A 72,089-nucleotide genomic window follows, 5' to 3' on the forward strand; every position below is an offset into this window, starting at 1 on the left:
CGGTTGCGCTGTGCCCATGACGAGACCATCTCGTCATGAACCCCGCCCGCTAATAGAAAGCCCGGCACAGGGCGGGGAAAGGGCGGGGCACGCAAGAGGTTAATATCATGGAAATAAACAGTGAAACCGACCCAGTAAATCATGAAACAGGCCCACAAACAGCCAAATAACGGCCCACACATTGACCTCATGGATCTGTCAGACCAGCCCATCGGGCATTGCGTAATTGCCCGATAGGCCAGACCGACTCTGCTTGTGTACATAGAATAAGCAGAGTATTTATTTGGAGGCAACATGCTATACCCATTTGCTCTAAACTGTTCAGAAGCAAAGGTTGCATATGATTGCATTTGTGAACTCTTTATTTTTACCATTCAAGGCAGCAAATTTAATAAGGTGTATATCCTTAGAAATGTGATCTCACTATCAGGACCCTGTTTGGTATTTGTAAAGAAAAAACTATTTTCCAGAAGTAACTCAACCATTATTCAGGAATATGGATCGACCTCTAGCCATACATGGACTCGGTATTACCTAGAGGGGAGAGAATAGTTTCTTCATCTTGAGAGTCGCAGATGAGGAAAGTTTCCGGATGCAATAATTGTGCCCTGTGGGATAATGAAACATCCTGATTTTTATTTTAAGGATAATCCACACTTATGGTGGAGACTCCGCACAATAAACAATAGGACTGTCCTATCTTTTTATGCGCGTAATCTCTGCAACATGTGCGGAGGCTTTGCAGTTGTAAAGATACTACTCATAAAATACCTTTGTGAATAGGAAAAGATTTTCAGCTTACAAAAAATTGTGAGTTTACATTTGTAAATCAGGCCTGATGTGTGCAACTAGACAGGGATAGGGTGTCCTATCGCTGAAAAGATCAGGAGAGGAGAATTCTGCACTGCTAATTCGAAAGCTTATTTGAATGCAGTGTTTTTGGTTTCTTACAAAATGTAGTGAGGCACGAGTTTGTGCAAAGAGCCTTGGGAGATTATTCCAGAAGCCAGAGTCAGAAACCTCATGCAACCTATTCTGGCTCTTTTGTAGCTCTACAGAATGCTTTGAAGATATGTCTTTTGTCATTGGGTAGCCAAGGTAGAGAGACATCACTTTTATGATCTCGTTACCTGAGCAGGGCCGGAAAGGAAACCGACATCAGCCCTTACAATTATTTTTAAATAAACCCCACACTGTGGCAAGAATCTGACAATAGTCAGAAAGCTCAGCTAAAAGCCATGCAATAATCATAAAAACATCAATACAAATAATTTGAATAACAAAACATTTGAAAAGTTGATTAAAACATGAATGATTGAAAGTCAAGCCATTAGTATCTTAATTTCCATAGAATCGTGCCCTTCTAAGTTGCCAAGCGGTATAAATGTATTCTGCAACGGAGAGGTGGATGTGCACAGGCGTTTTTTGTCTCAAAATGTTTGACCAGCCAGATTAATATTCTTATTCTTGGAGAACCTTGGTAGCATATAAAAAGTATATAGTGAATAATTGTTGCACTCCTCTCCCAGGTACATGCACCAGAGATTGCCTCCTCTTTCGGCCATCTTGAAACAACCGCCCCAAAGTGGGCTGAGTTGCAGATATAGTGATTGGGGTATTTCAGCTGTAATCGTGTTGAGATCGCTCTCTCTAAGTAAGGGTGCGTTTCTACTTTTGAGTAGTTCTGCAGAAGTGTTCCTATCATGTCACTGTTAACTAAGTCCTAAACTTCTTTGGGTCCCAGTACTTGAATGAATGATTGAATGCATGAAATATCATTTAAATAGCGTGCAGTTGATTCTTCAGAAGCGTCTCGGCTTGGTGTTGTTAATTACTTGTTGGCAAGTTGAGGTACATTCAACTGGGTTTACCACAGCCTCATCTCTTCAAAGTTCTCTCCAGACATCTCGTCAAAGAATTATTCGCAAACCCAGTTGTCCTCAAGACCTCAAGGTACGATTTTAAGTAGGGGTGCACCTCTGAGTAGTGTAAAGGTTTGTCTACAGACAGTGTGGCATGTGTAGTACTTTCACTGTCTGTGCAGGGAGCCCTGTGCATCAGGCGTTGTTGGGAGCCCTAAAGGTGTATGTGTGGATTCAGCCTCCAGCTGGACACACCATCATGGGTCTTCAGGCATCCCTTATGGTTGGTATATGCACCTGCACATAAACATGGAGGGGCTTATTTATGAGCCCTTAGGTCACTTTTGCGCCACCGGTGCGTCACTATTTGTGACGCACCAGCAGCATAGAAAATGTGGCATGTTGCGTCATATTTACAAAGTGACGCATATAGTTAGATGCGTCACTTTGTAAACCCATGCGCGATATTATACCTGCGCCAAGTATAATGTATGCAGGGTGGGCGTTCTGATGCAAGTAAGCCTCGTAGAAATGACGCAGTGAAATCTATGAGATTTCATTGCGTCACTTCTAGGACGCAAATGGGTCAATACCTTACGCCTGCCTCACAGCAGGCGTAAGACTGACGTAGGCACATTTAAAATCGGACTTGCCCATGTGAAATGACCCATTGATGGAGTTTCGTCACTTTTGTGACACACTCCAGCAATGCGTCATTTTTGGGCCTACAGATACGTCAAAAATACTGACGTATCTGTAACTCCTTCGACATGATGCGTCATACTGTAAATATGACGCATCCAGCATGTCGCAAGGAGGGCGCAATGAAAAGTGACGCATCGCTGTTTTCACGCAGCGATGCGTCACTTGTCATAAATGAGGCCTGGAGTGTCATCAGAACCACTGCTTTGTGTCTGAATCTTCTACAGTCTTTCTGCACGTGCTGACGCAGTCAGTCAGTTAGCGCGTGAGCAGAAGACTGCTCTTTTTTTGTGATGGATCACACAAACTTGGTCTGCGGTAGACGTGCACTCATGCGCAAAACGTGTGTCAAGTACCACTATCACTGGATATTCTAAGCAAACATATTATTCAAGAGGTAACCACTTTTTCAAAGCTAGGACATCTAAGCGAATGGCATGCAGAATACCCCGATGCCATTCAGTAGTTTTTATCAGTTTTCTTTGATCTTAGAAGAATTGTGCTTTCATTTGTCCGGGAGGACATTTTTTTTTAAATCTTGCATGTGAAGAGAGTAATCGGCTTTGTGATCCGAACTCCGTCTGTTGGCTAAACATGCCTGCCTTCCTCCATAATTGAAGATAATGGATAAAAGATTACGTTCCTGATGCTTTACCAAGCAGAATGATGTCTCTCTCTCTCCTGCCGTCACTCATCTCTTCAATGCCTTTAGGGAGGACATGGGCTTCACTGAAGGAGTGAGAGCCTCGTGTTAATCTGCCAAGGTCCATTACTCCAGCATAGAGTGGTTTATTTCGCCTGCACTCCAGTGACCCGGACAAACGCTTGCACCTTTGCTTCAATCCTCCAGGATTTGAGCTATCCTGTACGTAAGTGCTTCAAGAGGTTGAATGTCATGTTAGGCTCGTACCAGCCATATGAATCTGGAAAGTATTTATGCTTCTCATCGCTTCCGGTCTTTGGACAGCTTCCTTTGCAAGTCATAGACAAAGAGTTCTGGAACCCTTTGTTAAAAATGTGAGTGCAGTTTCTCTCAATAGCTGTCAAATGCTGATGATACAGTTTGACAAGTGTGGGTAGTCTTGAGTCCACCTCATGCCTCGTTCTTTCACCCCCTACACTTCCTTCTGTATCTCAGTTTTGCAGGTTCTTTTTCAATCTGAGTCACTGTTTCCTATCTTTCTCTTTGCTTTCTCCCTCTGCGTCAAAGTCTCATGAGGCAACTTAGATTATCGTCCCCAAAAAACAATTGCCAAGCTCACCACCACTGCCACAAATAAAGCACAGGCTAATACTGCATTCTAGGCCACGTTCAATGCATGCACTTAGGGCCTGATTACGATGCCGGTCGGACTCTCTTCCGACCGGCACTGTAGCAGAAGCAGGACCGCCCGACAAGAAGTCGGCAGTCCCGCTGCCCTGATTAAATGCAACCGCCTTCACGGTGGTCGCAGTGTGTATATTTTCTATTGCAGCGTGAGCTGCAGGTTGCAGGACACTCTCCAAAAGAAAATGACCACTTTAAAAACATCCCTGTACCGTGTGGCAGGCAGCTTGCGGTGCCTGAACCATGGTGCAGGGATGGTTGGGGGACACCAGAGGTGACCCTTTGGCCCCACAGTGGAGGGCCGGGTTGAAAGGGGCCCTGCTCTGGCCCCCAAAGTCACTTTCCGCCTGCCTTTTCATGCTGAGTGAACCGCCATGAAAGAACAGGCAGAAAGGGATATTGTAATCCCTACAGTGGTGCTTGATCAGGCACCCCACTTATTGTAGGGATTATGACCCTCTGACAGGCTCCTTGAGGCCGTCAGAAGCGTCGCAGACAGTCCCTCCACTCGATGTCTCCGCCTGCTGCATCGTAATTAGGCCTGGGCCAAAATTCCGTTCCGTTCGCGGAAATTGCGATATTTTGGCATTTTCGCGTTCCACGGAAAGCGCGAAAATGTCAAAATTTCCGCATTCCGCAGCTTAGCGATAATTTTTTTCTTGCTCGCGCTGTAAAACAATACATTCTCGCGCGCGCGCGATCGCCTTACCTGAATCCCTGCGTTCTCCGACAAGTTTTCTTGACCCGGTCGCGTTCTCCACGAGATGTTGGATTTTGGTAGCCATTTTGCGCTGTCTCGCGAGAGTTCGCGGCCGCATTAAAGTCATTTTTCACGCGATCACGTCATTTGTCGCGCGATCACGTCTTTCTTCTCGCGATCATGCACCGCGCGAGTATGAGAAGATTGAGATCTCGAACATGTCATTCTACATCGCGAGCCAGAGGATGAGGACGCGGGCACGTGAAATCGAACGCGAACAGGAGAAAGAGACCGCGAACACGTCATATCCAACGCGACAGGGACAATGAAGAGAACGCGATCATATCGTTTTCGACACGCCGGCGGAAGTAATGTGAAGCTCGAGAACTCAACAACGTAAAATTTACAATTTGGAGAGGAATATCGGCTCTAGCAGCATGAAACCATCTGCAAATACTGATTTTGGATGAAAAGAACTCCTTACATTCACATTTGGCTTTCCTTTTTTGTGCAAGGAGTCATTTTTTTACAAGGTGGAGAGAGGGAGGAAGTGACACAGAATCTCCAACTTCCTGTTCCTGTCCAGCAGGCTCCTCCCAGTGCTTTGTCCATCTCCTGCTCATTCTGCCTTTGGATTTGGAGCTGGAAAGATCACTCTTTTTGTCTGCTGCATCATTGCAATTGGATTTCAGGATTTTTGGAATAGGATATTTTACAAGTAAGTGGTTGTTGTGTTTGATTGTGGGCATTGCAGTTGTTGTGTAACTACAATTTATTTTTGATAATTAATTAATTATCATCATTCCTTTTTTTAAATTTTTTTTTAAATTTTGTGGGTTGTAGTAGTAGGCCCGAGCTAGCCATGGGCATGGCCTCATGGGTGTGTGTGTGCATGATGAAGCAACTGTTCCTTTTGTTTTTTGAATATATTTCATTTTCAAGCACATTTAGGGCATGGATGGCATTGGATTCAGTTGGGGAAGTGTGTTTTTTGGGGTGGCCTTGCTGATGTTGTTGGGCCTGGCCATGTGGCTGGTGGCCATTTTGAGGCCTAGGCCTGCAAGCTTGCCTGACCTTGTCTGCCAACAGGCCTGCTTTCATCCACTGCTACCAGAGCAGGTAGCCACAGCTTTAGTAATCTACTGTTTTCTGTGTGCTCTGGTGAATTTAGACATCATTTAGGGCATGGATGGCATTGGATTGAGTTGGGGAAGTGTGTTTTTTGGGGTGGCCTTGCTGATGTTGTTGGGCCTGGCCATGTGGCTGGTGGCCATTTTGAGGCCTAGGCCTGCAAGCTTGCCTGGCCTTGTCTGCCAACAGGCCTGCTTTCATCCACTGCTACCAGAGCAGGTAGCCACAGCTTTAGTAATCTACTGTTTTCTGTGTGCTCTGTTGAATTTAGACATCATTTAGGGCATGGATGGCATTGGATTGAGTTGGGGAAGTGTGTTTTTTGGGGTGGCCTTGCTGATGTTGTTGGGCCTGGCCATGTGGCTGGTGGCCATTTTGAGGCCTAGGCCTGCAAGCTTGCCTGGCCTTGTCTGCCAACAGGCCTGCTTTCATCCACTGCTACCAGAGCAGGTAGCCACAGCTTTAGTAATCGACTGTTTTCTGTTTGCTCTGTTGAATTTAGACATCATTTAGGGCATGGATGGCATTGGATTGAGTTGGGGAAGTGTGTTTTTTGAGTTGGCCTTGCTGATGTTGTTGGGCCTGGCCATGTGGCTGGTAGCCATTTTGAGGCCTAGGCCTGCAAGCTTGCCTGGCCTTGTCTGCCAACAGGCCTGCTTTCATCCACTGCTACCAGAGCTGGTAGCCACAGCTTTAGTAATCTACTGTTTTCTGTGTGCTCTGTTGAATTTAGACATCATTTAGGGCATGGATGGCATTGGATTGAGTTGGGGAAGTGTGTTTTTTGGGGTGGCCTTGCTGATGTTGTTGGGCCTGGCCATGTGGCTGGTGGCCATTTTGAGGCCTAGGCCTGCAAGCTTGCCTGGCCTTGTCTGCCAACAGGCCTGCTTTCATCCACTGCTACCAGAGCAGGTAGCCACAGCTTTAGTAATCTACTGTTTTCTGTTTGCTCTGTTGAATTTAGACATCATTTAGGGCATGGATGGCATTGGATTGAGTTGGGGAAGTGTGTTTTTTGGGGTGGCCTTGCTGATGTTGTTGGGCCTGTCCATGTGGCTGGCGGCCATTTTGAGGCCTAGGCCTGCAAGCTTGCCTGGCCTTGTCTGCCAACAGGCCTGCTTTCATCCACTGCTACCAGAGCAGGTAGCCACAGCTTTAGTAATCTACTGTTTTCTGTGTGCTCTGTTGAATTTAGACATCATTTAGGGCATGGATGGCATTGGATTGAGTTGGGGAAGTGTGTTTTTTGGGGTGGCCTTGCTGATGTTGTTGGGCCTGGCCATGTGGCTGGTGGCCATTTTGAGGCCTAGGCCTGCAAGCTTGCCTGGCCTTGTCTGCCAACAGGCCTGCTTTCATCCACTGCTACCAGAGCAGGTAGCCACAGCTTTAGTAATCTACTGTTTTCTGTTTGCTCTGTTGAATTTAGACATCATTTAGGGCATGGATGGCATTGGATTGAGTTGGGGAAGTGTGTTTTTTGGGGTGGCCTTGCTGATGTTGTTGGGCCTGGCAATGTGGCTGGTGGCCATTTTGAGGCCTAGGCCTGCAAGCTTGCCTGGCCTTGTCTGCCAACAGGCCTGCTTTCATCCACTGTTACCAGAGCAGGTAGCCACAGCTTTAGCAATCTACTGTTTTCTGTGTGCTCTGTTGAATTTAGACATCAATTAGGGCATGGATGGCATTGGATTGAGTTGGGGACGTGTGTTTTTTTGGGGTGGGCTTTCTGATGTTGGTTGTCTTAAAGACATGCTTTTGTTGTGTGTGTCTGGTGAGTGTTGGTGTGCGATGCATGCTCCCTGCAGACCTTTTTGGGGCCTGTGAATGTTCATATTTGCATTTTGTTGCATTAAAAAGGCAGAGCAGTGTGCTTCAGCATGCATCCTTTACCTGACTTTTATAGGCCTTTTGTCAGCTCCTGGTGTTTCCCAGGCCCCCTGCTTGTTTGTGATTTGTGAGTGTCCATGTGGCTGGTGGCCTTTTTTGTGTTGGGAGTTATTAGTGTCCTGCTTTTGCCATATAGGCCTGCATGGTTTTCCTATTGGCTTACTGCTTCCATCCATCCACCCCCTTTGCCAGCAGCAGCTCCATGGATGCTGAGATGCTCAAATAATGCAATGGTCCACCACACTTCCATTAGTTTTTTATTTTGTTGTTTATTATTAACTTTCCTATCCTTCCTGAGAGTGTAGTGTGTGGCTGTACACAGTACTAGTAGTATAACATAGCTCTAGTTAAAAAAATAGTCATAAATGGCTAGACTATCTTTTGTTTGCACTAGGACAGTACTAAGTAACAACCACAAAAACAAATGCAACATTTCACTGATGCTCTTCTCCTGTCTTCTTTGCTTTTAGGTGCACAAAAGACATAGTAGGAGGTGTCATCGGCATCACCTGGCTACCCGTTGTACTGCCAGCCAGACAGAAGTCCTGCTGCGCATCACGCCCACGTGTGACCAGAACTTGTTGTGCATCTGCCTCCTGCCTGACATCTGAAGAAGATGGCCCCAAAGAAAGGTACCAGGTCCAGTACCAAGAAAGTTGCCGGTGAGAAGAAGGAACAGAAAAAGGAAGTGCCATTAACCACGACTGGTGGTGTGCCGGCCAATGTTTTTTTTGGCACCAAAGCGTTGTCCGGGAACCAAGCTGGGAGCAGCACAGCGGTCAAACCCCACCAACCTAGGCCCAAGGGCTTTAGTGTCGCAGAGGTAGCCAGTCTACTAACGAGCAGCGATGTTGAAGAAATGTCATTACCGCAAAGTAGTACACAATCAAGTTCAACGCAGGCGCAAACTCAGCAGATCAGTGTCAAGCCGCCGCAACCAGAACAGCAGCAGCCGCCGCAACCAGAACAGCAACCGCCGCAACCAGAACAGCAGCCGCCGCAACCAGAACAGCAGCCGCCGCAACCAGAACAGCAGCCGCCGCAACCAGAACAGCAGCCGCCGCAACCAGAACAGCAGCCGCCGCAACCAGAACAGCAGCCGCCGCAACCAGAACAGCAGCAGCAGCCGCCGCAACCAGAACAGCAGCAGCAGCCGCCGCAACCAGAACAGCAGCAGCAGCCGCCGCAACCAGAACAACAACAGCAGCAGCCGCCGCAACCAGAACAGCAGCAGCAGCCGCCGCAACCAGAACAGCAGCAGCAGCCGCCGCAACCAGAACAGCAGCAGCAGCCGCCGCAACCAGAACAGCAGCAGCAGCCGCCGCAACCAGAACAGCAGCAGCCGCCGCAACAGCCCACCATAGTAGTTGTTGCTCCTGACGTAGGGGCATTTCAGGAAATCGAGCTTCCTGCAGACAAAGTGGAGCGAAGTCAAACCACTGTTTCAGAAGATCAATTGTCTTCCAGACCACCAGCAAGGAAAAGGAGGCTTAGTCCATCATCTTCTTCTTCAAGCCCCGCTTCTGATGATCGTGATGACACTTGGGTCCCACCAGCTCGGTCTGAGAGTGAAGTACGCCACAAGACATTGCTTCTGAAAAGGAAGGTCCCAGAAAAACTTAGAGTTATGGAGGTAGATGTGGAAGAGGGGGGTGATGATGTTGATGAAGACGAGCCAGTCATCACGCACATTACTCCCGCCCCAAAGGGATTGGAGACCGACATTCTCACCCTATCCAGAAAGGCTGCTACTGAGCGGGATGTAGCACGGATCTCACCAACACAGGTTACACCACCACTACCTCCAGCTGCCATATTTTCCAAGGCCCGGCAGGGACCTACATCCAGCTCAACCATCTCAGTAGGAAGTGGTAGTAAAAGTCACAGTGTAGGTGGACAGGGTCACATATTTTCAAGCACCCCCTCAAGTTCATCTGGTGTTGAAAGTGGCACATCCAGCAGTGCCAGAAAGTTCTCCTCCCCAGTTTGGGACTTCTTTTCTGTTAGCGCCAAGGAGGAGAACGTTGCTATATGCTCAATTTGTCGGCAAGGTGTTCGGCGTGGTAAGCTTGGTACAAACTATGGTACCGGAGGACAAGCAAGTCATCTAAAAATACACCACAATATTGTGTGGGAGGATCACCTACGTAAGTTAAAAGAAAGTAGAAAAACTAAACCCTTTGAAGTTGGTCAGGAATCAGGGAGCGATAATATAGTGGTGGCAGGTGAAGAACAGGGAGGCATTTCTAGCCCTCTCTCCAGTAGTGCAGTCACTGCAGTGGTAACGCCCACATCCTCCTCAGTAACATCAGAGTGGCACCGCAGTAAGAGCCATACTCAGAGTGTGGGTGAGACACCAAGGCGACCAGCGAGTACCTCAATGAGACAATCTATGTCGTTGAGCTTTAGTGGGTTAATGAAAACAGCACCACTAAGGAAAGTAAGCCAGCCTACCATTGACAGCATGTTTAGGTTGGAGGGGCAGTTCCAACGCAACCACCCAACGGCACGATTGTACAATGCGAAGCTGGCTAAAATGTTAGCGCTGGACCTTCTTCCTTTTTCATTTGTGGAAGGGGTGGGTTTCCTTGAATTTGTGTCTGCCATCTGCCCGAAATGGAAAGTTCCCAGCCGGTCCTATTTCACAAGAATTGCTGTTCCGGCACTACATCATGATGTGCTGGAATTGGTTGGTCGAGGTTTGCAGCAGAGTGCTGTGCACAATATCCACCTGACAACAGACATGTGGAGCAGTTGCCAAGCCACAGATTACATGTGCATCACTGCACACTGGATCTCTTTTGTGGGGGTTAGAGATCAACTATCTGCACGAGGTGTTGTTGACACAGCTGCGATTTTTGAAGGTACTCGGAAACATGCAACTGTAGCCATGTTCGCAATGGAGAAATCTCATACGGCTGAAAACATTTTAGAAGAGTTTCGCACCAAGGTTTTGGAATGGCTGCGGCCCAGAGGGCTTGGTATTGGCTTTGTTGCCACAGACAATGGCAGTAATGTACTGAAGGCCATGGAACTTGGTTCCTATTTCAGGGTTCCGTGTTTGGCACACTGCATAAACATTATAGTGCAAGACTTTCTGAAAAAAGAACCCATAGTAAGCAATTTACTGGCCATCTGCCGAAGAATATGCACTCATTTCAGCCATTCTTTTAAAGCTCGGAAGCAGCTGAGGATCATCCAATGTGACCTTAGGATGCCAGTCAAGGCACTCATCCAGGAGGTGGCAACACGTTGGAACTCAACGTATTACATGCTTGATCGTCTGTATGAACAGCACAGGTCACTCAATGAATATGTCTGGTACAGAAGCAGTGATGCTAGTGTTAAAGGCATGACCCTTCAGAGGGAGCAATGGACCCTAATTCAATGCCTGACTGAGATGCTGTCTCCTTTTGAGGTCTTCACACGTGAAGTCAGCAAGGAGGACTGTACAATGGGCCAAACTATCCCATTGTTGCAAATGCTAGAGCATGAGCTGAATAATGTGTCTGAATCCTACAAAGGTGTAGAGGACAGAAGGCAAGCCCATGACTTGGTGGAGAGCTTATCCAGGCGCTTATCAGAAAATGTAAGGATACAAAATAAAATTTTGTCACAAGAACATTACATTTGTGCCACAATTCTGGATCCACGTGCAAAATTAGGACTATTCCTTTCTTTTTCCGACAATGATGTTGCCCGCTACAAAAGTTGTATAGCTGAAGCAGCCATCAAGTTTGAAAATGAAGGGCTGCTAATTAAAAGCCCGCCAAATCAACCCACAACAAGTACTGATACTGAAGCAGGCCATGCAGAATCAAGTGCAACTTCGTCGGCTGAGGGCAGTGCGGTTGGCTCACAATCGCAACACTCACCATCACCATCGACTACAAAAATAACTGGATCATTCGGCCGAGTACAATCATTATCAGATTGGTACGTAAAGATGGGCCTTAAGCACAGTGCTGATGCACAGAAAAAACAGCACAAAAGCTTACCAGCAGCAACCCTGAACATTGAGCGGATGGTCCAGGCCTATCTGGACGACCCAACAGAGGTGTACGTTGATCAAAACCCAGTGCAGTATTGGTATAGGAAAAGGTCTGATTGGCCACAGCTCAGCAAGCTGGCGCTAAGCTATCTGGCTTGCCCTGTCGCAAGTGTCTCTTCTGAACGAGTTTTCAGTGCTGCTGGTTCCATTGTAACCTTGAGAAGGACCATTCTATCTCCCAAAAACGTGGAGAGGTTAACAATGATCAAAATGAATCAGCACTTCATACCACCGAATTACACAATGCAGGAATCAACAGAGGAAGATGAGGACAGCGGTTCAGGTGACGGAAGTATTGTTTCAGATGATTACCTACTACTGGAAGATCCCCCAGAGTTTGAGGACGAGCTATACTTCCCTGACAATTAGGCTCACACTTACTGTCTTCCTCCCTTTTTTCCCCCTTTGTTTGTGTCTGTCGTTCCGGTTATAAACTTGTGAATCGCAACAAATGCATTATCACCGTCTTCTACTCTTCTAATTTAAGATACAAGTTTCAGGTGTCTGCCATTTGACACTACAGTCCTCAGAATCCAGCTCCTCCGCTCGATCATACTGCATCTCCTGGTCAATTCCATTTCCCTCATGAATGATGATTGGATGATGGTAACAACAAATTCAAACTTTCCTCGTCCTTCCAAAACAAGTGGACCATAAATCTGATGACTTCTATAGCTATCCTCCTTCAGAGCCGAGAGAGACTGGCCATTAACTGAAAATAAGATGCAACAGGTAATGATTGATGCCATGCATTGGCCGCAGAATGGCAGACTGAATGATGTAGATTTTGTGGTGTGTGTTGCTCATGAATTGATGTAATTGTGCACTGCCACTAATCAACTTTCTACAGAACACACTAGTAATTACTAATTTTCCCCTTCTTGCAAACAAGAAATGTGTACTTCTCCTGCATCTTGGTGATACATTGCTTTTAATTCAATACAGGAAGGGGACTCACTCAATCTGCGCAATGCAAATGACTGTGACTTAACAGCACCGTCCATCATGATGATGGCGAAAGAGACGGCCCGTTAACTTAAGATGAGAAGGAACAGGTAATGAATGATGACAATTAATGGCATGCATTGGACACCTGACTCTGAGCTATTGGTCTTTGTGTTTGCGTTGTTTGTTGTGCACAAAGTGATGTCAAAGTGTACTAGTGGTAATCTATCTTTCTGTACACAATAAAGAATGACTCAAGTCAGTAATATTTATATTTATACTCTTGTTGTGTCATAAAAATTACACTTGTACTGCAGGCCGATCTCCAGTCAGTCAGTAGAAGTATCAGAGCTGATGATGAAGTCAGGAGGATGTTTCATGAGTGGCATAAAACGGAAAAGCCTAAAGGTAAACACGTCAACAACAACCACAGCACACCCAAATGTCTGTGTAGAAGTTGAATAGAGTGTAGCGGTGGGATGACTGCAGTGCATTGATTTTACTAACTTTAACTGTAAAATGCTATGTTTGGAATGGATAATGTGCTTTGTGTTTGTCCAACTCTTTGAGAGAAAAAAAAAGGACTCTAAAGTGTTAACGTAGGATGTGCTAATGGTAAGCACTGTGGGCCTGATCTCTCCTGTTACTGTTGAAGGTCTATGCTGGAAACAGACTACAGTAGAGATGATGCATATGCATACATGCCACCTCGGAAAGTGTTCTTGTTGCACTACACCATCACTTGTGCATTTGTTTTCACTTTCTTTCTGAATATCCCCTTTGGTTTTCAATCTAAAATTACAGGCCGGGCCTTGTCCAAAACTTTGTAAAACATTACAATGCATATTAATTACCTTACCAATCAATCACCTTTTTATTCCAGCCGGGCAGTGGCGAGTGGCGAGGCGACACACCCAAGATTGATGGACGAGAGGAGCAAGAGGAATGCCGAGATGCAAAAAACCAGTCCACATTTTTGACCAGGATAAGACAGTAACAGTATCCACTTTTCACTTCTTTTAAATAATTTGATTAATATCTTGTATACATTCTTTACAACAGTGTGTTCTTGGAGTTGTTATTATCAATCATCATTACGTTTGCTCTGTGTTTACAATTCTTCACTACCAATATTTAAAATTTCTATTTGCTATCTGTTAAAGTATTAAGGCCGGAACAGACCAAGAAATAGAAGTGTATGTAATCCGGGTCTCATCATGCATGCATTGCCTTTTTCTCCCTTAACATATGGAATGGATATGGTATGGTAGTCTTCAATGGTTGTCGTTTGTTTGTCTATTTATGCATACTGTTTTTCTATGTCAAACCTTTCCCAAAATCCCCCTTCCCATCCAATCAACGGACCCTAACCCTCTTCCCCCGGGCTGTGTGACTTATTGTCGAGGTGTAACTAAATTAAATGTACACCAATACTTAATCACACACTTGCTGGGGCGGATGTGGTGAAAGCAACACTACTTCAATTTCAATGCAGAGCGATGATCTTCTTCTGCTTGCCCACCCATGAGTAGGATATTTCAGAGGTTATTTTATTTAACAAAGGAACATATACCTCAGCATGAATTGCCGGCATTGATTGGATTTGTTTGTTGTCATTCCTCATATACAGCACTAACTGTTAGACTGTAGGCATAGTCAAGTGACTCGAGTCGACAAAACTATAGTTTGTAACTCTGTCTAGTAGGCTATCCTCATAATAACCAGCATTCAGTTTTTTTGTCAAATATTTGAGCATATAATTGTTGCTCGGTATATTCTGTGATGTACTTCATTCAACTACTCCTCTAACAGTCTCTCAAAGGCGATTGACTATTTCCTTTTCTTTTTTTGGAAATGCTGCCACCCTGCCAGTGTATACTACTACTACTATACTACCACCACCCCAATCATGGCATGTATGAAAAAGGAAACCATCTTCACCATGCAGCCAGTGCTGTGCCACAGTTGGACATAAACATCAAGAGAGAAGTTTGGGGGAGGCAGAATTAATAATGGACATTTTGTCAATGATTTCAGTTTCAAACACCACTCCAAAGAATGCATAGTAGGACCAGTCAATGAGTGAGGTGTGTCGCATCTATCTGTTTGTGTCTTATACAGTCAGCAAATTATTGAAATCAAACACACGCTATGGGCGGCCATGCACCAGCAAGGAAACAGTGTGATGTAAAACAGTTACCCCACCTACAAAACATTAACAACATTGCATGTAACATAGAAAAATATATTTAATTGACCCTAACAAATAAACTAAACCCACAAAAGCTGACCCACCCACCTCCCTAACCCCAACGACTGTCCATAGAAGTAGAGAACGCCCAAACGAGTGAAGAACGAACAGGAATTAAAAAAGGGGCAGTGACAGGGACTAACTGGTGGGGCGGGACTGGAGGAGGACACGCATCTGGTCCTCTAAATGGGCGACGCGGCGTCTAAGGCCTCGGCAGTTGCAGCCACAGTGGGGGGGGGCACCGGAGATGACACGGTGGCGGCGGGCAGCCACCAGGCGGTGGTGCCGTACCGCTGGAGGGCGGTGGCTGGGGCCCGGGGCACTGGAGGAGGCTTCAATAGCTGCAGCAGTCTCCTCCTCCTCCTCGGCTAGGACCACCAGCCGCCGGTATTCCTGCTGGATTGCCTCCAGCTTCCGGCGCCGTGCCTTGGCGGCCAACTCCTTACGGTTGAGTTTCGGAGTTGCTGTGTATCAAAAAGAAAAAAACAAGACAATTGTAAAATATAGTCTTAATAAAAAAGTAGGACAAGGTAATTATTTAAACACATAGTGGCATGGTAGAGTAGCACTATAAAATAAAGCACAGTAGTACATAACATTTTAAATGTCGCCCGTCCTTCTTCCTTCCACCTGTCTTACACTTTTTAGTTGAACAGTGCACTAGGTGCTCTTCTCCATAAAACTTTCAAAGCGGAGTTGAAATCAGATAGATGAGGACATTGGTTACTCAATACTCCGGCTCCTAGTCCTATACCAATTAAAGGGAATTCTAGTCTTCTAGTTCACTCTTCAAACGTCCCCAAGAACTCATACTTACTTACGACATCGGATAGCGGGCGGAATTTGTCCGCCCGCCATCCGACTGCTAAAAAGGGTGGGGGTCCCGTGGGGACAATTAATTAGGATGATGCGCCCGGCACAGTGGCGGGCGCACCCTGTTTTTTTAAATTTAAATTCTGGTTGGCTTTGCTGAAAGCAATGCTAAAATGTTGTGCTGCTTTTCCAAGCACAACATGACGGGCCTCGCACGGAGCCTGTCACGTTTTGCTTTGAAAGTCGGGGGGGTACCATAGCATCGGTAGGTACCCTCCATGGGGGCCCCCAAGCATACTCTGCAATGTGTGCATGCCTTTCCGTGGCGGACGGCAATGCCGCCACGCAAAGGCATTCCAAAATGCAGATTATATGGCTGCCGGTGTGGTGAGAGAGACACCACCGCCATATTGAACCCTTTTCCGCCTGGACATGTCTGAATATTTTCTATAGGGATGGCGGGAGGTTTGCCCCTGCGGTGACGGCAGTGAATTCCAGCCGGCCCGGCGGGGGCAATACGCCCACCATCCTAATGGGGCCCTAATTCAGAACTGTACAGTATACATATACATACAGTACACCTTTGCAGTGAGTGTGCTGTCAAGTTCAACAATAGTTAAAGATTATGAATCTAACTTACCACCGCCTGCCACTGGTGCTGCCACTCCCCCTCCGTTGCTATCTGCAACTGCCGCATCCTCGGCGTCGCCTTCGCTGGCCCCAGCAATGGTGGTCGGTAGTGCGCCTAGAAAACATTACACATTTATTAGGCGACATATACACCTCCCCCCTATTGATCCGTAGCAAGGTTGAAAAATGAGTTAATACTAACATACATCACTAGTACAAATCAGGTAGTAGTAGAGTAGACACCAAGTTATATGATCATTGTAGCATTTGCTTGATTAGCTCTAGCCATGCACATGTGACGTTACCTTTACCTTGCAGCTTCTTAAGACACCTTTGAGCCCACATGACCTGCCTCACACTGCTACTGTCTAGTCTACGCGCTGCGTACAAGCGGTCAACAAACATTAACAAGCCACTTTTTTAGGAAGAACTGGTGTACTACTGTTACTGTTAGTCCATATTGCTTATCCATAGATGCTACACTTTTTGGCACGGCTGAGAAATGCTTGCAAGTTGCAATATACTAACGCACACCATTTCTTTTTTCGCATTACAGACGCAAGATTCCCTTCTACGAACCAGAGCTTCTGAACGATGCACCAACTACCAGTACTAGGTTCTTCTGAGGTGAGGGGTCCCTTCACTCACATCTTCATTTATAAATGTATATAAACTAAATTGCTATGGGATGGTGGTGCTGCCTTCCACCACTGTTCAGTTATCATGATTTAATTCCCAACTGTATAAGTGTAACAATGTATATTGTTTTAATGTTATTGATTTGCCGGTTGGTGCTGCTAAGAAAACAGTGTACAGACCTTCTCAAATTGAAATAAACATTTTAAACTTACATAGACTTCGTGGTATTTGGTGTGGAGTGGACTAACTTAAACGAGTGAGCAAATTAAAGTAAGGGTGTGCATGTGAATTGCTTCCACGACAGAGGTTGGGTGTGTTATGTTCTGGGTTGTCTACTTGTTGGTTATCTTGGGGGGAGGGTTCCGAGACCTAATAGGTATGACAAGACAGTACTATAGTCAAGCAGTGGAATTGTGGTGGGTGCGGAATTTCTGATTGAGGTGTGCAAGGAAGGTCCAACCTACCATCACCAACATCCTATTTTCTGGTGCAAATGTATGTGCAAGATCCCTACAACAGTGGTATGTCCTATAGGGTATCATATCAAAATATTAAGAAATCTGGTAGGGCTGTTGTTGCTGTGAATTTTCAAAGCCTCAACATCAATAAGAGTAAAAGTAGTACAAGACAACGACCCAACGGATTGTACGAGCTACTGGTGAATATGAGTTTTATATTACAACCTTTCACAAAGAGTGGCACTGGCCAACTGGGCAAGACTAGCTACTACAGTACAGACAGACAGACTGATAGTATGTAGTAGTACTCAGTCATCATAGCGGAGGCAGGGATAAGCTTTTTGAAACCGTACAGATCGAAGGATAATTGGTGGTAAAAAAATAGCATTTGGAAACACACTATAGTTCGGGAGAAATGGGGCAGTAAAAGTTATGGAATAAGAAATATTATTAAAAACAAGAAGACTTACTGGGGCCAGCAGAGGAGCCCTCAGTGGTGTCCTCCTGGTGGTGTTCCTGTCCCGCCGACTGTCCAGTCCCTGTCGGTCTGCCCCTGGGTGCTGATGGACAGGAGAGATATAAGAATTAAGAAAGAGACAAACATTGATGGATGGTGTCAAACAAATACAATATTTTTCAACAACGGTCAAAAAACACTTATGTAAACAACAATTGCAATAACTACATTGACCGATCTCATCTGGTCAACATGTAATATCGTGGGATTCACAGTTCGACTACTTAAGTTACTATTTATCAACAGTAATCCATTCTTCCATTCTGATTCCAGAAAACTAAGTTACAAGTAAGCCTAAGTATTAGTACAACGTACCACCCAACCTAGCCCACCTATTCCAGGCATGCCAATTGTACATTAAGTATGCATTTCCACTGTATTCCTCAACAATGTGTATGATCCAATCATGGAGGACACATGAACATGACTACATTTTTTGTATACACCAAATTTTGGTTTGATTGATGCTGATCTGCTACTGCTAAGTAACTGCAAAGCCTACCTCCACTCATTGAACAAACTAGAAAAGGTTCTAAAGACTGCCGTACTAGCAGCACGTCACGTAACTGAGTGAGGGGGGGCATCACGCATACCACTAACCAATTAGAAGCTCATACAAAGTACCTAAACCTAAGTATCAATCCGCCCCTATCTATTAGTGACAGGACAAAGTAAGGAGTGGACGTGAGTCACTGTAGCATTACGTAACTTAATTTCTCTAAAATAAACTCGTAAAGAATCACGCTAAGCAAGCGCAAACGCAAAGCTGCAAACAAGTAAGATTAGTAGTAGCGCAGAAGAGCACCTGTGTCATAATCACAGAAGACTTTTAAACGTTATTAACCTGGAATGTATTGTAAGCAACAACATTCTAGCTGGTTGGAAGGAAAAAAAGATATTCGCAATATATAACATAGAGCAGAAGAACAGACACAAAGTTGTAATAATTAAATAGGTACTCACCAAGCCCCGGGACCTCCACTCCTAGCAGGTCCAGCAGGTCCTGCTCACGGTCCAGGATGTCAGACCACCGGTGCGTCAGCTGTGCCTGGGTGCGCCGGACCCCAGAGATGCGCGACACTGCCCGGCGCACCTTCCCCCACCGCTGCCGACGCTCCCGGAGGCCGTACCCGGACCCAGGCCTGCCACCTGCTGCCAGGGTTGAGGGGAGGTGGCGCTGCACAAAGAAAATGAGTGCAGCCAACTCCGCCTCCCCAAATAAGGCCCGTGCCTGCACCCCTTGTGGGCGCCGCCTTCCGCAAGGAAGGCGGTCGCGGCTCTGGCTGCGCCGGCGAACAGCCCTGCCCTTGGGCATGGTTCTGGGGACGGGGCGGGAAAGAAAAGGTAAAATAAATAAAGGAGTAAAGGAAATAAATAGCGGGCAATACAAAGAGAAAAAGTAGCTAAAAAACAAAAAAAAAGTAGACAAAAAACAAAAATATAGAAGCAGGAAAATAGTTAGAGAAATAATAAGTAATAAAGATCCAAAAAAGTGGCTATAAACAAAGGATTGAAAAGATTTAGGGAGGATTGAAAATCAGGCCCCAGAACCATGCAATGGAGTGGAAAACAAGATGGCCGCGCCCATTGCGACCACGTGCGCAAGTTTGCGCGATATTTTCTCCCCGAGCAAGCAAAAAGCAACGCGATCAAGTAAAAGCGGTCGCGAACAGGAAATATCGACCGCGAACATGCATTGCGCGACCCGGAACAGGAAGTAAACATCGCGAGAGGGCGGGACAAGTGAAAACAAGATGGCCGCACCCGTGAGCAACCGCATGCGTAAGTTGGCGACCCGCGATCACGCAAAAAATACCACGAACAGGCGGCAAAAAAACGTCCGCGTCTTCGCGATATTTCCGGCGTGTTTGCGGAGATTTTCTGCATTTTCGCGATAATTTGCGGAAGTTAATTCCGCAAATTCCGCCCACCCCTAATCGTAATGCAGTGGGCGGACTGCAGGGGTAGATGTCGGTGTATTAGACACCGATGGGCCATCGATGTCAGACCCACCAACATCGTAATGAGCCCCATAGTGTTGTAAGTACTTTTTTTGTGCAAATTTGGAGCCCACAAAGAGCTATCTGATTATTCAAAATCCAAGACTGAAGTTAGTCATCAGTTTAATGTATTTAAATAACCTTAGGCGTATTAGAATTCCAAAAGAAGAAAGAGAGGAGTTAACGTTTTTAAACCATAAATGTTTATTGAAAGTTAAAAGGTTCACCAATTTAAAATATCAACTTAATGTCACTGAATAATCAATACATGAATGCATCAGTAAATAGGAAGTTCAAAGAAATCAAAGTATATAAGTAAGAGGTTGAATTATTATTAAGTTGTCTCAAAAGGAACAGTTAAGTAATATCAATTCCCCTATGACCGGAGCAACCTACTTTGCTGTAAGCTATCTTAAAAGTGGACAGGCTTGTCTCTGTGTTCTGGAAATTTCTGAACTATAGCCTACTCTGCACTACTTAAATCGCACAAATCTAGCATTCGCTACACGTAGCACGAGCATGGTTCTCACAAAATGCTCCAATCATGTTAAGGCGCATAGATACAATATTTTCTCAGGATCCTACACACTACAATTTCCATAAGTTTCCTTCATACTTACAGTTCTCTGCAAAAAACGAGATACGTTAAATCAGTTTTTTAAATCTTCAGGGGGGTGAGTTCAAGTCGAGTGAATGTGTTAGGAATCGGGCACAGCGGCGCCTACCTCGCAGATTCCCGAGGTGAAACTACATTTCCCATGAGGCAAATGCGGAAGTGTGGATAAAGGCGCTCGGATGACGGGAGCCGGCGCGCGTAATTCTTCTGTTACTTCCGCCTTGGACTGTGAGGACGCAAGTGCTGTCTCCGTAGGACTTCTGTTCGGGCCGCTAGGAGAACCGGCGAGGACTTCAAGGGGCCGGATTCGTGGCGCGGTGGAATCGTGAGTACCGCTGACAAGAGCATTTTCGCTCTCGCGGTTTCTGGACTTGGTTGCTTTTAAACCCCTCATAGCGGACTCCGAAGGGCGGCTGCCGGCTATGAGCAGGTGATACTAGGAGGCTCAGAGACTTTTCACTCCTATTTGTTTCCTTTGGTTATGAAGCACAGCGGAGCGGCGCGGTGATTCGAACTGCTCGCTACCGTGTGTGCATTTGGCGTGACATTTAGAAACCCCCTCAGGGTTTGGGTAATAAACATTGAAAGCGGTACAAACCAACCGCAAGCATCCCGTGTGGCTCAATGAGCTCTGGACGAACCCCTCAGGGACCCCTTTAAAGAGTACAGCGGTGACAAAACCGTTTTCTGCTAGTAGGACCCCAAGAGGGGGAAGAACAGATACGGTTCAATGGATAGGCATTGTGACTGCTAAACAATTCTTCTTGATTTCCGGAGTTTGTACTATGAATACGCACTTCCCCCGTTTGAGGCAGAGGAGATATTGTCTGGGGTACGTGTGGTGAAATAATTGCTGGTGCAGAGTGTATGAGAGAAGGGGAAAAAACAAAGCCATTAATTTTTGTGGTATTGTGTTGCAGAACCGTATATCCTTAAAGGCTATCGAAGACTTTCTGTGGGGAGGTTTACAACATTCCTCATTCCCAGGTATAGCGAATAAACTCTTAGCGAGAATTTATGAGAGTAGAGTTGTATGCATATGTCTGATGCACTTGTTCCTTTTCATTACAGGTTCTAACTCCCCTGCTGTTCCTTTCTCTACCCTTTCCCTCGCCTGATCCCTTGAACACCCTGTTTATTTCACCAGGGTGTTGGTGATATCAGGAGGTGGAGCCTTTTTCTACCGCCGCTGGATTCCGTGGAGCGTACTCTGACAGAATTACGTGCCCACAAAATTAGCTCTGCCCGATCCAGGGGTGGTGGAAAATGGCGTCCATGGACGATGTCCTTCAGGCGTTGTTTGGAGAAATAGGACCATTCGGTTTCAGTCAGAGGAATGTATAAGTCATCTGGTGCCTTTCGATCTCTCCGCAGCTACGGAGTTGACACATCCTCATGTAGTAGCCACAGTGGCGGAGAAAGAAACGCAGTTGCCTCCGGAATATGCCCAGTTTAGTGATGTGTTCAGCGAGAGTAAAGCAGAACAACTGCCTCCACACAGAGAATACGACTGCCGCATTGATCTAGTGGAGGGAGCCAAAATTCCAGCATGCAGGGTGTACGCGGTGTCTGTGCCAGAAACCAAGTATCTGAGGGAATATCTGGATCACTACGTAAAGATAGGCTTTATTCGACCTTCTAGATCCACAGCGGCTTCTCCGCTATTTATATAGCCAAGGTCAATGGCGATCTCAGGGCATGTTTGGACTATAGACAACTAAACAAAAACACAGTGAGGAATAGGTACCCGTTGCCCCTAATCCCAGATTTACTTGATCAGGTAAGGGAGGCGTCTATTTATATGCGGTTAGACCTAAGAGGAGCGTACCATTTGGTACGCGTCAGGGAGGGGGACGAATGGAAGACCGCGTTTAAGACCAGATTCGGGTTGTTTGAGTATACTGTTATGCCGTTCGGCCTCTGCAAAGCCCCGGCGGCATTCCAGTATTTCCTAAACGACGTGTTAAAGGACTATGTGGACCTGTTTGTTGTCGTATATATAGATGACATCCTCATCTATTCAAAAAAGGTAGAGGATCATGTTAGACATGTATGTCAGGTGTTGTCGCGATTGCGGGTGCATGGGCTTTTCTGTAAGTTGAGCAAATGCGAGTTTGGGGTGGAAAGTGTGGAATTCCTGGGGGTGATGCTATGGCCAGAAGGTCAGGATCCTACACACTACAATTTCCATAAGTTTCCTTCATACTTACAGTTCTCTGCAAAAAACGAGATACGTTAAATCAGTTTTTTAAATCTTCAGGGGGGTGAGTTCAAGTCGAGTGAATGTGTTAGGAATCGGGCACAGCGGCGCCTACCTCGCAGATTCCCGAGGTGAAACTACATTTCCCATGAGGCAAATGCGGAAGTGTGGATAAAGGCGCTCGGATGACGGGAGCCGGCGCGCGTAATTCTTCTGTTACTTCCGCCTTGGACTGTGAGGACGCAAGTGCTGTCTCCGTAGGACTTCTGTTCGGGCCGCTAGGAGAACCGGCGAGGACTTCAAGGGGCCGGATTCGTGGCGCGGTGGAATCGTGAGTACCGCTGACAAGAGCATTTTCGCTCTCGCGGTTTCTGGACTTGGTTGCTTTTAAACCCCTCATAGCGGACTCCGAAGGGCGGCTGCCGGCTATGAGCAGGTGATACTAGGAGGCTCAGAGACTTTTCACTCCTATTTGTTTCCTTTGGTTATGAAGCACAGCGGAGCGGCGCGGTGATTCGAACTGCTCGCTACCGTGTGTGCATTTGGCGTGACATTTAGAAACCCCCTCAGGGTTTGGGTAATAAACATTGAAAGCGGTACAAACCAACCGCAAGCATCCCGTGTGGCTCAATGAGCTCTGGACGAACCCCTAAGGGACCCCTTTAAAGAGTACAGCGGTGACGAAACCGTTTTCTGCTAGTAGGACCCCAAGAGGGGGAAGAACAGATACGGTTCAATGGATAGGCATTGTGACTGCTAAACAATTCTTCTTGATTTCCGGAGTTTGTACTATGAATACGCACTTCCCCCGTTTGAGGCAGAGGAGATATTGTCTGGGGTACGTGTGGTGAAATAATTGCTGGAGCAGAGTGTATGAGAGAAGGGGAAAAAACAAAGCCATTAATTTTTGTGGTATTGTGTTGCAGAACCGTATATCCTTAAAGGCTATCGAAGACTTTCTGTGGGGAGGTTTACAACATTCCTCATTCCCAGGTATAGCGAATAAACTCTTAGCGAGAATTTATGAGAGTAGAGTTGTATGCATATGTCTGATGCACTTGTTCCTTTTCATTACAGGTTCTAACTCCCCTGCTGTTCCTTTCTCTACCCTTTCCCTCGCCTGATCCCTTGAACACCCTGTTTATTTCACCAGGGTGTTGGTGATATCAGGAGGTGGAGCCTTTTTCTACCGCCGCTGGATTCCGTGGAGCGTACTCTGACAGAATTACGTGCCCACAAAATTAGCTCTGCCCGATCCAGGGGTGGTGGAAAATGGCGTCCATGGACGATGTCCTTCAGGCGTTGTTGGCTGTACAACAGGAATTGGCAGCCTCCAAGGCAGAGACAGCGGCATTAAGGGATAAAGTAGAGAGGTTGTCTCGGAACCCGTTTGACGCCTCTACGGCAGCGTCACAGATACAGGTCACGGTACCTCCGCCTATCCCTTTGGCTAGTCCGGAGAGATACGCAGGAGACCCGTTGAAGGTACAGGTCTTTCTGACACAGATACTGCTGCACTTCTCTTGTAAGCCGGCCTCGTTCCCTACACACCACTCACGAGTTACTTTTGCTATATCCTATCTCGTAGGGGATGCGGCCAACTGGGCCGTCCCACTGGTTCGGAACAACGACGCGGTCCTTTCCGATTGGGCGGCCTTTAGAGTAAAATTCGAAAAGGTTTTCGACCGAAGGGCCACCACTTTTAGTGCTGATAAGGAGCTCCTAGAACTTAAACAAGGGAAGAATGAGTTGGTCTCGTATCTCACTACCTTTAACAGGCTCGTAGCTGAGACGGCGTGGCCAGAGGAGAAAAGGATGTCCTTGTTCTATCAGGGTTTAAGGGACGAACTAAAGGATGTGTTGGCCCAGATAGATCCCCAGCCTACTACCTGCACGGAAATGATCAATCTAACATTACGGTTAGATGGCCGCATGGCCGAGAGAGGGGGTGACAGAAGGCGGTGGGACAAAGGGCCCGGCCGCTCGGAGAGAACCCCTTGACGACTGGTTGACACTCAGGTGCTGGTGTCGGAACCTATGGAGATAGGGGCTGTTAGAACACCTTTGACAAGGGAAGAAAGAGAAAATTGACAAGTGCATGGGTTATGCATGTATTGCGGTAAAGGGGGCCATTACGTGAGGGAATGCCCTTCCAAACCAAAAAATGCAGGGGCCTGGCCCCGGAACAAGAGTGCGGCTGTGTCCACGACGCTTCCCACCGGACCGGCGGAGGAACCGCAGGGAGGATGGGTGGCAGGAATAGGTTGGAAGATTCCTTCTTTGGCCACCACTAGTCTCAGGGAGATTGAGTCTCACATAGTGCTCCACATGAACTTAGAAAGCCGGCAACAGAGCCACCCTGTGAAGGTGATGATAGACTCCGGGGCCACCGGAAACTTTATCCATGATGGTCTGGTAAAGACCCTTAATCTCCAAAGAGTAACGAAGGAAACGCCCGAGGAAGTCCTGGCGGTGGATGGTAAACCGTTAAATTCGGGTTTAATCATAGAGCAAACCGAACCGGTCTGTTTGGCACTCCGAGTCCAACAGGAGAAACACCTAGATGAGTTGTCTTTGAATATTATTGAGGCGCCTCAATTCGAAATCATTTTGGGTAAGCCATGGTTGCGATACCACAATCCCACCATTGATTGGAGAAATAGGACCATTCGGTTTCAGTCAGAGGAATGTATAAGTCATCTGGTGCCTTTCGATCTCTCCGCAGCTACGGAGTTGACACATCCTCATGTAGTAGCCACAGTGGCGGAGAAAGAAACGCAGTTGCCTCCGGAATATGCCCAGTTTAGTGATGTGTTCAGCGAGAGTAAAGCAGAATAACTGCCTCCACACAGAGAATACGACTGCCGCATTGATCTAGTGGAGGGAGCCAAAATTCCAGCATGCAGGGTGTACGCGGTGTCTGTGCCAGAAACCAAGTATCTGAGGGAATATCTGGATCACTACGTAAAGATAGGCTTTATTCGACCTTCTAGATCCACAGCGGCTTCTCCGCTATTTATATAGCCAAGGTCAATGGCGATCTCAGGGCATGTTTGGACTATAGACAACTAAACAAAAACACAGTGAGGAATAGGTACCCGTTGCCCCTAATCCCAGATTTACTTGATCAGGTAAGGGAGGCGTCTATTTATATGCGGTTAGACCTAAGAGGAGCGTACCATTTGGTACGCGTCAGGGAGGGGGACGAATGGAAGACCGCGTTTAAGACCAGATTCGGGTTGTTTGAGTATACTGTTATGCCGTTCGGCCTCTGCAAAGCCCCGGCGGCATTCCAGTATTTCCTAAACGACGTGTTAAAGGACTATGTGGACCTGTTTGTTGTCGTATATATAGATGACATCCTCATCTATTCAAAAAAGGTAGAGGATCATGTTAGACATGTATGTCAGGTGTTGTCGCGATTGCGGGTGCATGGGCTTTTCTGTAAGTTGAGCAAATGCGAGTTTGGGGTGGAAAGTGTGGAATTCCTGGGGGTGATGCTATGGCCAGAAGGTCTACACATGGCGGAGAGGAAGGTCCAGGCAGTACAAGAATGGCCAGCTCCGAAGAACATCAGGGAGGTGCAATGCTTCCTGGGCTTTGCTAATTACTATAGGAGATTCATCCTCCAATTCTCCAAGCTCGCTGCCCCCATCACTCGTCTCCTACGAAAGGACGCTTCTTTCCACTGGTCCCATGAAGCTGAAGAGGCTTTCAGCTCTCTGAAACAAGCATTTACATCGGCCCCTGTGCTAGCGCATCCCCGACCAGAACATCCGTTTATTGTGGAAGCAGATGCTTCGGAGGAAGCCATAGGTGCAGTCCTGTCACAAAGGAATCAACACACCGGACAACTGCACCCTGTGGCCTATCTGTCAAAGAAACTGAACCCGGCAGAAAAGAATTATACTATAGCCGAGAAGGAGCTACTAGCTATCAAAAAGGCCTTTCAGGAGTGGAGACACTATCTGTGGGGGGCCAGTCACCCCACCACGGCTTACTCGGACCACAGGAACCTCCAATATATGAAAACAGCTCGACATCTCTCCCAGCGCCAAATGAGATGGATGTTGTTTTTCGCAGGCTATGATTTTACTATCACGTTCCGTCCCGGTGTGGAGAACCGCAAGGCAGATTCCTTGTCTCGGCAGGACTCGGCGGGTAACCCTGCACAACGCAAGACTCCGGACTCCATCATAGATCCATCCAAGGTGTTATGTGCTGTTACTATAAACAACTTCCTGGAATGCGTGAGAAAACATGCCACCAAGGAGGCTTGGCAGGATTGGGCCCAGGAGGAGGAAGGGCGTACAGTGCGTGATGGGTTGCCTTTTCGGGGAAACAAGCTCTATCTTCCCACAAAGGAACTCCGTCAGAAGGTTTTTACATGGTGCCATGAATCTCTGTTGGCAGGACATCCCAGAATCCAGAAAACCTTACAGTTGATCCAACGCCGTTTCTGGTGGAAGTTCTGGAACAGAGACGTGACCTCCTGGGTGACCAAGTGCGAGGACTGTGCCAGAGCCAAGACGGAAAACACCAGGAGGAGGGGGAAGCTTATGCCTTTGCCAACCCCCAGGCTACCGTGGCGAAACATCAGTCTTGACTTCATCACAGGACTGCCTCCCAAGAAGGGGTATTCCGCCATTATGGTAGTAGTGGACAGGCTCACAAAGATGGGGCATTTCGTTCCGTGTGGAAATCTACCCACAGCTGGTCAGACCGCACAGTTGCTACTTAGCAACATCATCAGAGCACACGGAATACCGGAAGTGATCGTATCCGACAGAGGACCCCAGTTCATTGCCAGGTTCTGGAGAATGTGGTGCAAGGCACTGCACATTGAATCCGCGTTATCCACGAGCTTCCACCCACAGACCGATGGCCAGACAGAACGCCTGAACCAAACGCTAAAGAAATACCTCAGGTGTTATGCGAAAGAGGCACAGGACTCCTGGGTTGATCTATTATGGATGGCGGAACTGGCATATAACAACGCCAAACACAGCTCTATAGGCGATTCCCCGTTCCATGCCACCTTCGGCTACGATGCCCGCATCCTGCCGATCACGATCCCCGAAGAGGTAGCAAGCCAGCCATCGGTGGCGACTCAGATGAAGAAACTACATGTGTTACAACGTAAGATAAAGACCCATTTACTGCGGGCCAAGCTGACATATAAAAAATGGGAAGACAGACATCGGAGCGAAGGGCCACAATATCAGGTGGGGGATCGGGTATGGCTATCCACCAAGAACATCCGGTTCAAATTAAGGAGTATTTTCCATCCGCGATTCATCGGCCCATACACTGTAGTAAAACAAATAAATCCGGTGACCTACAAACTAAAGCTGCCCGGTTCTTTACGGATCCACCCGGTGTTCCATTGTCAGCTCCTGAAACCGGCTATTGGTGCACGCAGAGGGCCCCACCGCCGGTGTTGCGTGACGGGGGATGGGAATACGAAGTCAAAAGTATCAAGGATTCCAAGTGGACACGAGGGGCGCTATGGTATTTAGTAGCATGGAAGGGGTACACAGCTGAGGACGACTCATGGGAACCCCAGCACAACGTCCATGCTCCTGCTGCAGTATGGTCGTTCCATTGGCGCTTTCTGGGGAAACCCGGACCTGGAAGGCGCTAGGAAGAGGGATCTACTGTCAGGAATCGGGCACAGCGGCGCCCACCTCGCAGATTCCCGAGGCGAAACTACATTTCCCATGAGGCAAATGCGGAAGTGTGGATAAAGGCGCTTGGATGACGGGTGCCGACGTGCGTAATTCTTCTGTTACTTCCGCCTTGGACTGTGAGGACGCAAGTGCTGTCTCCGTAGGACTTCTGTTCGGGCCGCTAGGAGAACCGGCGAGGACTTCAAGGGGCCGGATTCGCGGCGCGGTGGAATCGTGAGTACCGCTGACAAGAGCATTTTCGCTCTCGCGGTTTCTGGACTTGGTTGCTTTTAAACCCCTCATAGCGGACTCCGAAGGGCGGCTGCCGGCTATGAGCAGGTGATACTAGGAGGCTCAGAGACTTTTCACTCCTATTTGTTTCCTTTGGTTTTGAAGCACAGCGGAGCGGCGCGGTGATTCGAACTGCTCGCTACCGTGTGTGCATTTGGCGTGACATTTAGAAACCCCCTCAGCGTTTGGGTAATAAACATTGAAAGCGGTACAAACCAACCGCAAGCATCCCGTGTGGCTCAATGAGCTCTGGACGAACCCCTCAGGAACCCCTTTAAAGAGTACAGCGGTGACTAAACCGTTTTCTGCTAGTAGGACCCCAAGAGGGGGAAGAACAGATACGGTTCAATGGACAGGCATTGTGACTGCTAAACAATTCTTCTTGATTTCCGGAGTTTGTACTATGAATACGCACTTCCCCCATTTGAGGCAGAGGAGATATTGTCTGGGGTACGTGTGGTGAAATAATTGCTGGTGCAGAGTGTATGAGAGAAGGGGAAAAAACAAAGCCATTAATGTTTGTGGTATTGTGTTGCAGAACTGTATATCCTTAGAGGCTATTGAAGACTTTCTGTGGGGAGGTTTACAACATTCCTCATTCCCAGGTATAGCGAATAAACTCTTAGCGAGAATTTATGAGAGTAGAGTTGTATGCATATGTCTGATGCACTTGTTCTTTTTAGTTACAGGTTCTAACTCCCCTGCTGTTCCTTTCCCTACCCTTTCCCTCGCCTGATCCCTCTAACACCCTGTTTATTTCACCAGGGTGTTGGTGATATCAGGAGGTGGAGCCTTTTTCTACCGCCGCTGGATTCCGTGGTGCGTACTCTGACAGAATGATTAGGCACTCACGGTATGTTGTGTCAGAGTGTATCTCCCAGTGTGATGTTGCAGTGCTTTAAGGTAAGAGGAAATCACCCTAAAACCTCCTAGCTGGATTCATACTACGAATCCTAATTACATTTAACCAAAGACCTGAGCACACAATCATATGTAAGAATCACAATTTTATAAATTATTTCAAGACATTCATAATCAATCTTGGTTGTCTTTATTTTCTGTCTTCATTTAGCCAACACTTGTTTCATTGTGTGAGGATTAACTCACAACTTCTTCAGGGCTTCTTCATTTAGTGTCAACTGGAAATATTCAACTTGACTGATGGTTCTACTTCCGTCCCGGTGCAGTTTCAGTTCAGTTTTCAAATCCTTTTAGATCATATATCCGTCTTGGGCGTATTTTTAGGTCTGCATTTTTTTCCACCCTTCATGCTCTTCTCAAAATGCTCCCATGTTTGGAAGTCCGCATTTCACAAAGCAGCACGACGGTCGGAATGTTGCACGCGTACTCGCCTGCAGATATTCACATTACCAAACATGGGAGCATATTGAGAAGAGCACAAAGGGTGGAAAATAAGCAGACCTAAAAATCCTCACATGACGAAACACATGTTCGCTAAATGAAGACAGAAAATAAAGACAACCAAGATTGATTATAAATGCCTTGAAATAATTTAGAAATTGTGATTCTTACACATGATTGTGTGCTCAGGACTTTGGTTACATTAAATCAGTTTTTAGTCTGCAATTGTACTCTGTTGCAATTAATTTGGACATTCTACTGTTATCACGTAAAGGAAAACATTTCACATGAGGAAAAAAGCAAAGACACATGCAGAGAGGTGGAATTCCTATAGCCTGATGGCCAGGACATATTGTTTGGGGTCAAGGGCAACAAGTTTTCATGTGTATTTTGTCCTTGGGGCAAGTAGGCCCAACCCTCTACAGCACAAACCCTTTGGCTGCCAGTTGACAGAACCACATTATATGATCAGGGAAAGACATTGCCTGCAGTTAAGGTAATATTTGAATCCATGTGTTAATGTTAATGTTGTTCAAACTTGTATTTATGGTTCATTAATGCAAAGCCTTTATTATTAGGCTGAGCGCACTAAGTAAATGTTGTAAGCTCAGACTGCACTACTGACAGTGGTTCCAGTATAAAAATGTATACACACATTTCCAATGTTTAGCAATATGAGGCTATGTATAATCAGTGGCGGCTCGCCGAGGGAGTGCTGCAGGGCGGTGAGGGGGGGTGGGGGATGGGCAGGGTGGGGGTTAATGGAGTCCGACATTCGACGGACAGGAGTAAGGTAAGTAATTACATAAATAGAACAATTTACCTTGCGCGCGCTGCATCGCCGAGTTGGATCAGCTTTTCCCTTTTGAATTAAAAATAAAGATAATTTTAAACAGACCTAATATCAATGGGTCTGTGTAGCCCCTCCTCTCTCTTCCTATTGCCATGATGGAGAGACTAAACTGTACCACTTTCTTGTTTCCTAGCAATAAAAAAACTGTTCTGTAAAGCACTTTTTACTTTATCATTATATCAAATAAATATTTTTTACCGGGTGTGATGGGAGGGAAATCATGGCTGTGATGAGGAAAGCTAGGACTCAAAGTGATGAAGAATAGCAGAAAGTGACCTGAGCATGAATCCAGGTTCAATGACCTGCTGTTAACAGGCTATGTAAGAAATTGGGTTGTCGTCACTTCATACAGTAATAAAGTAAAAAACACCATCCAAAAATGATCCCACGCTGAGTTAGAACAATTTAGTTATTTGTAATAAATAAAACAAGACCAAAATGACAGAAATCCAATCAGTAGAACAGTAGATATGCAATTGTAAAGGTTTCCCTTGAAAATAGCTCCAAAAACACAAAGCTCCAACTGTGGACATCTGGTCGCACTGGACCGGGACAAAGTCATATCTTCAGGCCAACCGAGATGGAGCTCGGAATAAAGAGGGCAAAAGGCAGGAAATAAGGTAGAGAAGCGATAGTATAACAAAATAAATGGTATATATGTGAGAGCCCTAACAACGGCGAAGAGGTTCCAAGAGAATGTTTCATCTTCAGTTATCTATTTTAGCCCTTAAAAAGATAGGAACTTCCAAAATAAAAATGCGATGAACACCAATCTTATTGATATACTGTTCTAAACAATACATGTTTCTACAGACTCAGTGGTCATAGATCTATAGCATATATTTTTTCAGTTCCAAGTACAAAAAGAATAAGGTACTCCCCATGAATGTTTAGCAGACACAAATATCCACTTATTGTGAAAATATAGAAAACATAGAAAATATAGAAAACAAAAGCGTTTCCCAAAATACAGAGAAAGAAAAGAAAGAGAGAACAAGGAACAAATAGTCATTCTGCAAGTAGAAGAAAGAAGGAGGGCAGTTCAGAATGCAAGAGAAGGAAAAGATAAAGCATTCTTCTTCTTCTACTTCTTTTTTTATTATTACTATTATTATTATTATTATTATTATTATTATTATTATTATTGTGTGTAGGGCATTGATAAATAAAGATGAACCTAATCAGTCAGCTAGAATATCATAATGTCATTTACACTCTTTACAACAGCTATTTTGAAAAGGAATACAGAAAAAAAATCACAATCTAACTGGGCACAATAATTAGGTATTTTTAAAGAGAAAAAATAAAAACGGGCTTTTTGAGCCAGGTAGAAAATAAGTCTGTCTAACCAATAGTCAAATGGTTAGAGAGTCAACTTCCTCCTTGTGCTTTTCATATTCTTCCTGCGCTGTGTCAATTAGCTGTTTGATCATATTATTCAAGGCTGTTCATAGGTTATTTTCCCATTGTTTTAGTTTCTCCGCTGATGTAGTTTCAATAGGTAGAAATATCTAAATCCTAAGGACTCTTGGATCCAGTCGTGTTCTAAGTATTTCTTAAGTGATGCTTCTTCCCACCACTTTAAAGTTTCTATTTTGAGAGCTCTCTCCAGAGCTTAAAAAGTTATCGGTGGAACCAGAATGCTGCTCAGTCAAATGCAATACCCTTCCCTCACGGTGGTGGACACACCTTCCATAATGAATAAGAAAAACTGACACTTTCCTTACCTTTTCAGCCTTGAGAAAGCCCCAGGCTATACAGCCTTGTAGGGGTGAAACATGTGTCGGCTCTCTTTGAAATGCAAACAACGGAAACAGACAATGGAATGTGTTATGACTCAAGGAATGATGTTCATCACTGATGAAATTAAACTTGAAACAGATTGTAATGCAATTCAATGACATAACCCAAGGGATGATTTGAGGACACATTAAGGAAAACAAAAATAAAGAGAATGCAGACACCCACTGATGTGGCGTTGGCACTGGGCCACTGGTAAACTCTCAAAGCCCTGCTCCTGGTGCACCTCCAGCAATCTCTACTACTACTGTCCTGGAACTAGCTGCATGGACCATGGGTAGATGGGGCATTTGTGAGCAGTGAAAAGAGGATACTGGAAGATGGAGTGCATCAGTGCAGTCTACAGACACACATTGGGGGTGGGCGTATATAATTTTTACCTTAATCAGACATGCCCAGTGTGCTTGAGTAGTAGAAGGAAAGACAAACAAGCATTGCCACAAGTGCACAAGTGTTTGTTCTCTGGGTTCAGGGCAAGTGAATGACTCACTGTGAGCCTGGGAAGTATTTGTTCAGATATGACAATTTTTTATATGTAAGTGCTTGTTGAAAATCCCACGCTGATGTTTGAGGGCCAAACGTGTGCTCACTAAAAAAAAAAATCTGGGATTTCGGGACAAAAATACTGTTAGAGGTTTGCCTCCTCCTGGTAGTTTGACACTCATAAGCACAGACCCTCCCATGTCACTGCAATATTTCCAGCCTCGCGGAGGGGGCAGGATCCGGTGCCCTGCGCATCTGCATTTGTGCACTTCTTCCTCCTGAACATGACAGTGCATGGGAAGAAGGTACCTGTGGTCACAAGTAGCATGGCCTTTCCCCCATATTCTTCACCTCACTGTAGAGTGGAAGCAGGTAGGGCATCTGATCCACATGTACCATTGAGGGGTACTCTAGAAAGATAACATTAGATCAGGCAAGATCCACGTGGACAAGGTCATAGCTCTCAATATTCTTTCCTGTGTGTGTTCTTCAATATTTCTCAGAGTGAGCATAGTTGCTCTGTGGCATTGCTGTCCTGTTTTCTCCTGGCTTACATGCCATGGACTTGGTTGACCTCTGGGAGATCTCAGCTTGAATTTTCGTTACTATCCTTCTTTTTAGTACTTTGGTATACCCTCATATGATATGTCATTAAACCATTCATACTCATCAAGCCAGCAGGAGTATGTATGGGGAGGCAAGGGACAAAGAGTTATGCGAGGATGGAGACCTTGAGACCTTAAGACAGTGGATTACAGATTTATTACATAGATTGGCAGAGACAATGCCACAGTTGAGGGGGCTGCCTAATGGCATGCTCTGCTCTCCCTATCAGTCACTGCTTCCTCCATTGGATGACAACCAGTTCCCCCATCCCGGCCTGTGAAGAGTTCTCCGTGAGATCCCTAAGCGACCTGAACAATTAACCAGTACACACTTCTTGCTGGATTCTAAGTATAGAACCAGCATTCAGCGTAGAGGACTTTTTGAGTCATGTCCCCTCAATACTCAAGTATTCAGCTTCAAATCACCATTAGAAATCATATAAAATGTGTAAGAAATTCTCAACTCTGAGCTCGCCATCATCTCCATGGATGGCTTTGGGGGTCTGTACCAACTCTGGCCCTAGGGCCTCATTTCTTTTTTCCAAGCCCAACCTTAGTGCTTAGGTCTACATATTTCCCAGTTATGTTTTTTTTGCAAATTTAGACTTAAAGCCCTCACCAGCTTCCACCAATTCAGTCATTAGTGCCCTGTCCCTTATGCCCAACTTCGACCTTATTGCCCTAATTCCCCTCTCCTATTGTGGCTTTAGTGACAAATGTCTGGCTTCAGATTCTGCCCCAGCCCAAGACTGTATTCTGAATCTTGCCTTCAAATGTCATGGTGATTCTGAAGTGTGAAACGTCAGAACCATCCCTATTACCTTACCACTTTTCTTGAATGTTGCAATTACCCTTCGTTTCTAGTGAAGACCGTCTTAATTGACTTCCCTGTGGTGCCGTACCCATTTACAAACCAAGGGGCTTATTTACAAGCCCAGTGCACCGCTAGTGCATCACTTTTTTTGATGCACCGGCAGCGCAGTGTATCTGCCCATATTTACAAGGACACATAAAGCCACCCTGTGTGGCTTTTCATAGCCTTGTAAATATGGGCCCCTTACCTGCATTGCTCTGTGTGAAAGGGGCACTCCATGGGTGTTACTGTGGGCACTCCCACGTAACAACCATGGAACCTGATGCAGTCCCATATTTACATGGCCTCATTTACAACAAAATGATGCAGCGCGGCACCGCAAGCCAAAACGCTGCTAGGAGCTGCATCATTTTAAAAGCACAGGGATGCATCGTATTTACAACAATATGATGCTTTCCCCTGTGCTAGCACACAATTCGGTGCCATGCGCCAACGCAGGTGCCCTAGCACCATGATGTATGGGTGTCTGAATTACAGGGAAGTTTGTTTTTGTTCCCTTCCTGCACAGAGACAATAATTTATGGTGTTTTCATCTTTATATGTGTGCTGCAGCATGCACAAAAAGAGGAAAAAACAAGAGGAAATAAAAGTATTTCTCCTCGTTGTACATCCTTATACCTCCTCTGGGGAGGCATAGGATTTTGACACATTCCCAGGTTTACGAAATGTTGTAAATCTGGGACTGCGGTAGAATCCATGGGTGTTGCTTGAGAACACTCACAGCAACATAGATGGCATGCCCCTTTCACACAAAATGAAAAGGGGGCGTATTCAGAAGGCCATGAAAAAACATTCAGGGGGGCTTTGCGTGGCCTTGTAAATAAGGGCCAGCACATTGTGCTGCTGTTGCGTCACAAGAAGTGATGCACCGGTTGCCCAAGGGGCTTGTAAATAAATCCCCACAAGGTTTTGTAAACCTGGTAATGCATCAGATTCCTATGCCTCCCTAGGGATGGCGTAAGGGAGTCACAATGAGGAGAAATACCTTTATTTCTTGTAGTTTTAGGTTTCCCCTGCATAGCACTTGCGCTGTGGTTGAGATATCTAAAGTTTTTAATATAAACTTAAAAGGGACGTACATCTTGCATCCTCTCTTTCCTGGCTTCTCATTGGTTACTGAGAATGCCACTTACCTTTACTCCATTTTTATTGGCTGTAGCATATTTTCCTGCATTTGCCAATGCTTGTTACTTGTCTGCTTCTCTTATCAGTTTCCCACCACCGAAATACTGTTAAAATTCACTTTGGTGGAACTATATTTTCATAAAGGTTTGTCTTTTACTCTTGCAGCATATTTATACAGCAATTTATCACCCAGAGAGATTAAGTGATTTGCATAGAATCACAGAATGCTGTGTGCCGCCGATACTCAGACCTGGATTCCCAGCTCTCAAGTCAGCAGCTCTGGCCACTGCGCCACATCCTGTCCACTCCGTGTTATCCGTCAGGAAGCTCTTTCCCTCTCCCAGACTATGACTGATGAGAACAGCTCTTTAATCATTACATAAGTCAAACTGATGCATTATCAAAGCTTGTTCTTTTTTTAATGCAGCACACCTAGAAAGAGGAAAACACCTCTTGTGATTGTTTTTATGCAGGAAGGTGTCCCTTCCTGTACAATAACAATTACCCCTATAATGCAGACTCCCTTGCACCATGGCGCAACGGTGCCTACATCGACCTATTGTGTACTAGCGCTGAGGAAAAGGACAGGAATGCACTGTATCTTGTGGATACGACACATTCCTGGCCTTTTCTTTTGATGTGTGTCAGTGCCGCGGGAAGGCTGGCTGCTCTGCCGTGCATCAAAATATTGTAAATGAGACCCCAATTGCCTGTTCTGAATTGTGAACCTCTTCATCCGCCTTCAGACCATGTTGCACTAATCAATTTCACTTAGTTCTAGTGACATTTCTGTTTCCTTGATTGCGTATTGGTTTCCTCATTTTGGCTATATGTAACTTTCTACTTTTGCGTTGTATTTTGGGATGTCCCAGGTTCCCAAATTGTGACCACAAGTTATGCTACATTTATTGTAACTGTTCCCTCTAGAGTTCATTACCGCCCATATATCGTTGATTTATTTGTAATGTTCTTTGCTGCGTATACACTTTAATCACTTCAAACTTCAAAGCTATCATTCTTTAACGCATCTTTGTATTATTTACATTCCCAATATCCCCTCTTCTGGGTTACAGTGTTGTACACGTGCCACAATCTTCTGTTTCCACTCAACATTATGTATATCCCCAAATGTGTGCACAAGTGGCCAGTGTTCTAAAGATTTAAATAAGAATTAAAAAACGAAAAAATGAGAAATATATTTTTTCTAGAAAAATGACAAACCTCTCTTTTTAACATTTGAGCTCATTGATCCAAGTTGAAAGCAATATTTCTCTTATCAGTACTGCTGTCTTTTTTTGAGCATGTAAGATTGGTGACCCTGTGAACTTACAGTGTTGCAGACTGTGAGCTCTACCTAGCTCTGCTGTCTGTGGCCTGTCATTATGCGTCTTTCATTGCTTTTGATTTGTACACCCAGCCCCTTCAATGTTGCGTCCCATTGGAAGGGACTAGATGGAAATATAGGTGAATAATGATGCTAAATACATTTTGAAAAACAACAGGCCAGGAGGCAATTGCCTACTCTGTCTTGCTTAACTGGCAATCACAGAGATATATAACCAACTTTTAGGAGTCATTACATTTTCAATTCCACAGCTCTTCAATTATGAGGCCCCTTGCGCCGTCGGAACGTCTCTTTTTGGGACGTTCCGTGGCGCAGGAGTCTGCACGATATTTATCAGGCAGCACTAAGCCACTTTTTTTCGGCTTAATGCTGCCTGAAAAATATTGTTCCCTTTAACACAATTTTCTACGTTAAAGGGGTGTGCAATGGGTGTTGGTGTGATCGTTCCCAGCAACATCCATGGCTTTTTGACACTACCCTGGATTTACAAGTAATCATAAATCTGAGGCAGCGCCGAAAACGTATGCCTCCCCATGTGAGGCATAAGGGAGGCACAACGAGGAAAAATATATTTATTTCTCCTTGTTTTTCTTCTGCAGCACACATAGAAAAGTAAAAAGCCTCTTGTGATTGTTTTTGTGCAGGAAGGTTTGCCTTCCTGCACAAAAACAATCAGCCCCTCAATGCAGGCACCTTTGCACCATGGTGCAAAGTTGCCTGGGGTGGCGCACAGCAGTCCACTGTGTGCCGGCACAGGGAAAAAGGACAGGAATGCGCTGTATCTCATAGATACAGCGCATTACTGCCCTTTTTTTTCACTGCAGGGCAGCGCAGCAGGAAGGTCTGCAGTGCTGCCCTTCAGCAAAACTAATAAATGAGGCCCACAGTTTTGCTACCATATTTCAAAGATGTGTTGGTCATGGTTAGCCCAAACAACCCTGCGAAAGTAAGGTTTGCTTCCACACCTAAAAATTATAAGAATATTTGATTAGTGGCCCATCAGAATTTTTTTATTTGTTGCCAACCTAAAGGCTAATTGTGCTTTCAAATTGCACATCTTGGCACTTTTTTTTGATTTTATAATAAACTTTTTTATCAGGAGCCTACCCCGGAACTTAATAAGGTTTGCATGTACTGACTCCCATCGGTCCAATTTAACCCCTTCGACGCGCATGACGGAACGGTTCCGTCATGCACGTCGGTTGGGCTGTGCTTATGACGGAACCGTTCCGTCATGGCCCCGCCCGCGCTCAGAACCTTCAGCGTGGCGCGGAAATCCGCGCCGCGCTGAAGGGGTTAAAGAAAGTGTTTATATTCCATTGCTGTCTAAATTTACAACCCATTCATGGTTCCAAAAGTGTTTTAGCACACTCCAGATCAATTGTTTTCAAACTTTTTAATGTTGCACCTTTATTTTCCTCTCATTAGTCCCATGTTTGAAATTAAACATATACAAAAATTATGCCAAAGTTTGTGAATGACCTTAGAGGACATTTTAAGAATATTGGAAATTATATTTATTTTTTGCCTTTTATTTTTTTCATTGTCTTACCTGTCTCGCAAGTGGCCCTCGTTGGCGCACGTTACAAATGGACCTGCATTTTTAGCCAAAAGCACTTTATGTGGTGGCGTCTTTTATCCCATATTTACAATGTGGAACACAAAACTGTAAGTCCCAAAAATGCTTGTATAAAATGCCTGGAGTGGGTGAATGTGTTGCATGAAACTAGGGGTTAATTGGCAAATCATTACAAAGCCATCTTATCCAGCAACCCTGCTTATCTTGCAGACAAGCTCACAGTTTCTGGTCAGAGGCACGGGCAGTACACAGTCGGCCAGAAGATTAACAAGTGTGCAAAGAAATGTTTAGGCAGCGGTCCTATTCCATCTATGCATGCAGGATCTGGAATACCATCCCCATTCATCAGGACCACCCCAAGATACTCCAATTTAGGATGGAGTTGAAGGTATGCCTCTTTATAGAACACTACTTTAAAATGCATTACCAGTGGACCAACCAGCTACTTCTCCCATCACTCGTTGACTTAATGCTTGTCTTTTACCCTGTACAGTGCTCCACTGCCTTTTGGCCAGGTTCACACTACTGAAATACCACATAGGTTCATACATACATACACACTCTATACATATTTATCTTTTAAGGCACTGCAAATGTGCTTCCTCATCCGATTTAAAAGCATACTGAAACATTTGACCGCTGACATGCTAATGGCAAACATTTCGCCATAAAAAGGTCCACTGTGGGAATCTTTAACAAAGTTGAGAGGTAGAAGAGGAAGTGGCCATTTGGAGGCCCTTTTTCGAAGCCCACACACAGCCAGGACATCACATGACAAAATGCATTACTGACAGTCCATTACAAAGGGCTTCACAACCTCTTTGTTTTATTTCACTATTTCACCGTTTTTCTTCAGTGTGAGGTGTGTGTCTGCATTTTTTTAGGGAAAGTTGAGGTCTCCTCTTTTCTATGGCTTTGTGCCCACTTGACATCCATTCATGCACCCCACCCCTCCAGTTTGTAGACCACTGGTCTAGCCTGAAGAAGAAGACTTTTACTCAGAGTAAGAAAAGGAAGACTTGAGAACTGGTAGTGTTTACTTAGGTCCTAATTATTAGTGGCCAGGTAAATGGGCCAATATTTTCCCACCTATGGAGTTGGAGATATCAGAGGTACTCTAAGTCTGGGCTCAAGGAGAATCCATTCATTAAGAGTTGGACCTTGAAGTTCCACTAACAATCTGAAAATTACAGGTGGAATCCATAATATCAATACCAGTTTACCCAGTAATACCTTATTTTGGCCCGCGCCAGCACCTTGACATTTTGCCTTCTTTTCGCAGCCTTCATGAATTAAAAAAGATGATGGGTAGAATGATTGGGTTAATCCCAGTCACAAGTAATTACTCTGGGCAACAAGCCAGTTCATTGTTTTTCTCCCACTTTGCCAGCCCAGATAGAGACTACCCAGAAGCATTGGATAGCGATGGGACCTAAAGTATTTACAAGTGGCTTGATACTTATTAAAAGCATTCCACCATCAACTTCTTATGTTCCTCAATTTGATGCGCAAATTGTGCAATGGCAGACCCTGATGGTGGCCATAGGGCAGGGAGGGGCTACTCGGCCTCAACCATGGCAGTTGATATCATTTGTCACTGCTGTAACAGGGCCCCCCTACTATGGAACTGCAAACTGGGCCAAGTACAAACTCCTCCAAATTTGACTTTCAGGATGGGTGGAGTCAGTAGTCACAGGCTTCTTAGGGAGGTAGTGTGGGGTGTTTGAACTCAGAATTCCACAATCAACCAGCAGACACTATAATTCCAATGCCCAGCCTAGAGCTTTTCTTTCTTGAAAAAGAAAATACTTTAAAACACACATTTGTACTAAATACTACGTAATTTGTTTGGTTTTACAAGTCAGTGCCAATGGGCGTGGTCAATTATGTGATTCTTTATCATTAGTGCTACTCCATTCTACACCTTCAAGAACCCTCAAGACTGTGTACTAGACTCCTAATCTGCTGGGTCATCCCTTTTGGAAACCATCTAAAGAATGGTAAAAATGATAGGCGTAGCCTTTCTTGTTCTCACACCATCAAATGCACACCCAGGTCCAGTTGAAGCCCCATCTGTGAATTGAGTAGGCAAGGACTCAGTCTTCATTTGGTTCTTGTAGCACGTGCATCTCGTTACAGAGTCTGTGATTAGCAGGAAGTTCACAAGGCCGCAGAAGAAGCCAGATTCAGTCTGCCTTTACTTATGTGCTCACCCGGATACATTCTCTCAACACTGCTGCACCGGTGCAGGTGCAGACCTAGTCACGGTGGTCACTGGATTTGTGGTGATGCTACCCCACCTGGGCCAATGACAGTCAGAGGCCAGCCTGTGCCAGGAATGATCTTGGAAGTTCCAGCTACAATTGGTCCTGAGGTAGATGTATCCTAACTGGGCCTACAATAATCATGGTCTTTGAAACTCCCAAACGGGCATATGGTGATCACTGCAATTGTAGCCCCATTCTGGGCCTGTGATTATAATTGCTGTTGTAACCCCAGTTAAGGCCTATGATTATTGCAGCTGTTGCAGCTCCTGTTTTGGCCTACAATGATTACCCAGTTTCAGCAGTTGTCAACAGCAACCACGTTGAGAAAGTGGGATGACCTCCCTGCGATACGGTTCTCTCCCTGCACACTCTTGGGCAGTCAGCACTCTCTGCATGCTCCCCCCCCAGCCACCAGAGCCATGCTGGGCCTCTCTCCTCCTGGACAATCTCTCCTCTGCAGGGCTAGGCACACTCCTTCACTCTATCCTTGATACCATGAAGTGGAACAGTCACCTCCACAAAATGACCTTAAGCCACAAAAGGGTGGTGGGAGCTCTTCTGAAGGAGCAGAAGGCATCCTCTATGAAACCTATCGACCCGGTGCTCGACATTTATGCTGCTAGAGCTGTTAGTGCGGCACTCTATGGAGCAGAGCTATGAGGCGCTCAGAATATGAGCCAGTTGGTGTGCTCAGAGAATAACTTCCTGAGGGACTTGATGTCCCTTCCTAAGAGTACTCCCACTCTCCCCCTTTTGTTGGACATGGGGTGTGGTCCAATCCAGGACCAGGCTAGGCTGCGTCCTCTTTTGCTGTGGGCTCGCCTGTGGAGGGTCCCGGAACTGGCCAGTTATGCCGAGGGGCTAAAGGAGATTTTAGGCTTGTCTGGATGGGCAAAAATAAGGTGGTTAAGGGACGTGAAAAGCTTGCTGACTGATCTTGGTCTTGAGGGGGCTTGGCATTCTCGGTCTGCCCCTCCCAAATCAGTCTTGAAGAGCTTATATTGGTCTTGGGTAACAAGTAAAAGAAATACCGATCTTAGCCTGTGCCATGCCTCCAGGGATTTTTTGCTTGTAAAGGATGTGGCAGTTCGGGAACTTTACTTGGACCTCATTACAATTCTCAGGGACAGAGCTCTGTTTTTTAAGTTCAGAATTGGTGTGTTGCCGGTGAGATCATGGACCGCCCGGTGGAAACCTCCGGCCCAAACTATACCTTATTGTCCTTTTTGCCCACTGAAGATAGAATCGATCCCCCATTTTCTGTTTGTATGCCCTGCCTACATAGCGCCCCGCTCTAGGTGGCTAAAGCCACTGTGCAGGGAGTTGGGTACTCGACAATGCAGCGTGGCCCTGCGAATTTTGAGTTCAGATACTCGGCCGCTGTATGTTTGTGGCTTAGCCAAATACTTAAGCTGGGCGTGGCTTATTAGGACAAAATGGCTTTTACTAATTGTTTAATTATGGTCTTTGTGACTTGACCTTTTTTAGCCACTTATTGTTCATGTTTTTATAGATTTTAATTAACTCTGTTGTGTTTTTATTTCTGTAATCCTTTTAAAGATATTTTTATATCGAAATAAAGCCACTTTGACTTGACTATCAGCAGGCAGATAGGCCTCTAGGTGCTTCAGGCAGATCAAGAGGTCCGCTAGTAGAAAGTCCAGATTTTAGGTGCTATCCTCTCACCTCTGTGAGACTGGCTGTCAGGCAGATGCCAGCACTGGTTTCTCAGCAGTCCTTTGAGTATTCTACGGAGCACTCCCTTCTTGTATCACAAAGGACTTGGAACTGGAAGAAACAAGGGTGGTTGTACACAACCACTAGACAGGGGAAGTGGATCCGCTATCTCAACCTGCGGAACGTTCTGGGGTGGATCTTCTTTCCAGCATCCTCCTCATGCTTCTCTCCAGACACAGCATTTGTGTAGAGTTATGTTTCTCACCGTAGGTAGCTCTATGGCTGTTTTGTACCTGGAGCACAGCAACACAGGCAAAATATGGGGGATCTGCACCTGACTAACATCAGCCCAACTGAAGGAGTATTTAGGGACAGAAAAAAAGTGCAGGCCTGACCTAGGACCTTCCTCACTTCAGCTAAAAGAGATTTCAGTCTGACACCATACCAGTGCTCTCTATCAAATGGCAGTGCTCAGGAAGGCTAATCGGTCACACCTTTGTAACAAAAGTCCTCTTGGAATTTCTAAAGTAATCTTGTCTCCATACTCTTTACTTCATCGTCTGAGTCTCCTTCCTCCAGCTGCAGGAGTGCAGGAAATAAACTTGCACTGTCTTAGAGCACAGTCCTCACAATCTATTTTGTGCTATGCCAGTCAAAGGGCTTCTAAAATGCATGCCACTTGCCCCATTTATTCAGGTTCGCTCATACACATAGCTTATCACCACCCATGTGTCACACGCACTACAGATATGCATATACTTCCTGTACCGAGCACGAGTTTCTGCTCATGCACCTTAGAACGAAACTTTACACAAATGGGCAACTAGGACTCACTTTCATTGTCACTTATAAAAAGGTCTGGTCACACTAGAACTCTTCCTAAAACCCTTTACGTTGTCACTGCTGCTTTATGCACTATAGCCAGGACAGGGACTGCAGTCTGGAGACTGAGACTGCCTGCAAGCCCCTCCCGGACCGCACAATGACTGTGGACTGGCCCATTGTCATTCTGAGACTGCAGCTGATTATCACAAATATAACGACAATGGGCCCTATTGTAGTGACAGCATGTGGTGTCCCTTCTCCTGCACAAATCTCGATTGCAGAAATGGCCTGATGTCACTTTGCAAAGCTGCGCGCATACTGAAAAATTGTGAAGTTCACGATTGTCTCAACCTTACATAAACTTATTTTGACTTGTACTTATTTTGCTTGTCTATTTACTTATATACTATTGTGCGACCTCCTCTAATATGTCTATAAAACGTATTTTTTCTCCAAATTTGTGTCTTGAATTTGGACTTTTTGTCCTGAATTTTTACTTTTTGTCCTGAATTTTTGTCCTGAATTTTGACCCTTTGTCCTGAATTTTTTCACCCATGCCAGTTGGTCAACCTATAAATCAAGCACTGCGATTACCGCAATCCTATCAAAGAGTGGCGAGGTTTCCTTATTCAGAAACCCTGGTACCTGTGAGACTATTGGAGTCCAGCATAACATTGAGATGGTAGCATTTTGTGTGATATACTACACAAATTGCTCGACAACACTTCACTAACCTCAACATATGCCACGGCACTGCCTCCCCGGATGACGTTCTGTGCTAACATTTTATGAGAATCCTTCCTCGCTTATGATAGACAATCTATGCATTTTTTTAAAGCTTGTTTTTGCAAACAGTTGCAGGGAGTCGATTTTCCCTCACTCTGTAATCACATAGTAGGCTACTGGCCCCCTGCCCTACAAGCGCGCCTTCTCTCACTCAGGAAGGACCCAGCTGCGGCACTGGCTGGGAAGGCTTTAATAATAACAGCCTTTCCACACGAAACAAATGCTCCCGCGGTCTCGTATCATAATTCAGATTAATTTATCTGAAGCACATCAGAGTACGGACAGCTGTAATGGAACGGCTCTGAACAGCGACGAGCGCCGGGTTGTGAATTAAACGACACGGCCATTGTGATAATAACGGGTTTCTCGGTCCCCTGCGGTTTTAATAACAATAACGTGCTTGTATTCAAGTATTATGGTGGACACTCGCGTGGATGTAAACGCGCTTCAGAAACAAAGCTCTGCGTTTTTACGGCTGAACATTGACCTCACCCACCCACCCACCTGTGAAGGGGCACTCTTGCTTGGCCTGACGCCACCTGTGACCTGCGACCTGTCTCAATAACCATGAAATAATACACGTTTTCAGGTTTAAATGTTGCTTTCACTTTCCTCTACAATTCCAGAGATCAGGTACCGGGAGTTAATTTGCTGAACCCAATTACACATAGTGCATCAAGTGGTCTAAACTTACAATGGCAGAAGGCCTCCACGCCAGTGATGAAGCGATCAGTAGTGTGCCATGGTATCAGGGCTTTAAGTGGGATGAAAAAAGTTGTGTTTGAGTGGAGGAGGGGGGCAGCGTAAGGAGGGGGGGGGGGCACAAAAACAATCCTGCCCATAACGCAGGCACCCTTGCACTATGGTGAAGGGTGTCTGCCTCGCAAGGTCAGCTTTAGCTCTGGTGGAGCCCGATGCCACAAGGGACCCCTCATCTCTCTATAGGCCCCTTCTCGCATACATTTCATGTGTTTTAAAGCTCTGGTGAAGGCTGGTTTTACTAATCCACTCAGCTATCCCCTTTAAATACAGAACTGTTCTTTGCAGCAGGCATATGAACCCCCTGTGCTACTTTATGGTGAGTCAAAACAACCACTAGGCAAAATTCCGATCTCTCTCTCTAGCAGGAACATTAATCAGAAGAGTTATCTTGAAATGTTTATTTCTGCTTGAAATCTGGACACACACGGAACTCTGCATCACCTGCTTTTAAATTGTAACTTATCCTTAAACGCAGCACTCCCACCCACTCCAGATCAGCGCCCAGTGCGGCTGCACCGGTCGCACTGCCCTAAAGCCGCCCCTAAAGGCAGCACACGGTGCACCAGCACAAAAAGAGAGCAGAAATGCTCCTTATAATTGTACATATGGAGCATTTCTGCTCTCTAGCTTTAAACTCAATGCAGTGAAGCAACTTTATACGCTGTCCTGCGTTACGTGAAACATTAGTAAATATGCCCCTAGTTAAATTTGGCCATTTTAGTGGCTTCAGCGTGTACAACTCAAACGAGGCATGCAAGGACAATGACAAGAATTTCTCTCCGCTCAGAGAAAGCTTGTCCACTTGTCCAAACTCTTCAATCAACCCAGCATTATTTCTCTGCATTTAGGAGACATTTTCTCCTCTTATTTCCTACAAAAAGTTGTCCACCATGGCCACCCAAGCCAATCATCATTTCCAGTGGCGTAGTGAAACTCGAGAGCCCCTCCTGCAAAGTACATATAGAGGTTCCCGTTCGGGCGCACTTGGGAGCTCTCAGGCCAAGGCACTATGCAGTGGGATCCCCCTGGAGCTCGGGCCACCCTCACCCCTCTGCAAGGCAGGGGCTGCGAGGGCCTTTGTTACGCCACTGATCATGTCTCAAGTAGCTCATGAAACAAAGAAAGCCTAGCTTGATCTTCTTCCATACCCCCTTTGTGCATCCATGCTTCACCTTATGACCTCATACATACAGTCTTTCTTCACTCTTAAATTCAGAACACCTCTGCACTTGTGAAATGACATAATCATCCATCACTGACCACCAAAAATATTCTCAAAACCTCTGTTTATTTGATATCTGTCCAGAAACCCTATGGGGCATATGTACAAGCCCCTTTCACCACCACAACGTCCCTTTTATAGATGTTGTGGTGGCGATAGGGGCTGCGCCTTATGTATAAGGCAGCATTAAGCCACTTAACGTGGCTTAACACTGCCTTGTACATAAGGCCCCCTTTCACGCTATGCTTAGCATGAAAGGGGCGTGCAGTGGGTGTTGTGGTGGGCGTGCCACTGCAACACCCATTGTATTTGACGCTGCCCCCTATGTACAAGGGTGGCGTACATAGGAGTCAGCGCCAAATTAAGACCAGGAAAACCCTGGTCTTAAGTTGGCGAAACAAGGAGAAATGCTTTATTTCTCCTCGTTTTAGCTTTTTCGATGTGTGCTGCCTTGTGCAGCACATATGGAGAAAGCAAAATGCCATGGTTTGTTTATGTACAGGAAGGTGTCCCTTCCTGTACATAAACCTTTAAATAAAATGCCATGTTGTCACTTACGTGTGTGCTGCATGAAGCAGCACACATGAAAGTGACAGAATGGCATTTTAGGATTGTTTATGTGCAGGAAGGCACACCTTCTACACATAAACAATCCTCCCCTGCACGCAGACACCCTTGCACTCTGGTGCAAAGGTGCCTGCGTTAGCACTAAGTTGCTAAACTTAGCGCCATTGCAGGAGGAAAGGCAAGGCGGCACCACATTCTTGTAAATATGGTGCAGTCTTGCGTTTCAAAAGTGGCGGAGTGTGTCCTTAAGCCAAGGAGGCTAACGAAATGCTCCGCCGCTTCCTTATACATATCCCCCTTTGTGTGCCAACCATGTTAGTTTACCACACACCACACTTGTGAGAATACACTTTCCAAGCATTACATGCTGTTTTCCGCTGACAGTTCCTCTGCTAATTTAAAGAACAGCAGAATATTTCTGCCCGATATACCTTCTCCATTCCCGCTTCATTTCACTAATCAAATCACTCGCAGCAACGATTTACTAGATTTGACAGCAGCTTGCCACTTTGTCTCATTTAAAAAACCTCCGACAACCAGTTGGCTTGTTTGTTTTCCCATCCTAATTAATACCTTAGTATTTTTTCCTGAATTTCTTTGGCTGTTCAGCAAACCTGGCTAAACCTGCTGAAATCTTTGAAGCTTATCAGGGAGTTCCAATAGTTTCAGTAACGGCTTATGATGCAGTCATAGGATAAAAATACATCAAATATTCGTCTTAAAATATTAGGTGTACCTGGCTGCGGCTGAAGATGCTTTTCTTATCACATAAAAATGTCTGTGTGCCCTAACTGAGTGAACAAAGACTGTATTGAACTTGTAGGTGACTGTCCAGGCTCCCTCTATTCACCCTGACTGTTCACAACATGGACATTGCTTGGAATATGCTGAATGTGATCATTATAGTCAATACATTGCTCACTGTATTCCATTTTAAAGGTATTACTACCAGACTGCCGTGGTACATATATTTGACTGATTCGGACCATTGTTGACCCAATGCATTAGCCTTTTGTTGTTCATTGGCTTCTGCCTATTGAGTGTTATTTATCTTTCATAGCTGTGATTAACGCCGAATATAGATTATTATCATTATTAGTAGTAGTAGTATTGAGTGTTAGAGAGAACACTGCCTTTAATCTTACGGAGGCATGTATCTTGTCATATAGAAAAGCCAATCAAGCTTATTTTGAAAAAAAGAATGTTAAACAAATGTATAAAAAGTAAGAAAATGAATACAGACCTGTTTGATCATCATTTACCTTCAAAGAATTTGTGGGTCCTAGAAAAGAGTACTTTAAAAACTAAGGGGGATATTCATAAGAACGTGTGCTAAACATCAGCAAAAAATGCTAACGCAACTTTACACATCGCAGCCTATCGCGGGAAAATAACCCCGTGTCAACGTGGAATTCACAAACGGCGGTACCATGCGATAGTCTGCCGAAAACACAGCCAATGTCCGCGATACAAGCACCTCGACGGAGATAAAAACACAAACCACAACATGAAAAAACATGCGAATGGCCAAAGCGCAATGAGGAAATCAGCGATAAGCAGCGCCAGGCCTGCAATACACACATGGCAGGTGGGAAAAATCACTATAAAAGTAGAAAAAAACACCCAAACACAAACTGACCGACACCCAAGCACAATGGAGGCAGCCGGAGCAGGTGCAGAGGACGAGCGCAACCCCACAAGCACCCCGGACAACCAGCCTAGGATCTCGGGGACAGAGAAGGGCAAGGACAAGAAGAAGAGTAAGACGAAGTACAGTCCGCAGGAAAACACAATCCTAGTCACGGAGGTCATGGAACACCATCAACAACTGTTCGTCACGTCTAACTTGTCATTCGGCACCAAAAATGGAATATGGCGGGACATCGTGGACAAGGTGAATGCCGTCGGAGAGCACAAGGAGGTCAATGTACGAGGCCAAGAGGCGATGGATTGACATTAAGCCAACCAGAAGGCAGCAATACAGACTGGAGGTGGGGACCAGCACGTGCTGGATGACATGGAGGAGCTGGTGTCGACAGTCATCAGTGTGGAGACTGTGGCCGGAGTCGGGGCACCGGACACTGCTCGACAGGACACAACACAACCGCAACAGGGTGAGTTACCACCAGGTACTGGGGGACAGGTGGAGATGGCCACAATGGCACAATGCACAATCAAGTAGAGCACAGTGCCCATCCACAAAGACTCGGGTCATGGTCCTGATCTACAGACTGTCACAATGTACAATGCCATGCTGTCTGAATGTCAACATGTACCATGCGGCTACATACATGTGGACACATTGTAATACACCATCTCCCCTTCACATTGCAGGGGCACTGTCAACACCTCCTGCAGAGCAGTCCCAGCCACTCTTCACTGATGGGGAGGACACCCCAGCATCGACCCTTAAGCCCTCCAAGACATCATTGACATCATCCGCAACTCACCTCCAGAATCAAGGCAGCCCAGCTGCATCGAGGAGACCCCACCCACTACCCAAACCACCCAGCAGGAGGCACCCACAGCCCCGGCAGTCTCTGAAGACCCCCAGGAACAACACATGGCCTTATAACACCGTGTGCTGGTGGGCCAGAGGGAGGCGGCTGAGCAGGTGTGGGTGGGGTTCCACATCATGGCTACCAAACTGGACGCCATCCATGGGTGTCTAGGTCCCATCAGGGACCAGCTCCAGTCCCTAACAGACACCCATGGCCTCCTCCATGGTCTCCAACGAACCCTGACTGACATTGCTGGAGTCATGACGCGAAGAGAATAACACCTGTCCGCTCAGAGTGGCTCCAGCGATCCCAGCTGTGAGCTGGCACACATGAGAAGGCTCATAGAGGACATGGTGCGGATGGAGGCGGAAAGGTTGGCAGCCACAGCTGCACATCAGCGAAATGTAGCTGGGATCTACCATGCCCTGCAGATCCTCATCATGGCATTGCTGCTACAAGGTGTGGCGCTGATGAATGGTGCTGCCCCCATACCATTCACATCTCCGCCCCCTGGTGTGTCTGTGCTTCACAGTGCGGCAGGCATATCCACTCCGGCACCTGATGTGTCACTGCCACACAGTGCAGCCAACAGTCCTCCTCCGGCCCCTGATGTGTCAGTGGCACACAGTGCCACGGCCGGTACTGCAACACCCACAGGTGGGGCAGAGCACACATCCGAGGACGAGGACATGGATGGGTTTGTGTTCAGAAGTAGGCACTAGCATTCATTTCCGCCACCTGGCCTGTTTCTGCTTGATGCCGCACATGGCCCCATGACCTTCCACTGACCCCTGATACACTCCGCTGCACTCACCTTGGACCGCGACATGGACTGCCATAGCCTGTTTGATGACCAATGACACAGCGACCAGACTGCGGACTGTACCCTTCCTCTTCCGTAATACTTGTCATCCCCAGATGGACTCTGGCTGGCCCTCCACGGGCCCATATTGTGTAGTGTGCTTGGCATGGCCCTGTGCCGCTCCATGCAAAAATCCACTGGATGTGCAATATGCAGTAACGCACTGCTGTGTCATGTCTTTCATCATTCATATATGAATGTGTGGATGAATATAGGGACAGTGATTTTCCTTACGTCAATGATGCTCATCTAGTGGGATGCCAGTCACAGTGTGCTACATTGTCTATCGTGTTCCAGGTGCCGTAGACACTACAACAGGGACACACACATTAGTCACTTCCGCGTCCGGACATGGACGGAACCACGCCCAGAGACCCCGAGTCATTGTTGCAAGCCCTGCACTGGTCCGTCGTATGCCAGGCCAGACCACTCCGTTTACGCTCCGAGGGGGGGCCCACATATCTACCTGTCGCAGGCGTACTCACTGGTGGTGTGCAGATCACTAGTCTAGTTTTCAGCATGTCACGGCCACTCCTTGAGGGCAGGTTTGCACATTCACCACACCCATCCAGCACAGGGGTCACAGGTCATGTGACCCCGCAAATATAAAGGGCCGACAACGTCATATTCCCCTCTGCCGGTGGTGACTGGATGATGGACCCTCCACGGTTCTGAATCATAATGGGCCCATGAGTTGTTGCGCACAGGGTTAGTGGCACACGAAGCCTTATGGCCGTCACGGGCCTACCACCACGTGGCGCTGACTGGGGTCGCACAGGGTTAGTGGCACCCGAAGCCTTGCGGCCATCATGGGCCTCCAACCACGTGGCGCTGAATGGCGTTGCATAGGGTTGGTGGCACCGAAATAGCTGAGCAGTTGTGCAGCCTGCGATGATGACGTGTGCACTGATGTGGTCTCCGCCTTTGATGACTTCGGACACAGTGTCATGTGTGGGACCTGCAGGATCATAGGACAGGTCCGCATGATGTGGACCATGCCATGGTGGCAGGACCGGGGCCTGGAGCTTGCACGGGCACGTGGCGTATCCACTGGTGGACACACCGGTGGCAGCAGGTGAGCAGTGGGGCCTGGGTGCGCAGGGGCGGCGGTGTCTCTCTCCCGTCCCTCTCTCTCTCTCTCTGTCTCTCTCTCTCTCCCTTCCCTCTCTCTCTCTCTCTCTCTCCCTTCCCTCTCTCTCTCTCTCTCCCTTCCTTTCCTTCCCTCCCTTTCTCTCTCTGGCTTTCTTTCCTTCTCTGTTTCTCTGTGTCAAGCTCCTTTTATGTGCGCATGACACACGTCCTGATTTTGTGCTTTATTTTCCAGGCTGTGACATCGAGATTGTCCCTGACGGACCTGACTGGAGTCTTCCGCATTGGTGTTTTGTGTTGTATTTCAATAAAGTTTTTGGTTGTTACTTCAGTGCTGTGTGACTGTTTCTCATTCTTCTGGCCACACAGGTGCATTTTTGGGGGGAATGTGCCTCATCATGTGCTGTTTGTGGCTCTTGTGATACCAAAGGGAATGATGGACGGAGTGTATGAGCAAATCAAACACTCACCCCCAGTCAACTGATCTGGGTTTAATCCATCATCATTCTTTAGCTCACTCTACCACCCTAGTTCCGACATGGCCATATGCAAATCAGTCTGACCCTGTGCCTCATGGGAACAGTCCAGCCCGAACTGCCAAGCCATGTCTTCCCTGGACCGTAAACAAGCATCCTGAGACCGGTTTTGGGTTCATAACCCTCAACAGCCAGGCTATCTTGAATCCAGTGGCAAAGTGAGCAAGGGATCCAAGTCTGGACATACCCTGCCAACTTAGGGCGAACAAAGCGATACCAAAGGGGATGGTGGACGGAGCGTATGAGCAAATCAAACACTCACCCCCAGTCAACTGATCTGGGTTTAATCCATCATCATTCTTTAGCTCACTCCACCACCCCAGTTCAGACATGGCCATATGCAAATCAGTCTGACCCTGTGCCTCATGGGAACAGTCCAGCCCGAACTGCCAAGCCATGTCTTCCCTGGACCGGAAACAAGCATCCTGGGACCGGTTTCGGGTTCATAACCCTCATCAGCCAGGCTATCTTGAATCCAGTGGCAAAGTGAGCAAGGGATCCACGTCTGGACATACCCTGCCAACTTAGGGCGAACAAAGCGATACCAAAGGGGATGATGGACCGAGCGTATTAGCAAATCAAACACTCCCCCCCAGTCAACTGATCTGGGTTTAATCCATCATCATTCCTTAGCTCACTCCACCACCCCAGTTCAGACATGACCATATGCAATTCAGTCTGACCCTGTGCCTCATGGGAACAGTCCAGCCCGAACTGCCAAGCCATATCTTCCCTGTACAAGAAACAAACATCCTGGGACCGGTTTCGGGTTCATAACCCTCATCAGCCAGGCTATCTTGAATCCAGTGGCAAAGTGAGCAAGGGATCCACGTCTGGACATACCCTGCCCACTTAGGGCGAACAAAGCGATACCAAAGGGGATGATGGACGGAGCGTATGAGCAAATCAAACACTCACCCCCAGTCAACTGATCTGGGTTTAATCCATCATCATTCTTTAGCCCACTCCACCACCCCAGTTCAGACATGGCCATATGCAAATCAATCTGACCCTGTGCCTCATGGGAACAGTCCAGCCTGAACTGCCAAACCATGTCTTCCCTGGACCGGAAACAAGCATCCTGGGACCGGTTTCGGGTTCATAACCCTCATCAGCCAGGGTATCTTGAATCCAGTGGCAAAGTGCGCAAGGGATCCACGTCTGGACATACCCTGCCAACTTAGGGCGAACAAAGCGATACCAAAGGGGATGATGGACGGAGCGTATGAGCAAATCAAACACTCACCCCCAGTCAACTGATCTGGGTTTAATCCATCATCATTCTTTCGCTCACTCCACCACCCCGGTTCAGACATGGACATATGCAATTTAGTCTGACCCTGTGCCTCATGGGAACAGTCCAGCCCGAACTGCCAAGCCATGTCTTCCCTGGACCGTAAACAAGCATCCTGGGACCGTTTTCGGGTTCATAACCATCATCAGCCAGGCTATCTTGAATCCAGTTTCAAAGTGAGCAAGGGATCCACGTCTGGACATACCCTGCCAACTTTGCATTTGTCACCCCGAGTGGGACGGGTATGCTCAGACGTGAGTCCCGTGCTCTCCATGCCACTGGAGTCAAGCTATCCTGGCCGAAGAGGGGTGAAACCCCAAAGCCGGTCCTAGGATGCTTGTTTCCAGTCCAGGGAGGACCTGGCTTGGCAGTTCGGGCTGGACTGTTCCCATGAGGCACAGAGTCAAGACTGATTTGCATATGGCTGGGTTCAAACTGGAATGGCATGGTGAGCAAAACAACGATGGATTTAGGCCCAGATCTCTGTACTGGGGTGAATGTATGACATTGTTCTGCATTCTGTCCATCAACTGTTATTTTTGCATTTGTCACCCCGAGTGGGACGGGTATGCTCAGACGTGAGTCCTGTGCTCTCCATGCCACTGGAGTCAAGCTATCCTAGCTGAAGAGGGGTGAAACCCCGAAACCGGTCCTAGGATGCTTGTTTCCAGTCCAGGGAGGACCTGGCTTGGCAGCTCGGGCTGGACTGTTCCCATGAGGCACAGGGTCAAGACTGATTTGCATATGGCTGGGTTCAAACTGGAATGGCATGGTGAGCAAAAAAACGATGGATTTAGGCCCAGATCTCTGTACGGGGGTGAATGTATGACATTGTTCTGCATTCTGTCCATCAACTGTTGTTTTTGCATTTGTCACCTTGAGTGGGACGGGTGTGCTCAGACGTGAGTCTCATGCTCTCCATGCCACTGGAGTCAAGCTATCCTGGCTGAAGAGGGGTGAAACCCCGAAACTGGTCCTAGGATGCTTGTTTCCAGTCCAGGGAGGACCTGGCTTGGCAGTTCGGGCTGGACTGTTCCCATGAGGCACAGGGTCAAGACTGATTTGCATATGGCTGGGTTCAAACTGGAATGGCATGGTAAGCAAAAAAACGATGGATTTAGGCCCAGATCTCTGTACTGGGGTGAATGTATGACATTGTTCTGCATTCTGTCCATCAACTGTTGTTTTTGCATTTGTCACCCCGAGTGGGACGGGTATGCTCAGACGTGAGTCCCGTGCTCTCCATGCCACTGGAGTCAAGCTATCCTGGCTGAAGAGGGGTGAAACCCTGAAACTGGTCCTAGGATGCTTGTTTCCAGTCCATGGAGGACCTGGCTTGGCAGTTCGGGCTGGACTGTTCCCATCAGGCACAGGGTCAAGACTGATTTGCATATGTCTGGGTTCAAACTGGAATGGCATGGTGAGCAAAAAAACGATGGATTTAGGCCCAGATCTCTGTACTGGGGTGAATGTATGCCATTGTTCTGCATTCTGTCCATCAACTGTTGTTTTTGCATTTGTCACCCCGAGTGGGACGGGTATGCTCAGACGTGAGTCCCGTGCTCTCCATGACACTGGAGTCAAGCTATCCTGGCTGAAGAGGGGTGAAACCCCGAAACCGGTCCTAGGATGCTTGTTTCCAGTCCAGGGAGGACCTGGCTTGGCAGTTCGGGCTGGATTGTTCCCATGAGGCACAGGGTTAAGACTGATTTTCATATGGCTGGGTTCAAACTGGAATGGCATGGTGAGCAAAAAAACGATGGATTTAGGCCCAGATCTCTGTACTGGGGTGAATGTATGACATTGTTCTGCATTCTGTCCATCAACTGTTGTTTTTGCGTTTGTGGCTCTTGTGTCGTGCACGGTATGTGTATGTCTGGGGTTGTGGGGGGGCTGGGGGGGTGGCAGTGGGTGTTGTGACCCTCATGGGTATCGGAACTGCATGATCATTGTCTCCACGGCATCTGTGGGTCTTCAGGTGTGGTCTTGGCTGGGCTCCCTTTCATGCTGTGGGTAGTCGTCCTGCTTAACACCAGCAAAAGGTAGGTGTTAAATCCCTGGTGCTACCGTGGTTTATCGCCTGTTTTTGGTTCACTTCGCAGATCTGGCAGTTCGCTGTGAAAGTGGTGTTGTGTTTTTTGTGTGTGTTTTTGCACGGGAACGCCTACTCTGCATCTCATTAGGGATAGTTGGTGGTGTCCACCGTGGAGATACCTTTTGGGGCAGTTATCGCAGGAATACTGGCGTTGTCTGCAGTTTGCACCAGCTTGTGAATGGGGTGTGAAATCTATCTCCACTTTTGATGCGTTAAGGTAGAGATAAATCGGAGATAGGTCCTTGTGAATATCCCCCTAAGGGTCATATTTATAAGCCCCTATTGCCACAAAAACGTCCCTTGTAGCGATGTTCCTGTGATGATATGTGGTTTGCCTTATTTACAAGGCAGCGTTAAGCCACTTAACTTGGCTTATTGCTGCCTTGTAAATAAGGGCCCCTTTCACACTATACTTAGCGTGAAAAGGGGTGGGCAATGGGTATTGCAGTGGGCGTCCCACCTCAACACCCATTGATTTTGGTACTGCCCTTGTTGACAAGGGCAACATATATAAGAGGCAGCGCGAAAATTAAGACCAGGGAAAACTTGGTTTAAACAGGCGAAATGAGGAGAAATGCTTTATTTCTCCTTGTTTTTGCTGTTTCCATGTGTGCTGCGTTGAGCAGCACACATAGAAACCGCAAAAGGCCATTGATTGTTTATATGCAGGAAGGTGACCCTTCCTGCACATAAACAATCTTTAAAAAAAAAATTACATTTTGTGACTGCTATGTGTGCTGCATTAAGCAACACACATAGAAGTGACAAATCGCTGTTTAAAGATTGTTTATGTGCAGGAAGGAACACTTTCCTGCACATAAAGGATCTTCCCCTCAACGCAGACACCCTTGCAATATGGTGCAAGGTTGCCTGCGTTGGCTCTCGGCTGCTAAATTTAGCCCCAGTGCAATGGGAAACGCAGGGGTGCCCAATATATTTGTAAATATGATGTAGCCCTGTGTTTCAGAAGTGGTGGAGCCTGGCGTTAAACCATGGAGGTTAACGCCACGCTCTGCCACTTCGTTGTAAATATGTCAGGATTGCAGAGCACAAGCAGTTATCGAACTACAGCGATGGCCGACTCGTGCCCTGCGCATGCGCAAGAGTCGGCTGCAGTGCTTTTAAGCAAGCCGCTCCTAGACTAGAACGCTTTGCGTTCTAGCTTCTACTACTACTTGTTCCGGAAACACTCACCTGACTTCCGGGTCACCTCGATCTCTCCTGTCTGGTCCTCCTCCTTTGCGGCGTCTCCCTGTCTTTCCTCAGACCTGGAACCTTATAACTTTGCCTCTTTGTGCCCTCATTTTGGCGTCTTAGCTGCGTTCTCCATATTTAATCCCTCGTTTCCTGCACCATACCGGCTCCTGTTCCTTGTGGTGGGCTTCAGGTTTCTGCCCACCATCCCCTAAAATAAAGAAATGAAAAAAAAGAAAGAAAAAGCTGAGAACCACCCAAAAATATTTTGTAGAAATACTGTGTTTCCATAGTAACATTTTGATGTTACTTATCTGATTTGGGCTGCACGTCGATGAAGGTCAGCTTTTTATTTACTTTATTCATGGTTCCTGAAAGTAAGGAAATGTTGAAAATTTTTGAAAAGAACAAGTTATCTACTGACAAAGGAATTTTTGTTATTTGGTAAAACAAGACTTTGGAGCAGTTCTCATAAGACTTTTGGTAGGTTCCATTTCTGTAATCATTTGATTCCAGTCATATAAACAATATAGTATTGTTAGTTACATTTGCTACTTGCATTTGTGTTTTATTCAGGCTCTTCTGTTGCGTGTAAGCCATCTAAGTTCTAAATCTTACCTCAGTTTTTTAAGAAAACAGAAGAAGGGAAGACAATCAGGTATTTGTCTCATCAGAATAAAGAATAAGCATATTCGTTAGGTCACTAAGCTCATACTTACCAGAGTTTCCTGTTGTATTTTACAGTGATTACATCTAAGAAGTGGAATGTCACGAGGAGCCTTTTGTTTTTTCCCTCGTTCTCTTCCCTCCTTCCCCAAGTTATTATTTGCACTTTGACTTCGTTGGGTGCATCTGATGATCAGGTGAAGTTGGGAATTTTCATCATTTGCATGACGTTCCAGCGGAAATGTAAGTAGCCTGACAAAATATGTCTCTAAGTCTGGCTTTGCTGCAGAAATGATTCTTTTGGTGTTGCTGCAGAGAACTGTCAAAATGGCACCCACTTGTCTAAACATGAAAGGGTGTATTCACACGGAAATGGCGCAGAGCAGCACTGCGGCAGGTTTTGCAGCGCCGCGCTTCGTCATTTCAAAATCACAGGGATGTGCCATATTCACAAGAATACGGCACACCCCTGTGTGTGTTTTCCCTTGTGCTGGTGCTAAATATAGTTAACTAATGTCAACACAGACTTTCTTGCACCATGGTGCAAGGCTGTCTGCATTGCAGGGAATTATCCCTGCAATGCAGGCACCCTTGCACTGTGGTACAAGGGTGTCAGTGTTGCAGGAAATGATTGTTTATGGGCAGGAAGGGACACCTTCCTACACCTAAGCAATCTCTAAAGGCGATTTGCTCTTTCTATGTGTGCCACAAGATGGAGCACGCTTTGAAAGAGCAAAAACGAGGAGAAATTAAAGTATTTCTCCTCGTTGCGTCAATCTAACATCTGCTTTCGAATGTCGTTAGTTTTTGGTGCTGCCTCAAATTTACACATCCTTGTAAATCTGGAGTAGCGTCAAAAAGCAATGGGTGTTGTGGTGGAATGCCCCTAGCAACACCCATTGCACGCCCCTTTCACGCAGATACCTGCGTGAAAGGGTGCCATATTTACAAAGCAGCATAAAGCCATGCAAAGTAGCTTAACTCCTCTTTGTAAATATGAAGCAGGGCATTGCACCACCAGAACATCGGAAAAAGTGACGTTCCGGTGGCGCAATCCCCTTGTAAATATGCCTCCAAGTTACTCAACATGCCTGAATATATCGCATTCTAGAGCCCCCCCCCCAAAGTGATCCCCATCAATTTACTTTTTGTCCATATCATCTTTCCTATAATTTATGCATCTTTTTTTCCTTTCAGCTACAAATATATGCAGTGTTGCTCTTGGCTATGTTTATTTATTTTATTTTGATTTTATACCAATTTCCGGCAATTGAAACAAAATTATTTAACTAGTTGGTTTTCACCACCTTTGTGGTTTTCCACTCCCTGATCGCTAATGACAGTTATCCCCATGAGCTTAGGGCTCTTGTCTTTTTGTACTTTATTGCACTTCACCACTTAAACTCAGGCCTTTACTTCACTAGGGACCAAAATCAGGCGGGCAACTAGAGCCAAATTTCGGGGGGGGCTGAAAAAGATTTCAGGGGGGGGGGGGGGGGCTAAGTCTTCCAGCCTTAGGCAGAGTGGCTGTAAGAAGGGATGAAAACACAACAAAAGCCTCATTGACGAGTAAATGGTCTTTTAAAGACCTGTGAAGTACTCGGGTGCGGCTGCAATTAGACGGACGCCAGCCCGCGAGGCTGTCTCAGCCGGGCTGACACACATGACGGGGGGGGCTGAAGCCCGGTGAGCCCAATGGGTGTTGCGCGCCTGACCAAAATACATATTCACACTGCCTTCAAGATTCATACCAAACAAAGAAATGTTTGGTTTCTTTCTAGGTTTCTGCATTGCCGTGGCATTTTGTAGCTAAAAGTGATCACCTTTTAGTTCTCTGAACCCGGGTCTTTTCATTAATTGAAAACCTGCAGAGGACAGCGCTGTGCTAACGGGTGTGAGCTACTTGTTTTCACATGCAGTTGTTATGAATCTCATGTCTGTATCTGTTTATATTTTATTTGCATAGCAGCCCAAATGCGGTGGAGTCAAAGGGCATGAGGCAGCCAACAAGTGCTTGAAGGGCTAGCTGGATTCTGGGAGTGCTAGTGGACTGTTGCTGTGTCTTTACCTAATGGTCTTAAACAGTGGCGGGTGGTGAGGCAGGGCTGACGCCGGGGAGGATAGGGGTGTTGGGGAGGTGAAAGTCATAAAGTAGAAAAATAAAACAAAAAAACAAAAACCCTTAACTTGCCACCGGGTCCTGCTTCTCTGCTCCTGCTCTCCTGTGTACAACTCCTGGAAGAGGAAGGCCAGGCTCCCCTGACCAATCACAACGCTGCAATGCAGCGTTGTGATTGGTGTGAGTGCCGTGACACAGCACCTAGCCAGGGACTGGAAGGGTGGGCATGTTCTCCACGCAGGCTGTAATGGAGCCTGCATGGAGAACAGGGAAAGTGCGCATGACTGTTTTGGGTGGCCTGAGAGGGCTGGCCAAAAAGTCTTTGTGCATTTAGGAGGGTTCTACCATCCTTCCCTGCTCTGCTGCCCCGTCCACCCCCTCACACAAAGCTGCTGCAACGGGAAGACACAATAAAATGATAATAACATTAGGTCATTTTAATTTTATTTTGTCCTTTCTTTTATTGCTGCACAACAGTGGGGTGACGCTCCTCTGTATTAAAAGAAGAGTGATATAGGTAATTGATATATTTTGGGAATGTAAAATAACGGAAATGTTTACGTCTTATGATATATCGATTGTATAATATTTGCACTTGCTCATAAAATGTATTAATTGGGTACAGTTTGTTGCTTCAGCAACTCATTGGTCTGTGACAGCAGCACCTACCTGTTCCTCTTAGAGAATGAACAATTCACCACAAGCCAAGCGATTGTAGGTGCAGTTGGGCAGAAACTGAATGGCTAGAGGCCCTCACGGGCCCGACAGACATTTCGTGCAAAGAAGTTTTAACTTCAGGGCGTGTGAAGTTGCAACTTTTTCTCTTATAATCTTCTTGTAATTCTAACAAATGCTACCATTAACACCCGCAGCACGGTACATTTTGTGCGCATGGTTTTCATTTTAAAACTGTGATTTAATGATACATTTTTAAGTGTTTTGAGAGAAAAAAGATTACCAAAACTTCTCCCACTTTCAAAATTCAGAGAAAAACAGTTTTAAGTTTCTTCATGAAATTATTTTTTTTATTGTAGTCATGCGCGATTAATTAAAACATGTTATTTGCAAATAGATTCACACAGAGCCCACAATATAAAACAATTACTTATCAGTATAAAATACATGTACATGTAACAATTGATCAGATTAAAAAAATCGTTTGAAATTTACATTTAAAAGGTAAAAACAATTATATATATGGGACTAAATTTCTTCATGAGAAAACTGCACATACATTTTTCATAGTCAACCAGCAAATTAAAACATTCTTCCTCATATCACCTGTTCGGGACCAGGTATTTCCTGGTCTTATTTTTGCCGTTGCCCCATACCTTTTAAATATGGGCAGTGTAAAAAAGCAATGAGTGTTGAGGCGGAACGCCCACAGCAACACCAATAGCTCTCCCCTTTGCTGCTGCGATATGGGGCATATTTACAAGGTGACATTAGGCCATGTTAAGTGACTTAATGCCACCTTGTAAATAATGGGTTAAGAGCAATGCCACTGGAGTGTCAAAAACAGTGACGCCCAGGTGGTGTTAGGGGCTTGTAAATATGCCCCATTGCTTTTTAAAATAAAAGATTTGCAGCCCCTACTGTTTCTCTGAAGAGTTGAGCTTAATTCAGCAACACAGAATTAATGTGAAAATACATATAAAAGGAAAGATTGCTTAATATTTTTTTCCACAAATTTGACAAATTTGGTTATGATGAGTCAGATGAGTCCTTCCTTGTGGATCCTTTGCGGGCTTTCATTTGGACCTATTTCTGTTTTTTGTATCTTGGTTCTGCCAAGTCACGTACCATCGCCGGTGTAAAACCAAGCCTGCCGTGATCGTGTAAAGAGGCTGATCCAAGCATTAGGCACTTGCCATGTGCATGTGCCCAGCAGCATCTCCGGTTTGGCAGCGCTCCCTGGTAATAAGCTGGAGAGCACTTGGTGGGAATACAGAGTAACTGCTGGGAGACGCAGTCGTGGCCCCATCGACTGATCTGAAATTATCACCTCTAATCATTTAATTTTGGGGAGATTGATTCCTAGAGAACTTCTCAGATGCCTAACCCTCTGGGTAATACTTGGCTGCAATTAGGCGTTGATTACCACATCTGCGCAAATGATTAAATAGCCCCTTTGCTCCTCATTGGAGAACTATGTCTGATGTTGACTCAGTTCCAGCTGGAGCTGCCAGCCCTGTAGATGTGAGGCTGGGAATCCACTTTGCTTACTATTTCCTCACATGCCCTTAAACCTCCACATGGACTCTGCCACACCTCTTGCACACCACCACAAATTTGGTGGACTGCCATAGCATCTACTCCTCTAAGAAAATCTCACATAATCTCTGAGAAAACAAAACTGATTTGCAGTTGGTAATCGGACCATATCCGCTAGTGAACAGGTCTGTACTATCAGATCAATGATGCTGCACGCAATATTATTTTCAATTTGGCCAAGAAGTATGTCAGGAACTATGCACAATTCATAAAAAATAAATCTATAGAGTATGCTCAGTTCACTATAAACATATCTAGAGGAAGGCATGACTAGGCAGCCGCATATGACACCACTAGTAGGAGGCATCTGATATTTAATCAATGGAAAATGATACAACTGTTTTATCCTATAGTATACAAAAGAAATAGGGGTCAAATGCTTCAAGCTGGCGAGAGGGCAGGACACATTTGATGATTACCCCATCCACTAAAGATCAGAGGCCAGGGCTACATGTAAGATAAATTCAGAGCCAACAGGATGCCCAGAATTGAAACAATAAAAGTATTTAACAAAGTTTTACATGCATAGATAGAATGTTGCCTGAAATGCCCAGAGAATGTCATTGTCAGCGTTAGGGAGCACATTCCTATACATACAAAAAGTATGCCGCTAATGGATCATCATGTCAGGGTCAATGAGCATGCTTCCAAGAACGCTCACAATATGCCCTCAATGCTTCTTTATGATGTCAAGGTTAGCCAGCATGTTCCCCAGAATGCCTACAATTTATGGCTAGTGGGTGAATATTACATCTGTGTTACCCAGCTTGTCCTCAAATGTGCCCACAATATGTAATTGTATATAACAAATAACAAAGTCTCACCAGGTAATATTTAAAGGAATTTATTCAAGAACATGCATAACAGTTGCAAGAAAAAGATGGAATATTGATATCACTGTTCTCTTGCGCCGTCTCTCGCTGGTTTCACTTGTCACTTTGCGTCGTTTACCTTTTTCATGATCACAATTGTGCACAAGTTGTATAAATTACATGCCATTTTAATGTAATACAGTGCTACTTTACTAATTTATTGTTGAAAATTAACTGCTCTCAGCAATTCTTGCGTAAATCATCCATGTCTCCCTGTTTCCACCTTTTTCTTGCAACTGTTATGCATGTTCCTAAATAATTACCTTTAAATATTACCTGTAAAGACATTGTTATTTGTTATATAAACTTATTACCCTGGTCTCAACTGAGTTTACAGATAACCTCCTGTAGTTTGTTCCTGTCACAATGTGTAATTGGCTTCCTCTTTGCCAGTCACATGTATACGAGCACGCATGTTCACATCCGATGCCTAATAAATATACACTCAAACATGCACATTCAGTTCATGGTCCTTGTGCGCCCTCTGCCAAAAGGCTGAAGAGAATATGCAAGGCTGCATTTGCAAGGATCTTATCTGTGCTTCTTCCTAAAGCTTGTATTATTTCTAATGTAATGAAGCGGATTACAAATCCAGCATTTGCAACTGAAAATAGCATTTCTTTGAGCTTGTCTGGCATATTCTTTTAGAAGATCTAGCTAACAAAAAAATCATGTTAGTGAAAATGTGTGCTGTCTTGTATATATATATATACATGTGTTTTTAGGCTGTAATGGGGAACCTTCACAATATGAGACAGCGTGGAACTTTAGAAACAGTTTAACCCTTTACTTAAAACAGATATCTCCAACTCTGCGACAACTCCATCTCTCGGTTGACAGATCTTTGCCACCATGTTAGAATGGTCCTTGATGGAGAGAAATTATAGGAAGAAGAAATGAATATAGAACAAAATCAATTCTATATATTTGCTATCCAGCCGGATAGTACAATTTAATAAGAATTATTAAATATTGTCAAAGGACAAACGTAATAAACAGCGGGATACAATCCTGTATCCAAAATTCACATAGATACACAAAGAGTGACACATTGACAGTTTTCAGAAAACAGAACAATCAGGCAAAACAGAGAGGGATGCTTGTACTCCAATGTAAAAGATAAGACAAGCATGATACGTAGCAACAACCGTTACACATAGTCACAGAATTGTTTGTGGCACGGTGTTTTTAAATGTCGACGACGTTTCGATCCCTTTTACAAAATCACTGGGATCATCATCAGGACAGTAATACTGTTGGCCTGAACAATTTTAACATTTAGACAACTAAATAACCACATACATAATTGAAGGAAAGGGAGGAAAAATAACATAAGTAGTTAAAAGAAACTTGCCAATAAACGTAGTGAAGGCAGAATAATTATATACATAAGAGGAGCATTTAATGTGGATAAGGTCTGGACCAATGGGCATGCTAAGGGGTTAAACTGGCATTGTGAATTATGGCTAGGGAAGGTGGTGAAGCTGCAGGGCCTAATTAGTGCTGTGAAGCGAATGGAACGTGCAGGAATAGTGGGGGGTGGTAGGTATGCAACTGAATGTATAGTGGAGGTACCACACTGGTTGGATATAATTGTGGTTGGTGGTAAACAACCTATGTATGGATACGATACGGTCGTGCTGAAATACGGTGGTGCTGCAGCGCTAGAATGAGCTTGCGTTCGGCTCTGGTGAGGGCGAGCTATGAACCCACTAACCGGTCGGGGGATCGCACTGATGAATTCGCGGGCAATAGAAGACACATAAAACGGAGTCCAGTGTGGTGAGGCCGCGGGGCAACGTCGTTGATTGCGCGGTGGGGATAATCAGGAGATACGAGCTCAGGCTTACCTTAATGAGCCTCGGGAAGGGTAGATCCAGAGTTGTAGAAGACTGCAAGGGTCATGTCGGAGCGGGCACTGCGCATAAAACCGGAGGATGTGAAGTAGGAGAGTGAGGGTAAAAATAATGTCACAATTGCAATTATAAAATTACGGACCCAGTCGCGCTTACCTTATGTAAGGATAAGTAGGGCTGTGCCTGTGGCACTTGAATTCCTGGCCCCAATTATAGTGTTAATCGTGGGGCACTTGGAGAGAGGGAATGGAAAATTGCCTAAGGGGAAATGAAGGTAGCGTCAGCTAACAGAGCGGTCGTTCGGATAGAAGGTCGCTCGGAGAGCCCGCACTGAGTAGTTAAGGTCTTACCATTGTGATAATTTGTAGATTCAGTGACATTAATTTCACCCTCACTCTCCTAATCTACATCCTCCGGTTTTATGCACAGTGCCTGCTCAGATATATCCAATTACAGAAGTATTGAGTAAAATGTGGTTGGAGGTTGGTTAGTCCATATCTTAATCTAAAGGACCTAACCTAACCTAGCATGAAACCCATAAAGAATTCCTTTTGGAAAAGGGCAAGGATTCGGAGCATCAAGCTAATAGTTGCAAGAGCGCAAACTCTAGAATACATTACCTCTCTAGCTAGGAACATGTTGTACATAGAAAGGCACAAAACATATGTTGCAAAAACAAGTGCCTAAGTCACTTCCAGCAAATAAAGGAGGATCTTTCGATGGTCTGTCGCCCCTCCTCTCGGTTCCCATGGAAAGCATGCAAGTGAACTTAAAGATATCTGAAGACTGCTAAAGGTATACACAGTAGATACATTTGAAGAAAGTTCTCACAAGAGCCCTTAGTAAGCTGTTCAACGTCCCATTGTTCAATGAAGTCTAATAAATGAAACATTTTCTATGTCCTGGTTAGATCATGAGAAGCATTTTCTTCAACAAGCTTAAATTCTACTATACATTCTTTTTATTATAATACTTAGCAGTTGACTTGATCTAATATGATGAAATCATACGGTATGAGGAAAGAAATACACTTTATTGAAACAGAATATTTTCTGACAATGCCGCGTATTATAGTTAAATATTGGGATAAATCAGCAGTTCTAGAAGGCATTATTTTATTATGACACATTTAAGAAATACACATTTTCCTACTGTTTATTTTTGTTAAGCATTCTCTACATTATTGTCAAGGTACATTTTAGTATCTGTGTAAGGTTAATATCGTCCAAAATGTTCTGCTCTACCATATGTGTCCTAGCACATTCCTGAAGCAACGTGAAAAAGTTTTAATTGTGTGAGTGGTCAATAGAAAAAAAAACAGCAAATGAGTGTTTGGTACAACATTAAAAACTCGACATGGAGAATTTGAATCCCAACCCCTGCTACATAGGGTGTCCTCAAATAAGTCGCAAAAGTCCCACCTACACCAGCTTCAGTTTTTCAAAGAGCTCCCCTATGTGTCTATCATGTCACTTATATTCACTGCTTAATTTGTAAAATGAGTGCCAGTGGCCAAAGCTCCCTAAAGCTATGTTCAGAAGCCCAAGGCCGGGGCTATTAAATGTCAGGGCACCAGATACTCAGGCGATGTGGTCTTGAACCCTCCTCATACCGCTCTAATCCACTACCAGGTGCTCCCTGCCCCTTCATTTCACTCTTGCGGGTCCCTGCCTTCTGTAACGGTTTTTCCATCTTATCCTTCCTCATTCTTTCCTCTTTAAGTATTTTTCCCTTTTTTGTACTTGGAAATTGTGTGATGAGGAAAAATAAATACAGGACTTCAAAAATGAGCACCAATGGACTCCACCAGCTCAAATTAGGCAGTGCCCATATTAATACCAGTGCAAGAATCAATTAATACAACAACCCTATCAGAGCACTGGGTCACCCTTTTTTTAAAAGTAGGTGACATATCAGCCTGCATCAGAGAATCACAAAAGTGATGCGTTCTGCTCATAAACCGTTGGGTCAGACAATATCCTAACTAAGAACAGATAAAATGTTAAGTGACGATAAACTGTGCATCAATAAAAAAATGCAGCAAGTCCGGGTACTCAGTCATGTATGAACAGTGTATGTTCCTGGCATGAAAAGAGCAAGACCCCTTAGTGATGCGACGACCTCTATTCAGTATAGAACTATGCTATTTAGTCATGTCCATGATAGGTCCACAAGGGCCAGATCCATGCTAAATTTTCATGCTAACCACTCACTCTGTAAATGAGTTGCATTTTGATTTATTCCAAACAAATCTATTTAATAAATCAGGAAAATCCTCACTGTCAGCGATTTTTGTATATTTGGAACCCCTCCTCAGCCCGGATTATACATTGGGCGCACTGTGTCAGTTTGCGCTATGGGGTACCTTTCAATAGGTGCGCCTGGTTTCAGATCGAGATAGTGCAACCTATGATCATGAATGTGCTGTCTTCAGAACAGATGCAAACTCACGTCTGCCCTGAGGGCAGCACAGTCAGTGAAAGATGGAGTGGCTGCTTACAAGCCACTCAGTGTCTCAAAGTGCAGGTGGCAGCTGCCTGCACTTTAAAGAAGGGACAGACACCTCCCTGAAGTTGGGGCAGTGAGTGACTACACCCACCTGCTGGCGATGGCTGGTGGGAATACGACATCCCCCTTTATCAGTCCAGAGAACTACCTTTAGGGGGCGCACTAACAGTGAGCCACCTCTTTGTGGCGCACTGTCATCACCTCCTATGGCCTGTTTGCCTCTGTATCACGTCTGGAATAGGACCAGGTGGTGATTCAAAGTGATTCGGTCATTTGCACCGGGCCATGCCTCCATGCAATGAGGGAGTGCCCCCTCAAGTTAGCACTGGCGCTGCATGTGCACCAGCCCTATTAGTGTTACAGAATGGGCCTCACAAGGGTCTGTATCCACTTCAGTAATCCTGGTGTGCCAAAGGGGCGCACAAAACCGATGGACATGCCCGATGCACCCCCCGGAGAGCTGTTTATAATGCACCTGCTGCTATTTTCCAGAGTAACTGGCAGAAACATTGTTTTCTCGGGTCAATGCCGTATGTGTTCTCTGGCAGCAAGAAGATGCTGGAGACATTTGTGGGATTGTAGTTGAAACAGTAAATCAGCACATTATTCCAACAGTTGTTTATTCAAGGTTATAAAGTTAAAAGAATGTCTGGTAATCTGTTTACCAAACAAGTTTCACACACCACCACCATTTATTTCCTGTTCTTAATGAGGAGGTGTAATTGGCTCCTACTGTGCATGCTTCTCTCTATGGTTCCTGCATGCATGATTTTCTCTGTGCATTGCCTCTATCCACTCTCCTCGCTTTCTAGTGCTAGCTAGGAAAATGTATTTCTATATTTAGTTCCTGTGTGCTTTTTTCTATATGTTCTCTATGCATGCTTCTCTCTGTGTTTTGTTCTTACAATTTCGTGCTTCTTTAAATGTTGTGCAGTTGACTCAAGTTGATCTTCTGAAGCTGTATACTCCTGGCACATAATACCTGGATTGTATTGCTCCTAGTCCGAATCCTCAATTTGTCAATGTAGTGTTCAATTTTATTAGAATGGTGGGACTCTGGGTTCAGAATAAAATGCATACTTAACACAACACAACATGTCCCCATTTCGCATAACTGAACATAATGTGCAGATCATAGTTATATATTCTAATGAAGAGAGTACACTGCCAACTACTTAAAACAAAACTCACATACATAATAGCCAGCTAAATAGCTTAACTTCTCCTGTGTTGGTTTACACCATAATCCCTTCATCTCCAAATTTTCCTCTAAACACACTCCTTAGGTCCCCTTTCCCATCTTACAACCCTTCTTAGTATCACTCCTCTCAGCTGCAGCATTGGGATCTTGATTACTAAACACAACACCGAAAAGTGCAATGTTGTCATTGTCTTCCACTGCACTTTTCATCTGGGAATACCAATTTTCACATGGTTGAGTTTGAAACATGCTTTCTCCACCTCCTCACTTCTCCGCCTCATTACTGCAGGTTTACTTCTTTGGCTACCTTTATTCTGCTGTGACTCAAACTAAATGGATGTTCAATTGTTTGAAGATGTGAAATCATACTGTACTTCCATAACCTCTCCCTCAAAATGCATTTAATTTCAAATCACTTTCTAGAGCTGGCTACACCTACTTGTTGAATATGCAGCTTAGCAACTCAACCAAACCCCTCTTCTTAGACTGGTTACATGCTACTTCCCAGTACATCATGATTTGAATTCTGTTGAATTTGCCAATCTCTAACAACATTTATCAAGCTTCCACCCATAACTAGGAGCCCACAGGTACCTTCTTTCCGAAAATGTACCCCATCCCGCTCCCTATTTTCAGCAGCGGCCGATGCAGGTAAACAAATAATTTCCCCTTGTAGTCGTCTCTCGAGGAATCCCCAACCCACCCCACCCCACCCCACTGCTCCACCACTCTAACCTGCACATGCCACTCCTGCTTATCTTGTCTACAAATTTGACTTCTGGTGCCTTACTAATACAGTCCATCATTACACATGGATATCTTGCACAACTTCTCAAACATGAACATGGACAGACAACTCTTAAGTTCATTTTCTACCTTGCTCTCTTGAGTAGATTATATGAACAATTGCGATCCCACCACATGCTCTTATAAGATACCTAGAGACCTGACTCGCTTGTGATGACTCAGATACTTTCCTAGGATGGCTAGCGTCTAATCCAACACCCAAACATTTTTGTTCTCTCCACCCCAGTATCGTTTTGTTTTCCTTACCATTAGCACTCATTTCAACATTTCCTTCTCTTTAAATTCAACATTACTTTAAATCATTCTACCATGGATAACTACCCACCCCAATACCTTTCTGGATTGAAAATGGCATTTCTGTACCAGAGTCTTTATTCCCAAAACATATCTACATCTGTCTAAGTATGCAGGACCCACATGTTCCTTTCTAATCCTAATAGCAACACATTTCAAGGGTTGTAAGGTTTTGATGTGACATTTACATGCTTGAAACACAAATTTACCATTCGCAAATTATCTACATGCTACACCAGTCATCAATATCATGTTCTCTTCTAACTCTTTCCTTGTCACATTCCAAGTCACTTTTACGTCCCTCTAAAAATTTTCCTGAATTTATAACATTTTATCTTAAGGGTAGAACAATTCCCAGATGGTGTGAGGTGCCTTTTGATACCACACCTGTATCAACTAGAAAAAGTTACTTATCTCCACCACCTTTGATTTATCCTCCATGCCCTTTCCGTTAAAAAAATAAATGTTATAACATTTACACCCCCCCCCCCCCACAACCCAGATTCTTTCCTCCTTCTCTTTGTACAATCTATTTGATTCAACTCCTAAAAATACTTCAACATGGTCTCAAAATGATTGGTCACTTATTCCATTATCTAGTGTAGGCTCTTTCATATACATAGTTTCACCTACATTTTGTGACGACGCATCCTACTAGTTTGTTGTTCCATTATTATTTTGTCTTTAAAATTCTAGAATTAGGTTGTTACTCTTAATGTGCACAGCATAACCATACACTGGTCCAGACTCTCGCCAGGCATCTGTGCTCTAGAAAAATACCTGTCTCTTTCTAGCACAGTATTCATTAAAGTACCCTCATTTGTTTCCAGAGCCCTCGTTGCCTTTCATAGCCAACATTTTTCTTTCCAGCCATCCTTATATATCCTCAAGCACAACATCCGTTTAAGACACTGATAAACGCTTTAAAATCGCCTTCTTTCATGCACCCCAAACTATGCTTCAGCATGACCAAAGCTAATTTATCTACAAAAACATCGTAACTCACAGGCTCCAAATAAATTCTTCCCATTTACATATGGATTTAGAGGTTTCCATGGACATGGCAGAAGCTTAGGAGATGGTATCACAGACTACTCAATTCTCACTTAACCCCTTCCCCGCTCATGACGGAACCGCTCCGTCATGAGCCACGGTTGCCGTATGCTCATGACGGAGCGGTTCCGTCATGCCACGACCATTGGCGGCCGCTCCGCCCACGCGGCGCTGTTTCCCCGCCTGTGCGGGGGGACAACGCAACTGGGCGGAGTCATGACGGAACCGCTCCGTCATGAGCACAGCTCAACCGTGGCTCATGACGGAGTGGCTCCGTCATGAGCACAGCGCCACCGCGCTGCCCCCCCCGCACCCCCCAGCGCTGCGGCGGAATTCCCGCCGCAGCGAAAGGGTTAAAATACGTTAAAATGTTTTCCCTTCTCCCTTTCCTCTTTTATTACAACCACAATAATTGTAAAATATCCCTCAATGTTTAATATTTCCACTCCATGCGTACAAGCTTGAAAGCCTCCTTTTGTATTCCAGCACACAAATGTGGTCGCCACCTTCCTATAGGTGCTCCTTTTTTCTTTTTTTCTTCACACACACCCGCTATGTTTTGTTGTTCTTTTTTTTTATGCTTTCTTTCTGGATATTGATCCCCACTGTATGTTGTTCTTTCTTCCCACGCTCCTCTCTTTCTCATGTGCCTTCTGTCTATGCAATTCACTGTATTTTGTTCCATTTCTGCTTTTTCTTCCCCAAATTATTTACTTGTTAGGTTTGTTTTCTGCTTTTTCTCTGGCTTTTCCTTGCTATGTTTATTGTTACTTTGAATAACTTCCCTCTCCCTAGGCACTGCACACCCAGAAGGTTTGGCTACTTTGTTTTCTCGCCTATAACAGTACATGTCTGAAGAGGGTTTTCTATGCAGGGGCTGAATGAAAGCAATCACCAGACGCCTTTCTTTTTACCCGCTCTGTTTTCCTTTGGCCTAACACTGTTAGTTTTCTCATTATGAAATACACAAGTATTGGCAGACCAGATAATGCTCCTGGTAATGAACAAAACAATATAGACAATTACAGAGTGTGAATTAGGGGTGGGTTCGGAGGAGAGGGGAGTTAAACAGATTTTTAATTTAACTTTCTAATTGTTTCCTGGAACAGGGGATCTCATTCCCCCGTTCCTCCTTGGCTAGAAAATGAACACATTCCCAATCAACATAGTATAATTTGATTTCCGTCCAGTGAAAATGAAATTGTCAACTCTATTTTGTTTTCTTCAGCGTATCTTACTGTCTTTGCTGTCAGGGACCAGATTACCGTGCCATTGTACTACCCCCACTATGCAGTGTGCGCGCCCTGAATATGTGTCAATATCCCCCCACAGGAAACAAGTGTCCGTTAATAAGTATAAGTGATCCTTGCAGGGCATGTACTAAGTAGGGAACACGAGCAGCATGGAAACATGGAGCTGCAATCCACACAGAATAATAATAATAATAAAGTACATTTATAAAGCACAACAGCTAACTCTAACAAAGGTGTCCCGGCGCTAACTCAGACAAGAAGGCAGGCATAAAAACTAGAGAGACTAGCTCTGGTTGAATAACCAGGTCTTCAGCGCTTTCCTGAACTCAGATTCCAATTGAATTAGGGGAAGCTTCACTGGAAGAGAGTTCAATAATCTACTCATAACCACTGTGAAGGATCTGCCCCTAATACGTGCCTTTGCGACTTGAGGTACACAGAGCAGGTTCTGAGAGTTCGATCTTAGCGCGTGTTGTTGAAGATAGGGCCGATTACGTTTCCTAATGCAGCTGGGACAGACGCCTCTCAGAGCCCTGAAAGCTACAGTCAGCGATTTGAAATCAATCCGTTTGGTTACAGGTAGCCAGTGGAGCTGTTTAATGTGCGGAGAGATATGATGTCTAAAAGGTACTCTTTTGATCAATCTCGCAGCCGCATTTTGCACCATCTGCGATCTCTTGATCAGATGTGCAGGCAGCCCCAGGTAAAGACTATTTGCATAGTCCAGCCTTGATGTCACTAAAGCATGAACAACGGACCTGCGGCAGCTCTTCGGCAGTATGAGTTGAAATTTTCTC

This window comes from Triturus cristatus, chromosome 11 (assembly GCF_964204655.1).
Source record: "Triturus cristatus chromosome 11, aTriCri1.1, whole genome shotgun sequence".
NCBI lineage: Eukaryota > Metazoa > Chordata > Amphibia > Caudata > Salamandridae > Triturus > Triturus cristatus.